The sequence below is a fragment of the Aegilops tauschii genome, chromosome 7, assembly GCF_002575655.3.
Source record: "Aegilops tauschii subsp. strangulata cultivar AL8/78 chromosome 7, Aet v6.0, whole genome shotgun sequence".
NCBI lineage: Eukaryota > Viridiplantae > Streptophyta > Magnoliopsida > Poales > Poaceae > Aegilops > Aegilops tauschii.
Genome location: NC_053041.3, coordinates 288,100,369 through 288,172,457, shown reverse-complemented (window position 1 = coordinate 288,172,457; position 72,089 = coordinate 288,100,369).

Below are 72,089 nucleotides of genomic sequence, written 5' to 3'. Positions count from 1 at the left end.
TGATGACACAATCAATTGACCAGTCAAACGTCCCACGTGGCGCAACTAGTGTTGGACCATTGGGGCGCGTAACCGTGGGGCCCACCTATCAGCGCGTATATGAAAGAAAGAAATGGTAAGTCTGTACTGTGTTAATAAAATACATTTATGGGTGATCATACGGTCACTGGCTCACCATACAACTCCGTAATTTGTTGATGACACAATCAATTGACCAGTCAAACGGTCCACATTCAGCAGCGCACATTACCATAGGGCCCACCCGTCAGCGCGTATATGAAGGATAGAAATGGTAAGAAATTAGTGGTCGGTGGGGATTCGAAGTCGTGAGACCTCTGGTTGGCAGTCACCGGCGGTGGGGGCGCGGTGATTGGGCGGTGGCGTGGGGATCGCCGGAGAAAAAGCTCGACGCGGAGGGGCCTAGAGGGATGGCCGGGGCGGCGGCGGACCGGCGGTGGGGAGTGGTTTCGGGGCGGGCGGGGCGGCATGGCCGCACGGGCCGGCCGCGAGCGGCGGCAGCCGGCGGTTCGGCCGGCGGTGGCTGGCGGCTCAGGGGGTGGAGGTTGAAGATAAACTGCAGGCCCTTGATTTCGTATCCAATGGCTGGAAAATCTACTGACCAGAGATGAAAAAGTCAGTCGACTGATGTGTAGCCTCACCCCGCACGTACACATGCATGCACGCAACACTCGCACGAACACACGCACGCATGCAGGCGTGCAACACTGACACGTACACATGCACTCACGAACACACGCACGTACGCACACATGCATGCAACACTGAAATGTACACATGCACGCACGCAACACTCGCACGCCTGCATGCACACTGCACACGACGCAAGACACAAGCTCATCCTATACGTGCATGCACCCTTTGTTAAGGACATGGATTGTTACGCGTATTAATCAATCTTATCTGTTTTTTGCAAGGTTTAATCAATCTTATCTGTGATAAGCAGAACATTGATGTTTGCAGTGGTTTTATGAATCACAACGTATCGAACGGGCTATCAACGTATATATGAAAATTGTAAAATTCTCTTACATTATATGTAGGCTTATCTAGATGAAATAGATGACGTCACACTCAATGAACAATCATCGATTTATGAAATGCCCGCTTCTGACCGCCCTGGCCCACCAAAAGTTCCTCTGCCGTGCGCTGCCTGCGTTGGGTCACTAACATGCAGGCCATGTACCCAAAGAGCCCACACGTCAGTGGAAGAACGGCGCGGTGTCGTACGTCAGAGTCGAGGGTGCCACTTGATGCACGCCCGGCTGAACACGCCTCCTTGCCAAATTCAAATGCCTCCATGAAACCCGTGTGGAAGCCGAGAAACCCACTCTGGACACACGTCCGTTCATGACCGGGCCGGCATTAAACACAACGCCGGCCGAGCTCCTCCCGTCCACTGTCTATTTAATCTCCTATTTAAACGAGGCAAAACGCCGGCCAAGAATCGCACCCCTCCCCAGCTCCCCTATCTCCTCCTTCACCATTTTGTCCACTCTTACAATGGCTTACGAAGAGTAGTTATCCCCCATCCAAGCCGGCTGGGTGGCCAGCCGAGCCCGCCGGATACGAGCTATGCAGCTCACAGATCCACCTCCCTTAACTCGCCTGATGGAGCCAGTTGCCGCCCCAAGCCAGCACGCGGTTCAGCAACTCGCCGCTCCAGGCCAGCTCGACGAGGAGAGGTGCACGGGCGTCGTCGTTGCCGTCCATGCCGCCACCTCATACCGCGCCTCCCATGTCTGTGACCGCGTCTCCCGTTTCTGTGGCCGAGACTCGCATGCTTCGGCCGCGCCATGCAAGCAGAGACAAAAGCCGGGTGCACGGAGAGCGACGAGTTGGTGGCCAGCGCCTGCGCGTCCGCCGCCATCATCGAGGAGAAGTAGAACATGGGAGGCCACTGCCGCTTGGGTCCCATGAAGGCCACCGCGAAGGCCACGCCGGCGTACACAGCAGGTGTCTTGCCAGTTCCTTTTGTTGCGAGGACCTTCGTCGACCCCGCATGGGCTCCACGGAAGCGGAGAAGCCCCCTTCCACCATCATCTTGGGCATCAGCCAACCATATCAGTTGGGCAGCGGGAAGTGAGTCGTCCTTTGCGCTGAAGGATATACCTCCAGGGCTCCTGGCAGTCCGGTTATCGTGCTGCCGGACATGAGGAACACAAATGGATCGGCGGGTGACCATTTAGGCCAGGTATTATATACCTGTGCTGTCCAGAACTAGCACCGCTTAGTTGATTTGAATGTAATGAAATCCGTTATGCTTGTATGAAAATCTGGTATTTTATATGAATTCCGTCATTGTTTATGAGAAATATCGCCGTGTTTGCCTGAATTCCCTCCGGTTGGTTGAGTTGCTCTCAGAATGTGTGCAGCTACGGTTGGATGGCGTAATATGCGGGTCGTCGGTCGGTCTTCGGCCGGCTCGGGCGATGTGGTGGGACAAAAAAACACAGCTCGTGCGAGCTCGTCTCCAACGTGCGCGCTGGAGGATGCATGAGCACCCGAGCCATTCCTCGTTCATCGGTGGCAAAGGCAACGGTGGACAAAAGGGTCACCAATATTTTGGCTACCCCGGGCAAAATCCAAACAGCCCCTCCCAGCAGATTCAAATCCCTCATTCGCCGTGAAATTTTTCCATGTGTTGTTTTCATGGACTAGCAAGATGCCCGTGCATTGCACGGAACATCAAGATGCATTTTTTTACAAAACACCTGTTGTGATTGACCCATGCAGGAGTAATCCCATGTGTAAAAACTAATTATATCTCGAGAATTTTATCGAAAAAATGGTATCTCGAGAATTTCATCACAAAAATGATATCTCGAGAAAGATGAGAGATAAGGTGAGGAGGAGTGGGGCGTGGTGGTGACTGGTGGTCGGACTGGGCGGAGGCATGGGGATGGACGGCGCATTATGTCTAGGTTTGTATCACACACACACACACACACGTAGGTGGGGGACGTGCACGAAGAGAAGAGGTGCACGCACGGCGCACGTACTCCCGTCTCTTTCCCAACCACACCCACGCGGGTACACGGTGGAGCTCATTTCTGTACGAAAAGGCATCCCACGTGGTAATTTGACATGTGTACTGGTTGTCCACTTGATGGAGGATCGTCTACCACGGGTGAACAAACAAATTGCGACTTGACGCGTCATGTGGGGCCTACCTTAGAGGCAAGGTTCTATACACTCGAGACGCTCTGTACGTATTACTTTTGATGTGTCCCGTCAACTCACAGAACGAGGAGAAGCTTGCTTACTACGCCGTCTCCCCCGCCCACGGGCGCAGTGGCTCGCGGGACGAGGTGAAGCTTGCTTACTACTAGAAACTACCTCCGTCCTGGTTTATTGGTCCCCATTGTATATTGTGTCAAATTTTGACTATAGATTGAACTAACAAAACATTCGTGCATGTTACCAGAAATTATATCATTAAAAACTATGTTGAAATACGAATCCAACGATATAATTTTTGTTGACATGCATTAACATTTTGTTAGCTAAATATTTGGTCAAAATTTGGCACGAACTACAAAGGTGACCTATAAACCTGGACGGAGGTAGTAGTACTACACCTTACGCCCGCTCCCTCGCCCAAGCGCGCGGTGGCTCGCATGGCGAGGAGAAATTTTTTTACTACTCCCTCCGTTTACTCCTCGTCCCTACCTTGGTTAGAGCATGGTTAATAGTATAGCCAGCTGCTGGCTATAAGCCAGTGCCATGTCATCTACAGCCTATCTTATAGCCAACATGTATAATAGTATATCAAAAGAGTGTACTACTTTTTTATTATGTGGCCCATCTTTCATTCTCACAAAGTGCCTAGGAGCTCGTGCTAGAGCTGGCTCTTCACCAAGAGCCCGCTTACCTTCTCTCTCCTCTTCTCTTTCCTCCAACTAAGAAGAAATATACTAGTTTATTTCTTATAGCCCACTGACTCAGCTCTATTGCACTCGCTCTTAGAGAGATTATCATATTGTTTGGAATATATGTCTTTTAGTAGTACTCCCTCCTTTCCAGTTTATGGCTCAATTTCCTTGGAGTAGTATATAGGAGTAGTACTACTACAGGAATTTCCTTGGAGTTCGTGGTGCATCAAGCTACCCTATGCTATGTTACTACTCCCTCCTTTCCAGTTTATGGCTCAATTTCAAAATCTCTCCAACCAAAGGTAGACGGTGAGTGGTGGAATTAATTTTGTAGTTTTCACAAGTAATGTACGCTCGTTTTTCTCAAGAAGTTATTTTTACCGAGGCATTAATTAGAACGAATGCATGCATGACCACTAAATTTCCATGAACTTCTACATGCATTGGTGAGTTTTTGCTTAACAATGCTTGCATCGGGTGATTTAACGCACCTCGAAATCCAACATGTGATGGTACTACTAGTACTAGAATTGAGACTTATAAAAAGGAAAAACGAATTTTTTTAGATGAGCCCTATAAAGTGGAAAGGAAGGAGTAGTAAGTAGTATACTACCTCCATAGTGGGTACGTACTCCGTAAAATCAGATTTTCCCAAAACTAAGTCGCTCAACCATTATTTGCTTGTTTCCCTTCCTGCCTCGTTGCCTGGAACAGACTATGCCAAACTCCCCGGCCAGCCGCACGGGAAAAGACCCGCCCTCGCCTTTTTTTAGTCTGGGTTTGTATCGATGGATCGCACGAAGCAGCAAAAACCAAGCCGTGTCTTGTACTCCTCCGTTGACGCTCGCTTTCATGAATTATGTACTTCCTGTCGCCGACATGTGGGACATATGCAACCAGGTCGACGTGTCCTGCACCAAATAACAGTGCAGAACAGCAGGGGGGATGCACCCCAGTCGTACCGCCCCAGTAGTAGTAATGAGCAATGAGACGTCAACTCACAATGTCGCACCTTCCCAGACGGACGAAGCAACCATTATTTCACACTTCGCTTCGCCATCATCTCCTTCAAGAAAACCACGTAGTATTGCTTCTGCCATTGTTCTGCCTCAAGAGGGACACGCGCATCGCCTTGGTACATCATGACACGTGGGACCGCATGACAAGCCATGCTCCCCCGCCCATCGCTCGATAAAATCACCTCATTTTTACTACTTCCTCCGTATTGGTTTACAGGGCATGCACGTCATTCTAGGTTGAGAATTTAACTGGCTATATATGTGATGAACAGTATATGCTTAGAAACTACATCCGCTTAAGAATCGAATGATATAGTTTTTGTGACATAGTAACTCATATTTAGTTAGTCAAATGGATGACCGAGAACTAAATGCGCCCTAGAAACCGAGACGGACAGGGTAGTACAGGACGTATCTTTTTAGATCAATATAGTCGGGATTCACCAAGGAGTAAAACCAAGTGGTAGGCTGCTCATGTCGTGTTGGCGTAGCAACTCAAGCAGGGTCAGTCCGCACACGAAATGGTGACTGATACGCCCATTTTGCATCATGCTTTTATATCAATATTTATTGCACTATGGGCTGTTATTACACATTATGTCACAATACTTATGCCTATTCTCTCTTATTTTACAAGGTTTACAAAAGGAGGGAGAATGCCGGCAGCTGGAATTCTGGGCTGGAAAAGGAGCAAATATTAGAGACCTATTCTGCACAACTCCAAAAGTCCTGAAACTCCACGAAAGTTATTTTTGGAAATAATAAAAAATACTGGAAGAAGAATCCACGTCAGGGGGGCCTCCACCTGTCCACGATGGTGGGGGCGCGCCCCCTGCCTCGTGGGCCCCATGTTGGCCCTCCGGTGCCCATCTTCTGCTATATAAAGTCTTTCGTCCGAAGGAAAATCATAAGCAAGCTTTCGGGACAAGACTCCGCCGCCACGAGGCGGAACCTTGGCGGAACCAATCTAGGGCTCTGGCAGAGCTGTTCTGCCGGGGACACTTCCCTCCGAGAGGGGGGAATCATCGCCATCGTCATCACCAACGCTCCTCTCATCAGGAGAGGGCAATCTCAATCAACATCTTCACCAGCACCATCTCCTCTCAAACCCTAGTTCATCTCTTGTATCCAATTCTTGTCTCTAAGTCTGGGATTGGTACCTGTAGGTTGCTAGTAGTGTTGATTAGTCCTTGTAGTTGATGCTAGTTGGTTTATTTGGTGGAAGATCATATGTTCAAATCCTATATGCATATTAATACTTCTCTGATTATGAACATGAATATGCTTTGTGAGTAGTTGCGTTTGTTCCTGAGGACATGGGAGAAGTCTTGCTATTAGTAGTCATGTGAATTTGGTATTCGTTTGATATTTTGATGAGATGTATGTTGTCTTTCCTCTAGTGGTGTTATGTGAACGTTGACTACATGACACTTCACCATTATTTGGGCCTATAGGAAGGCATTGGGAAGTAATAAGTAGATGATGGGTTGCTAGAGTAACAGAAGCTTAAACCCTAGTTTATGCGTTGCTTCGTAAGGGGCTGATTTGGATCCACTTGTTTCATGCTATGGTTAGGTTTACCTTAATACTTCTTTTGTAGTTGCGGATGCTTGCAATAGGGGTTAATCATAAGTGGGATGCTTGTCCAAGTAAGGACAGCACCCAAGCACCGGTCCACCCACATATCAAATTATCAAAGTACCGAGCGCGAATCATATGAACGTGATGAAAACTAGCTTGACGATAATTCCCATGTGTCCTCGGGAGCGCTTTTCTCTATATAAGAGTTTGTCCAGGCTTGTCCTTTGCTACAAAAAGGATTGGGCCACCTTGCTGCACTTTATTTACTTTTGTTACTTGTTGCTCGTTACAAATTATCTTATCACCAAACTATCTGTTACCTATAATTTCAGTGCTTGCAGAGAATACCTTGCTGAAAACCGCTTATCATTTCCTTCTTCTCCTCGTTGGGTTCGACACTCTTACTTATCAAAAGGACTACGATAGATCCCCTATACTCGTGGGTCATCAAGACTCTTTTCTGGCGTCGTTGCCGGGGAGTGAAGCGCCTTTGGTAGGTGGAATTTGGTAAGGAAAAATTTATGTAGTGTGCTGAAATTTACTGTCACTTGTTACTATGGAAAGTAATCCTCTGAGGGGCTTGTTCGGGGTATCTTCACCCCGACCAGTAGAGCAAAGAGTTGCTCCTCAACCTACTGAACCTACTGAAAATGAAAATGTCTACTTTGAGATTCCTTCGGGTATGTTAGAAAAACTGCTAGCTAATCCTTTTGCAGGAGATGGAACAACGCATCCTGATGAGCACCTAATATATGTGGATGAAGTTTGTGGATTATTTAAGCTTGCAGGTGTGCTCGATGATGTTATTAAAAAGAAGGTCTTCCCTTTATCTTTGAAGGGAGATGCATTGACATGGTATAGGCTATGTGATGATACGGGGTCATGGAACTACAAACGATAGAAATTGGAATTTCATCAGAAGTTTTATCCTATGCATCTTGTTCATCGTGATCGCAGTTATATATATAATTTTTGGCCTCGCGAAGGAGAAAGCATCGCTCAAGCTTGGGGGAGGCTTAAATCAATGTTATATTCATGCCCCAATCATGAGCTCCCAAGAGAAATAATTATTCAAAACTTTTATGCTCGACTTTCTGATAAAATCGCACCATGCTCGATACTTCTTGTGCTGGCTCTTTTATGATGAAGACTATTGAATTCAAATGGGATTTATTGGAAAGAATTAAACACAACTCTGAAGATAGGGATCTCGACGAAGGTAAGGAGTCAGGTATGACACCTAAGTTTGATTGTGTTAAATCTTTTATGGATACCAATGTTTTCCGTAAATTTAGCACTAAATATGGACTTGGCTTTGAGATAGTAGCTTCTTTCTGTGAATCTTTTGCTGCTCATGTTGATCTCCCTAAGGAAAAGTGGTTTAAATATCATCCTCCAATAGAAGTAGAAGTAGCTGCACCTATTAAAATTGAAGAAAATACTATCACTTATAATGATCCTATTGTTCCTACTTCTTATGTTGAGAAACCACCTTTCCCTGTTAGGATAAAGGATCACGCTAAAGCTTCAACTGTGGTTCGTAAAAGCAATATTAGAACTTATACACCTTCTGAGCAAGTTAAAGTTGAACCTAATATTGCTATTGTTAAAGATCTCTTGTCTGATAATATTGATGGGCATGTTATTCATTTCTGTGATGAAACTGCTAGAATTGCTAAACCTTGTGCTAAAGATAAACATAGACCTGTGGTAGGCATGCCTGTTATTTCTGTTAAAATAGGAGATCATTGTTATCATGGCTTATGTGATATGGGCGCTAGTGCTAGTGCAATACCCATTGACTTATACAAAGAAATTATGCATGATATTGCACCTACTGAGTTAGAAGATATTGATATCACAATTAAACTTGCCAATAGAGATACCATTTCACCAATGGGAATTGTTAGAGATGTTGAAGTCTTGTGTGGGAAAACTAAATATCCTGCTGATTTTCTTGTTCTTGGTTCCCCACAAGATAGCTTTTGTCCCATTATATTTGGTCGACCCTTCTTGAACACAGTTAATGCTAAGATAGACTCCAAAAAGGATGTTGTTACTATTGGCTTGGGTGATATGTCTCATGAGTTTAATTTCTCTAAATTTCGTAGACAACATCGTGAAGAGGAATTGCCTAGTAAAGATGAAATTATTGGTCTCGCTTCTATTGCCGTACCTCCTAGTGATCCTTTAGAACAATATTTGCTAGACCATGAAAATGATATGTTTATGAATGAAAGAAGGGAAATAGATGAAGTATTCTTTAAACAGGAACCCATCCAGAAACACAATTTTCCTGTCGAAATCCTAGGGGATCCTCCTCCACCCAAGGGTGATCCCGTGTTTGAGCTCAAACCGTTAACTGATACTCTTAAATATGCTTATCTTGATGAGAAAAAGATACATCCTGTTATTATTAGTGCTAACCTTTCAGAGCATGAAGAAGAGAGATTATTGAAAACTCTGAAGAAGCACCGCGCTGCTATTGGATATACTCTTGATGATCTTAAGGGCATTAGCCCCACTCTATGCCAACACAAAATAAATTTGGAGAAAGATGCCAAACCAGTTCATGATCACCAACGACAGCTGAATCCTAAGATGAAAGAAGTGGTAAGAAAGGAAATAGTAAAGCTTCTTGAGGCGGGTATCATTTATCCCGTTGCTGATAGTCTAATGGGTAAGTCCTGTCCATTGTGTCCCTAAAAAGGGAGGTATTGCCGTTGTTCCTAATGATAAAGATGAATTGATTCCGCAAAGAACTATTACAGGTTATAGGATGGTAATTGATTTCCGCAAATTAAATAAAGCTACTAAAAAGGATCATTACCCCTTACATTTTATTGATCAAATGCTAGAAAGATTATCCAAACATACACATTTTTGCTTTCTAGATGGTTACTCTGGTTTCTCTCAAATACCTGTGTCAGCTGATGATCAATCAAAGACCACTTTTACTTGCCCTTTTGGTACTTTTGCTTATAGACGCATGCCTTTTGGTTTATGTAATGCACCTGCTACCTTTCAAAGATGCATGATGGCTATATTCTCTGACTTTTGTGAAAAGATGTGTGAGGTTTTCATGGACGATTTCTCTGTTTATGGATCCTCTTTTGATGATTGCTTGAGCAACCTTGATCGAGTTTTGCAGAGATGTGAAGACACTAATCTTGTCTTGAATTGGGAAAAGTGCCACTTTATGGTTAATGAAGGTATTGTCTTGGGGCACAAAGTTTCTGAAAGAGGTATTGAGGTTGATAAAGCCAAGGTTGATGCTATTGAAAAGATGCCATGTCCCAAGGACATCAAAGGTATAAGAAGTTTCCTTGGTCACGCCGATTTTTATAGGAGGTTCATTAAGGACTTCTCAAAAATTTCTCGGCCTCTGACAAATTTATTACAAAAAGATATACCATTTGTTTCTGATGATGATTGTGTAGAAGCATTTGAAATACTTAAGAAAGCATTGATCTCTGCACCTATTGTCCAGCCACCTGATTGGAATTTACCTTTTGAAATTATGTGTGATGCCAGTGATTATGCTGTAGGTGCTGTTCTAGGGCAAAGAGTCGATAAGAAATTAAATGTTATTCAATATGCTAGTAAAACTCTAGACAATGCTCAGAGAAATTATGCTACTACTGAAAAAGAATTCTTAGCAGTTGTATTTGCTTGTGATAAGTTCAGACCTTATACTGTTGATTCTGAAGTAACTATTCACATGGATCATGCTGCTATTAAATATCTTATGGAAAAGAAAGATGCTAAACCTAGACTTATTAGATGGGTTCTCTTGCTACAAGAATTTGATTTGCATATTGTTGATAGAAAGGGAGCTGAGAACCCCGTTGCAGAAAACTTGTCTAGGCTAGAGAATGTTCTTGATGACCCGCTACCTATTGATGATAGCTTTCCTGATGAACAATTAAATGTCATAAATACTTCTCGTACTGCTCCATGCTATGCTAATTATATTGTTGCTAAATTTATACCACCTAGTTTCACATACCAGCAAAAGAAAAAGTTTCTCTATGATTTGAGACATTACTTTTGGGATGACCCACATCTTTATAATTAAAGAAGGAGTAGGTGGTGTTATTAGACGTTGTGTACCTGAGCATGAACAGGAACAGATCCTACGCAAGTGTCACTCCGAAGCTTATGGAGGACACCACACTGGAGACAGAACTGCGCATAAGGTATTGCAATCCGGTTTTTATTGGCCTACTCTCTTCAAGGATGCCCGTAAGTTTGTCCTATCTTGTGATGAATGTCAAAGAATTGGTAATATTAGTAGATGTCAAGAAATGCCTATGAATTATTCACTTGTTATTGAACCATTTGATGTTTGGGGCTTTGATTATATGGGACCTTTTCCTGCCTCTAATGGATACACACATATTTTAGTTGTTGTTGATTACGTTACTAAGTGGGTAGAAGCTATTCCAACTAGTAGTGCTGATCATAACACCTCTATTAAGATGCTTAAGGAAGTTATTTTCCGAGGTTGGAGTCCCTAGATATTTAATGACTGATGGTGGTTCACATTTTATTCATGGTTCTTTTCGTAAAATGCTTGCTAAGTATGATGTTAATCATAGAATTGCATCTCCTTATCACCCGCAGTCTAGTGGTCAAGTAGAATTGAGCAACAGAGAGCTCAAATTAATTTTGCAAAAGACTGTTAATAGATCTAGAAAGAATTGGTCCAAGAAACTGAACAATGCATTATGGGCGTATAGAACTGCATATAAAAATCCTATGGGTATGTCTCCGTATAAAATGGTTTATGGAAAAGCATGTCACTTACCTCTCGAATTAGAACATAAGGCATATTGGGACATTAAAGAGCTTAACTATGATTTCAAACTTGCCGGTGAGAAGAGGTTATTTGACATTAGCTCACTTGATGAGTGGAGAACCCAAGCCTATGAGAATGCCAAATTGTTTAAAGAAAAAGTTAAAAGATGGCATGACAAAAGGATACAAAAGCGTGAGTTTAATGTAGGTGATTATGTCTTGCTATACAACTCTCGTTTAAGATTTTTTGCAGGAAAACTTCTCTCTAAATGGGAAGGCCCTTACGTTATCGAGGAGGTCTATCGTTCCAGTGCCATAAAAATCAACAACTTCGAAGGCACAAATCAGAAGGTGGTGAACGGTCAAAGAATTAAACATTATATCTCAGGTAATCCTATTAATGTTGAAACTAATGTTATTGAAACCGTAACTGTCGTGGAATCGTCACGGCAGATGTCCTTAGTGTGAGGACTTAGTCGCGAGGCCAACCCATCTATGTGGTAGCTTGAGAGGGGTTGAGCAGAATCGAGAGGCGCAATACAAGACAAGGATTTAGACAGCTTCGGGCCCCGGGAAACATCATCCGGTAACAACCCTACATGCTGTTTGAGGCTAGATCTCATTATGATCACGGGAGAGTCGCCGGGAACCGGCTCTCGGTGTCTAGCCCTAGAGATTGTTTCTTGTTACTTGTCCCTCTTTGGGGTGCCCTGCCCCTCCTTATATAAGTTGGAGGGGCGGGTTACATATGGAGTCCTAGTAGGACTAGGGCTAGTCTATCTTTTCTTACAAGTTGAATACAAGTCCGGGTCTTGCTTCCGCGTAATGGAAATATTCGTCATCCCTTTCCTTTTAAGCCGGCCCACCATCACATGAGCCGGCCTTCTGGGCCTTGGGCCTAGTCTTCTATCTGACCCGCCGTCGGGGTCATCCGTGAGTTGTCAGGCTCGTGAGTCGTCTGACAGTGAGCCGCCAGACCCGTGAGTCGCCAGTCCTCTGGCGGGTCACGGTGAAGCGCCAAGTCCGCCCGGATCATACTTCCGGCCGGGTCATACCGCGGGGTATATCCCCGACATTAGCCCCCAGTTTAATTTGGATTTATCCATGTTAAACTAATCTGCAATATAAACACAAAAACAAATTTGACAGGTTGTGTTCCGGGTTAAATATTCTTTGTAAGCCGGCACTTGATCATCCTTAAGTCCTTGTCATCTTCCTTCTTGATATGTATCCATAATCTCATAGCAAATCTCTTTAGCAGATATGTTCAAATTTTGCCAATGCAAAAAATCCAGATACTTCCTTTGAAAAATCCGGGTCAACAGGCCAGCTTCAGAGTCAATTTGCTGACATTGGTCTCTTGTTGAGAAATATTGTAAGGGATAATCCACTTGAGTCGGCTTTCAATGCTCTGACTTGACAAAAATATTGGTCTTCAAATATTCAACTTATATTCAGCCGGCTTAAAGATATAAAACTTGCCGGTTTATGAGTACCAAAATTGCCGGGTTATAAATAGATGATGCCAAGTCATAATTGTTGCCGACGCCGGTTTATGATTTTTGCAGACACCAGGTCAATCTGATTTACTCAAAACTGAGAATTTGAAGATATTTCTCCCTTATATCCATATTACCTGTAGCCCCGAAGGGCCTTGGGCCTAGTCTTCTATCTGACCCGCCGTCGGGGTCATCCGTGAGTTGTCAGGCTCGTGAGTCGTCTGACAGTGAGCCGCCAGACCCGTGAGTCGCCAGTCCTCTGGCGGGTCACGGTGAAGCGCCAAGTCCGCCCGGATCATACTTCCGGCCGGGTCATACCGCGGGGTATATCCCCGACATTAGCCCCCAGTTTAATTTGGATTTATCCATGTTAAACTAATCTGCAATATAAACACAAAAACAAATTTGACAGGTTGTGTTCCGGGTTAAATATTCTTTGTAAGCCGGCACTTGATCATCCTTAAGTCCTTGTCATCTTCCTTCTTGATATGTATCCATAATCTCATAGCAAATCTCTTTAGCAGATATGTTCAAATTTTGCCAATGCAAAAAATCCAGATACTTCCTTTGAAAAATCCGGGTCAACAGGCCAGCTTCAGAGTCAATTTGCTGACATTGGTCTCTTGTTGAGAAATATTGTAAGGGATAATCCACTTGAGTCGGCTTTCAATGCTCTGACTTGACAAAAATATTGGTCTTCAAATATTCAACTTATATTCAGCCGGCTTAAAGATATAAAACTTGCCGGTTTATGAGTACCAAAATTGCCGGGTTATAAATAGATGATGCCAAGTCATAATTGTTGCCGACGCCGGTTTATGATTTTTGCAGACACCAGGTCAATCTGATTTACTCAAAACTGAGAATTTGAAGATATTTCTCCCTTATATCCATATTACCTGTAGCCCCCAAGGGCCGGTTTAATCAGCATGAATAAGCCGGGACTTATCACCATGGCTTTAAATAAAATCCAGTTGTGTATCCCCCATGAGTCGGCTATAGTCATAGTAGTGTAGCCGGGTCATCCTAGAATTGTCTTCAGCAGAGAGCAATATACATTAGCCCCCAAGTGTCGGGTCATTATGTAATAATGAGCAGGGACTTTGTAAATATGATGATGTAAATTTGAGCAGTAACGTGTAGCCCCCAAGGGCCGGCTTAGTAAGATAATACTGAGCTGGGACTTTTCATTGGAAATAATATCATATGATGTAACCCCCATCCTGGGGCTTGAACCCACGTCCACAAGGTTAATAGCTTTATGCTTTACCAACTGAGTAGTGGATCCTTCAATATAATGGAATAAGGCTTGTGTATCTTGAATTTTAACAGGAGCAATTGGTAGCCCCCAAGGGCCGGCTCATTACGATGTGATGAGTCTGGTCTTCAATGAGGTGAGCAAAAAATGACTTTGCATTAGCCCCCAAGTGCCATGGTGCATGCTGGCAGTGACATGGGACTTGCATATTTGATGTAATCTCAACTTCAATAATGTAGCCCCCAAGTGCCGGGTTGTAAGCCTGCAGCGACTCGGGACTATTCCTATCATTGTAGAATAAATCATATCCATTGATAAAATAATAGCCATTGCGCTGAAGCGACTTTGAAAACCTCAATCATAATATTAGTTTCTGATAACCATAATAAAAATCCAGCCATGTTGGCTATTAAAGATTTGACTAACCCGGTTTGAAAACCTCAATCATTCAGATCATAATTAAAATCCAGCCAAGTTTGGCTCTTTAAAGATTTCAAGTACCTTATCTGTTGACAAGTAAATCCAGAGTTTAAATACCCGGCGGCTCTTGGCCGATGGCGATTTATTACGCCTCCATTGTAAGCCGGAATTTTTATAACCCTGCTATTTATAGCCTTTGAGAAAATCAAGAATTGGTAACCCTTTTGAGACACCAATGTCAATCTTTCGATGATGGGCTTGAACTGAATCATTTATGTAAGTCATAGCTCTGTAAATCCTGCACAGAGTTTAAACAAAATATGCCCCGGCGACTTAACGTCAAAAGCCAGGGCGGGTAACCACCCAAATGTAGTCTTACCCTGCACACAAGTAGATCACAAGATCCCTATAATCCCTTGAATGATACCGCCGGTTTATGTGACCCGGACAGTGAGGGTGAGAACCCAATTCTGTAAAAGCCGGCACACATGATATTTGTGACAACTCAAATATTTGTGATTACAAAAGCTGTATGAGAAACAGATAAAAAATTTGAGGCTTCTGATTCAAATACGATCAGTAAACCGTTCCAATGGGGTTAAGCTAAGATTCGAATACGATCATATAGCCCACAGTGGCGTTGGCGTTGCTGATCAAAGTGGGTATCGACAGCTATGTTCTCTTTGGTTCGAATACGACCTATGTTTGAACAGGAAGCCCCCAAATGACCATATAAGTTTAAGCATTGCACCGATCAAGAGGGTACTCATAGCTATGCCCGATGAGCAGGAAGCCCCCAAGTGACCATAATAAGATAAGCCGTAAGGCAGGATACCTATGTTTGAACCGCGCATCATGGCAGCATGTTCTTTTTGGCAACCTTTAATTTTTTCTGAGAACTCGAATCTTGCGAGAGATTAATTCTTTTTGAACCGGAACTTTGAACCGGATTTGAGAGCTTAAAAGCTTTGTAAGAGACAAATTTACCTTGAGCCGGATGTTTGAACCGGATTTGAGAGCTTCAAAGCTTTGCGGGAGAGAGATGTCTCTTGAACCGGATTTTAAACCGGAATCTTTATTTTAAGATGGATATTTTTCTGACGGCCTTTAAATTTGCATCGATAGAGCAGTAATCTCCAAGGCCGGGTTATTTTTTCCTCCAATGACCCGGAGTTCTTGAGCCTGCTGAAACTGGCACGATTTGTTGAGTCATGTCATTGTAGCCCCCGAGTCTCAAGACGACTCGAGGAGTTGGCTTTGAGATTCTCCATATTGACCATAGCATAAGGTGTATATCATTGGTGTTGATAGCGCGATGTGAATCCACAGAAGGTTGAAGTGACTGCGGCGGGTTATAAATGATCCCGTATGAGCCATGTCAGCAACTCGGCCAATGGTTCCTTCCAACTGGATGTTTTGAAGTTAACCAAACTGTAGTGGCGGCGATTTGTGCGCCTGCCCATTGAACCATCCAGTGCAGACGGCGGCTGATAACATATGATAATTTGCCTCCATGTTGTTGGAAGAAAACCGGGCTTCCCAAGTAGTGACCTGCTCATACTCAACACACAGCTCATGCAGACAGGTGCGGCTCGATGTGTTGATGTAGACCAGGCCGCGAGAGGCGGACGGAAAAGACGACCGCAACATCTGAGGCGGCACAGACAGACGAACCGGCCGTGGCGTTGTAAGTCGGTGCGGACGGGCAAGTTGTCCTCCTTGTTGTAAGCCGGCGTGGTCGCGAGAGACGGCCATGGTGTAGTAAGCCGGTGCGGGAGTCCGTTGAGTAACGACGATCACCTATGCCCAAGGATGTTGGCATGCCTCCATCTCCGCGGTATAATATGTCATAAATAATTGCCCTGCATAAACAATAGTGTAGACCAAGGCAAAGACAAACTTGTTCTTTGACAAAAACGACACGTGCTATAAAACAAACTCGGATGGATATCACCTGATTTGTTTGGACGACGGATGACCCGTTTATTATGACAGAGGTAGCTCAGACAGACCAGCGACTTAATATAGTTCCGGCGGCTCAGGCAGACCGGTGACTTAATATACCCCGGCGGCTCAAAGCGGCAAGGGCGGCTCAATGCGGCTCCGGCGGGTTGATGTAAATTAAGCTGCACGGGTGGCGACTTACGCACACCTGTTCCATCAGTAAGCGGGCGCAGACGCCGGTGCGTGATGGTGCTGACGTACACTTCAGATGCACAACACGACACCACCTTTGCTGCACATAAAAATATACAGACCAAAGTAATTGTTCTTTGGCAAAAATAAATATATGCCAAAAAATATACTTAGAGGGATGTCACCGGATTCGCTCGGACAACAGATGATTCGGTCGCGGTATTGTAAGCCAGTGCGGATGAGAGAGTCGGCCGCGGTATTGTAAGTCGACGCGGTCGAGAGAGTCGGGTGCGGCCGCAACATTTGTGAGCCGGTGCAGACGGTAGAGCCGGTAGCGGCGTTCGTAAGCCGGTGCGGACGAGAGAGTCAGCAGCGGCGTTGTAATCGACTCGGCTGCGGGCGCGGACGATGAGTCAGTCACGTGTGTTGATGTAGCGGGGGCGGCGACTTGCGCATGTATCCGTCCAGCAGCACAGCACGGACGAGCTACTGCAAAAATTATATTGGCGCATGCCCCTTTGCGACACTGTTGTAATGAATAATGGTCCTGCAAAAATTTACCACATAGCAGAGTAGTTTGTTTGTCGAAGGAAAAAATGTGTTTTTAATTAAATAAACGTGAAGATAGCACCTGATATTTTTGTCAGATGGCTGCAAAAACAAGCAAACCAAGCTTCGACATGCAGATCAAACCATTCTCGTTTTTTACTCAATCAAAACCCCTTGGTCCTTGGTTCTTCGCTGGTGTCCATACCCATAGAATACCTTGGGTGAATGTAATAATTGTGCTGACGCTGGATCAGCACCAAATCAATCTGACTGAATGACGCCCTGTGAGTAGCATCAATATTCCACCTTAGAACTAGACGAACCAGCGGGCTACAACAACTGCCCGCCTGGCACTGCTTATCTTCTCGCAAACAGTACAACACCCTGCAGGAATCCGCCAGAGACCAGCCAGCAATGGTTCTTCAGGCGGAGCGCCGGCGGCAGGGCGGCGCATGCCAGGCAAGGCGGGGCGGCTCAGGGATTGGGCAGTGGCTCAGGGCCGAGGCAGCCTGCAATAGTGAAACCGGGCGGAGGCAGAGAGGGCTTTACAGCACTGGTGAACTCAGGTGCCGAGAGCAGCGGTTCGCAGACGAGGCCACGGCGGTTCGGGCAACTTGAGGCAGACAACAGTTGGGCGCTGCTATGTTTGAGACGGCGGCGGTTTACAGTGCCGGCCGAAGCAAACCCGCGGCAGCTCGGACAGGCGCGAAGCGGCGATTCAACATGCCGGCGACTTAAAGCAAGGGCGCAGCTCATTGTGGCGGCTCGGAGGCAACACCAATGAAGGAGACGATAGGCCGACGGCTTAAAGCGGGTCGCACGCAGCAGGCGTAGACGACTCAGCAGAGGAAGGGACACTCAGGGGAGTCCCAACATGGAGGACTCCTGGTCGGATATGGCTCGCAAGCAGAGGTAGGACTGGCTTCGAGACGAGCAGCGGCCACGGGCGGCGGTGCAGTGGCGAGGCGCAAGGGCGGTTCGGTCAAGTGGAGGTGAGGCTGAGGCGGTGGCTTGGCGGCGAAACCGCTCCGGCGAGGGCGGCTCCTGGAGGCGAGGCGGCTCTAGCAAGGACGGAGTGACGAGGCTGGGCGACTTGATCTCGTGGGTGGTTGACTAGTCCACGATCACATCCTCAGGACGTAGCCACCACTTTTTTAAACAACGCCAGCGGCTGCTTTGAATATCTCTAGTGGTTACTCTTCATTGTGGTAGCCGTGCCGTGTTTGGCGCGTGCTGGATAATGATTGTTACCACACGGTGTATATCGGCTGCAGTAAAACTTTTGTCTGTTTTGGTCGACGCTTGGCAGTATTAGCAACAACAGATCTGAACATAACTTTGTTTCGCCGCATAATTTTTCCATCTCGAGCGACGAACTTCGAAAGGCAACTTTTTTCTTCTTCTTCAATCTTGTCTGATGAACCTGTAGTCGATGTAGATCCTTCCAAACCGGCTCATCCTGAAAATTGCAAACTTCTCGATCCCTGGAGAGATCCCTCCAAGAACTCAACACCACCGTGCGCAGGCCCCATGGTGGGCGCCAACTGTCGTGGAATTTTCACGGCAGATGTCCTTAGTGTGAGGACTTAGTCACGAGGCCAACGCATCTATGTGGTAGCTTGAGAGGGGTTGAGCGGAATCAAGAGACGCAATACAAGACAAGGATTTAGACAGCTTCGGGCCCCGGGAAACATCATCCGGTAACAACCCTACATGTTGTTTGAGGCTAGATCTCATTATGATCACGGGAGAGTCGCCGGGAACCGGCTCTCGGTGTCTAGCCCTAGAGATTGTTTCTTGTTACTTGTCCCTCTTTGGGGTGCCCTGCCCCTCCTTATATAAGTTGGAGGGGCGGGTTACATATGGAGTCCTAGTAGGACTAGGGCTAGTCTATCTTTTCTTACAAGTTGAATACAAGTCCAAGTCTTGCTTCTGCGTAAAGGAAATATTCGTCATCCCTTCCCTTTTAAGCCGGCCCACCATCACATGAGCCGGCCTTCTGGGCCTTGGGCCTAGTCTTCTATCTGACCCGCTGTCGGGGTCATCCGTGAGTCGTCAGGCTCGTGAGTCGTCTGACAGTGAGCCGCCAGACCCGTGAGTCACCAGTCCTCCAGCGGGTCACGGTGAAGCGCCAAGTCTGGCCGGGTCATACCGCGGGGTATATCCCCGACAGTAACCACGGAGGAATACATAAGGGACACTTTCCGGAATGTTTCAGACTCCCAAAACGAATAGGTATGTGGTACGGTAAGTAAACCGCCTCCAAAACAGTTCTAATGGCAATTTTTCCCCGTTTTGGAATATTTAGAAAAATATAAAAATAAGAAGCAGTCCGGGAAGGACACGAGGCCTCCACGAGGGTGGAGGGCGCGCCCTACCCCCCTGGGCGCGCCCCCTGCCTCGTGGGCACCTCGTGTGCTCTCCGGACTCCGTTTTCTTGCACGATACGTATTTTGGTCGGTAAAAATTCATTATATAATCTCCCGAAGGTTTTGACTCCTGTATCACGCAAATATCCTCTGTTCTTGTTTCGAGCTGTTTTTCTGATAGATCTAGATCATCATGACGTCTCCAAGTGCCCCGAAGGAAAAGTTCTTCGAGAAGGTCATCAACCCCTACCTCGCGGAGGTGCTGTAACACCCTCAAACCATTGAGATGCGTGAGGGGGTGCTGCACATCCACGATGTTGAGGGACCACGGAGGACCGGAAGCGTGGAGGCGAGGCTCGAGGCAATGGAGCAACAAGTTTTCAAGTGCCAGGAGATGGTGGAGCGTGGACTTGACTCCAATCACATAATGATCATGGAGTTCACCAACAACCACAAGCTGGATGCCAAGGACATTGGCGAGGCCATCTTCAAGCTCCACGAGAAAATCGAGCACCTCCAAGCCCAAATCTATAACCTGCAAAACCAAAACTGTGAGTATGAATATAGATTCAAGAGGATGAGTTTGGCTGCAGATTTAAGGATCCCGGAGACTCAATCATCCTTCTATGATGGTGAGCCTATGCCTTGGAAGACGGGCGGCAAGCCTACATCATCAACAACCCCATCACCACCACTTCTGAGGAAGGATACATAATCACATGGGTATGGGCACTCCCCTTGGCAACTGCCAAGCTTGGGGGAGATGCCCCGGTATCGTATCACCACCATATCTCTATCTTTACCGTTTTTCTTAGTTCGATCCTATTAGTAGTATCTTGATCTAGTAGAATAAAGTTTTGATATGATCTAGTTTTGAGTTTTGCTTTATGATCCCTCTATGTAATCGAGTCCGTGAGCTATATAATAAAGATTAGTGTTGAGTCAAGGGCTTGATTATTTTGCCATGATCTTGAGGGAATAAAAGAAAGGGAAAAGAATAAAAAGAAACAAAGAGATCATATTGATCTTGCAGATAGTAAGGACTTCACATAGAAAGAGTATGATGATTAAAAGATGTTGAGAGTTGGCAAACATAGCTTTGGTCATCGTTGCAATTAATAGGAAGTAATAAAGAAAGAGAGGTTTCACATATAAATATACTATCTTGGACATCTTTTATGATTGGGAGCACTCCTTAAAATATGACATGCTAAAGAGTTGATGTTGGGCAAGGAAGACAACGTAATGGGTTATGTTTTCTTATATCTGAGATAAAGTATATTGTCATGGATCATCCAACATGTTGAGTTTACCTTTCCCCCTCATGCTAGCCAAATTCTTTGCACCAAGTAGAGATACTACTTGTGCTTCCAAAAACCCTTAAACCAGTTTTGCCATGAGAGTCCACCATACCTACCTATGGATTGAGTAAGATCCTTCAAGTAAGTTGTCATCGATGCAAGCAATAAAAATTGCTCTCTAAAAACGTATGATTGATTGGTGTGGAGGAAATAAGCTTTATACGATCTTGTGATGTGGAAGAAATAAAAGCGACGGACTGCATAATAAAGGTTCATATCACAAGTGGCAATATAAAGTGACGTTCTTTCGCATTAAGATTTTGTGCATCCAACCCTGAAAGCGCATGGCAACCTCTGCTTCCCTCTGCGAAGGGCCTATCTTTTATTATTATCTTCTACCTTATGCAAGAGTCATGGTGATCTTCACCTTTCCTTTTTACATTTTATCCTTTGGCAAGCACAGGATGTTGGAAAGATCCTGATATATATATATCTAATTGGATGTAAGTTAGCATGAATTATTATTGTTGACGTTACCCTTGAGGTAAAAGGTTGGGAGGCGAAACTATAAGCCCCTATCTTTCTCTGTGTCCGATTAAAACTCCGTAACCACAAGTATTGCGTGAGTGTTAGCAATTATGAAAGACTAAATGATAGTTGAGTATGTGGACTTGCTAGAAAGCTCTGACATAGACTCTTTCTGATGTTATGATAAATTGCAATTGCCTCAATGACTGAGATTATAGTTTGTTAGTTCTCAATAAAGTTTCTGATTCATACTTTGCATTGTGAATAGATTATTACTTGATCATAAGAAATCATATGACAATATCCATATATGTTGCTGTTATGAGAACAATCATGATGCCCTCATGTACGTATTTTATTTTATCGACACCTCTACCTCTAAACATGTGGACATATTTATCGTTATCGGCTTCCGCTTGAGGACAAGCGAGGTCTAAGCTTGGGGGAGTTGATACGTCCATTTTGCATCATGATTTTATATCAATATTTATTGCATTATGGGTTGTTATTACACATTATGTCACAATACTTATGCCTATTCTCTCTTATTTTACAAGGTTCACATAAGGAGGGAGAATGCCGGCAGCTGGAATTCTGGGCTGGAAAAGGAGAAAATATTAGAGACCTATTCTGCACAACTCCAAAAGTCCTGAAACTCCACGAAAGTTATTTTTGGAAATAATAAAAATACTAGAAGAAGAATCCACGTCAGGGGGGCCTCCACCTGTCCACGACGGTGGGGGCGCGCCCTACCCCCCTGGGCGCGCCCTCCTGCCTCGTGGGCCCCCTGTTGGCCCTCCGGTGCCCATCATCTGCTATATGAAGTCTTTCGTCCGAAGAAAAATCATAAGCAAGCTTTCGGGACGAGACTCCGCCGCCACGAGGCGGAACCTTGGCGAAACCAATCTAGGGCTCCGGCAGAGCTGTTCTGCCGGGGAAACTTCCCTCCGGGAGGGGGAAATCATCGCCATCGTAATCACCAACGCTCCTCTCATCGGTAGAGGGAAATCTCCATCAACATCTTCACCAGCACCATCTCCTCTCAAACCCTAGTTCATCTCTTGTATCCAAGTCTTGTCTCTAAGTCTGGGATTGGTACCTGTAGGTTGCTAGTAGTGTTGATTAGTCCTTGTAGTTGATGCTAGTTGGTTTATTTGGTGGAAGATCATATGTTCAGATCCTATATGCATATTAATACTCCTGTGATTATGAACATGAATATGCTTTGTGAGTAGTTACGTTTGTTCCTGAGGACAAGGGAGAAGTCTTGCTATTAGTAGTCATGTGAATTTGGTATTCGTTCGATATTTTGATGAGATGTATGTTGTCTTTCCTCTAGTGGTGTTATGTGAACGTCGACTACATGACACTTCACCATTATTTGGGCCTAGAGGAAGGCATTGGGAAGTAATAAGTAGATGATGGGTTGCTAGAGTGACAGAAGCTTAAACCCTAGTTTATGCGTTGCTTCGTAAGGGGCTGATTTGGATCCACTTGTTTCATGCTATGGTTAGGTTTACCTTAATACTTCTTTTGTAATTGCGGATGCTTGCAATAGGGGTTAATCATAAGTGGGATGCTTGTCCAAGTAAGGACAGCACCCAAGCACCGGTCCACCCACATATCAAATTATCAAAGTACCGAACGCGAATCATATGAACGTGATGAAAACTAGCTTGACGTTAATTCCCATGTGTCCTCGGGAGCGCTTTTCTCTATATAAGAGTTTGTCCAGGCTTGTCCTTTGCTACAAAAAGGATTGGACCACCTTGCTGCACTTTATTTACTTTTGTTACTTGTTGCTCGTTACAAATTATCTTATCACCAAACTATCTGTTACCTATAATTTCAGTGCTTGCAGAGAATACCTTGCTGAAAACCGCTTATCATTTCCTTCTGCTCCTCGTTGGGTTCGACACTCTTACTTATCGAAAGGACTACGATAGATACCCTATACTTGTGGGTCATCAGTGACACACTTAACAGGACCCTTTTGGCCGACATGTAGCTCATCCACCGTCCTGTTCCACGTGCGATGCACCAAATTACAGTTCGGAGTAGCGGTTGGACTTGGAGGCACCCCAGTCATAGCACCGTAGTAGTAGTAAACGAGCGATGAGGGGTCAAATCACAAAGCCCCACCTTTCTTGCATTAAGCTGGACGGACGAAGCAACCATCATTTCACTCTAGGGCGCAAGAGCATAAAGAAAAGAGAAAACCAATGATGTGTGCGGCAGCTACCTAGGGCACCCTAGGGTAGGGGCCTCCACCACAAATCCATTTTTTTAAAGCGCCTCCACTACAAATCCGCTCCTCCCTCGTCCTCTTGAAGAAAACCGTTGATGCGTGCGGCGATAGGGTTTGTAGGAGTACTACGGCGTGTGGGGCCACGTCGTAGTAAACGGGAGAGGGATTGAGTTCGAGGCGACGCCTTAATATGTGTGGGCCGCTTGGTTTTACGGGAACGAGGCAACATTTTGGGTTCGGGGACCAGTGGAGATATACGTACAAAAAATTGTGGACGTAGGTTCGACCGAAAGGCAATGATGCATGGGCCCTGCATTTTGATATACCCGCGGCTGCATGAAATTTGCTACTCTACTCAAAACTAGTAAGGTACACATGCATTGAACGCATGAGATTTGGAAACCAAATTATGAATAAATACACACTATAGCATGTAAAGCTTTGAGTCATATATGCATGATGTAGATGTTCATTTAGTTCTTATAGTTAATCTCATTCAAAATCAATTAGTTTTATAAAAAGGGTTAAGATTCATGGGATTGTGCATTGTAAAGCATAAAGTAAAAAACAAATAATGGCAATTCATTTAGAAAAAAAGTTTTGGCAATTATGATACGAAAGATTCTAGAACAAAGGAGAAGTGCTTGTGTTTTGGGAAAGCATGCACGACCCACATCTCTTATTGGTTGATATGTCACGAAACAAGAAACGAGGAGGGATTTAATGTACCGTGCCAAAGTGTTTTGGGATTATTTGGTTTTCGGAAGATGACTTACACACCTAGACGGAGGGAGTACAAAGAGAAATGAATTGCAGTTAAAAGAATGGCATTTCTAACAAAAATGTGAATGTGAACTACATATGTGTCCTAGTGACCAGCACATACATTGTCAATGCAAAATTTAATGCAAGAAATAACTTATGAGTAACATGCATGAATTGATGATGTGGTGCTTGCATGCATAGAGTAGAAAAAACAATGTGATTTATGACTTGCATGGATGACGTGTTCTTGTGCCATGGTTGCATGTCTAGGAAAAAAGCTACTAGTGGGTTGTACTAGCTATTTAGGAATAGAAGATGTATACATGGAAGTTGTAGGGACAGAGATGACATGTATCTCAATTCCCATGAGTAGGGATTGGAAAAGAGATATCATTTGGTTCACATCATATGAACTTTTCTATTGTATCTAGAGATGACATGTATCTCAATTCCTATGAGGAGGGATTAGAAAAGAGATGTCATTTGGTTCAGATCATAGGAACTTTTCTATTGAATATACGCTAATGTTTATTTTCCTTTGAAATTATAGGAGTATAGAAATCCATTCATATGAACCAAGTGGCTCTAAAGCTATAAAAATGATATCATGTTTATTTCCTTTGAAATGTTGAGTATATGAATCTATTCCTATGAACCAATTGGCTCTAAACGAAAAAATCATATCATATAGAGTTTCTATGATATTCCTCCACACCAAAGGATGGTTGAAATTGCTGCAGGTGATACGACGGTCTTTATTTGTAGACTCCTCCCCCATCTTTATAGTTACCTCTCGAAGATGAATGAAATGATATATACTGGGTATTCTATATGTGCATTTTGGTACACGAAAACTCGGTAAAAGTTTGCGAGGTTCGAATTTTCAATAAAGCTATATGCATTGCATTTTGGAACGGAGGGAGGAGCATACGGCAGTTGCTAACACTCACGTGGAAGATTTGTGTGTAGGAGGAGTGGCTACTCTGTAAAATGACATGGCAAAACTGATACTGTTGGATGCCGATCTAACGGTTCTTACGGCGTTCGTCAGGAAACGGCTTGTGGTGAACGTTTGTCGGATAATGATTTACGGACACATGCATTGCATTGATACGTGCCCCCTCTCTCTCATGCACACACGCACCCTCACGAGTCACGACTCTCCCGAGTCCTCTCGCACCCACCGTCTATCTGTAGGTAGATGTCACACACATATGTGCTCTTCACACCCTACCCTCGGAACTTCTAAAAAACAAAAGACGTCGCGCACCTTTAATTTTAGCTCACACGTCACACACTTATACTATTACTCTTGGGGCGAACGTTCTTTGGGCATAGTATATTGTACTCTCATGAAAAGAAGCGGTGCACGCACGCACTAGTTCTCTCACACCCACTCACAGGTACATGTAGGAGCGCATTTTTTTGAAGCTGGTACAACAAAATCACTCCACTATATATATAAGAAGAAACCTTAGCGCTTGCTTTACTAGGGTTCCTCTCTTTCACTCTCTCATGCTCTCCAGATCTAAGCAAGACATAGGTGGCCACACTCTCTCTCTCTGCTCACGGCAGGTCACAAATCCGGATGGACCACCTCGACCGGGGCAAGGGTGTAGGTGCATCGTTCATGCTGTCGTCGGCGGCGAGGGAGGAGACCAATGGCTGCCCGCGCGTCCCGATCAGCGGCCATGCCGTTCTCTCCGAGAGAGTGCCGGCTCGGGAGGGCCTCTGACCCCTTCTTCCTCCCTGCGGTATTGTGGCCAAGATGCGGCCTCTCGACGCCATCTTTGCCACATGCCGACGACCCTCGGGTATATATTCCTTTGAAACCTGCCTTGCTCTACTGCCCCAGCTCCCCACGTGGCTGCCTGTGGATCTTTTTCTACTTCCATTGGTTGTTCCAAAGCCACCTAGACTTTTACTATTATTAGAGGTAAAGGTAGTTCATACAATCGAATCTAAGAGTTGGTTCAAACAGGGAAGAAAGTGGGAAAGCTGTAGCATGAATCTAGGACTTGGTTCTAAGAGGAAACTGGGGAAAGTAGTAGATACTGGCTACCCAACTGGTCTATTGGTTGAAAAGGCGAAGAAAACATGGTGGATGGCGAAGGGTGGGGGAAGTGGACCTGTCTCTTGGTGATGAAAAAGGAAAGAAAGTGAGGGGAGTTGGGGGACAACGCAAATGAGAATGAGCAGGTCTAGATTTCCTATGCTCACATAGGAAAATGTCGCCGAGGAGATAAAAAATGGGACAAATGCAAACATGTTGCCTAAGTGTTTGCCGCTCTCGGCAACCACATCTACCTCACCACTTTATGCCCATGTTGTCCCTACGCCCATATCGATATCATTAATGTAAAATCACATGAAGCATTAAGCAATGCCACCTAATGTCACTATAAGTAATGGTCTAGTGCCGTCGATAAACTAAAGCAATGCCACCACCATTTTATGAAGTGCTTCCATCTTGCTTTATTTCCCATGAATTGTGTTGTTGCAATTACACTTAAATATCACACCGCTAACATTGCTTCATCCCAGTGGAACTGCACAAATTTGATTGCACATTTACTAACCATGTGCTACTCTCATGACAGTAATACTAATGCTATTGTTCTGCATGTTAAGTTAGTGGCAGTGTTGATGTTATGTGATGCTACTTAATTAAGGGCACTTTCATACTGTCAGTCTAGTGCCAATTATAACTCAATAGATGCTGCTGTTAATCATACACCACTGCAAATATCTGTCACTGTTTAAATAACCGTATTTCATATTTGCACCAACAGGGATGTCTATCTCCATATTGTTTCTATCTGCGCAATCAAAAGTACACACCTCAGTTTTAGTACAACTGCACAAAATGAGATGGCTATTCCTAGCTGCCGTCCTCTAACCACCAGTGTTCCAGGTATTCCTACATTGGTTCTAACTAGGGAGAATGACCAACGCAATCTAAAAGAAGTTGATTTGTACGTTTTACTTCCTGATTGCAGTGCAGGGACGAGCAAAAATAACTGCATCCTAGTCCGGAATGCACTTTCTTCTAGTTCATCCATGGACCGAGGACTAGCTGGCACGGCTGCACGGAGGTTTTTGGGACAGGTGCGCGGACAAGAGGCATTGTGGTCTGCTTATTTCTGCAAATAGCGGTGCTTAAATTTAGTGGAATGCACAAGACTTTTAGCTGGTTAGTACACTACATGGTTCAGTTCAGCATTCCAGCTGAGAACACAATTATAATTGGTTATTCTGGAATAAGAGAACCTAACCCTGGATGGTGTCAACAAGAAAAAACCAGAGTGAACTCCAGGAAATTTAAGCCTGCCGGGAGGCCCTTTGCTCAGAGAAGCCTTGCTTGTTTTTTCTTGATTTGTAAACCTTCTCACAACTTTGTCTTTTCCTGTGAACTAGTATATGTTTGTTATGTTCTATGAATCATTGAGATGTATAAAATTGCTTAACTTATGCTTTTCAAGTTTTTTATGAAGCCGATTTTAATGTGAGTGTTCCACATGAACACTGGACTAGCGTGTGAACGTTTGGAATTTACATTGTGGCCTCAGTTAACTGCATGAACCACTATAACAAGATACGTAGTTGGTTATATGTTAGACAACAGATTATTGATCGTTAGCTGGTCGATAGCCTAGTGTTGAAGTGAGCTGAGCCAATGTGTCGTGTTTTGCACAACTGCTTACAAGTGGGGTAGCACCAACAGTGTTTACACGCACTTATGTATACATCGGCGCACATTTCTCGAATGAGTACTCTATTTCATCAAACACACACTGCTCGTATGATAAACCGTGAAAACTTATGTGCCATATTCATGAAAAAACTAGTGAGGACGCATCTGTTTCGGCAACAATTACGATGGTTCTCACATGATTCACGGGCACACAAAAGTAGCAGCAGTTCCCATAGACAGATTCATACAGAGTACTAGCCCCATAGGCCTCGATAATAGGCAAGGTTCAGATAAGTAGACACAATCCAAACTAGTATTAAACACTAGCTGGGGCAACTATTTCATGTCGCGATCTAATTTGGGCTGGACACAAGACGGACCTTGCCATGAACATCATCGAGGACGTCCGGCAGCAGCTCAATCCTGTGAACCTTCATGAAGATAACCTTGTGGCCTTGGCACTCATAAACTTGTTTGTGGAGGCATGCCACGTCATCTTCCTGCGTAAGCTTGACAAGAACAGTATGCCTCACAAACGAAGGAGTAGCTTTGAACTTCTTGTGCTTCAGTACACCCTAGACAACACGCCTGACAACAGTGAGGCTGGAATACAACTCGACATCGGTATAAGCGCAAATGGCTTCCAGGATCCAACAGCCTAAGAACTCTGTTTTCCCAGTGCGTATATTCAGGTCATCCGCCTCATAGCGAGTGACATGTACAACCACACAATCATTGTCTGCATCAGGGCTCTAATTGAAACAGAAACAAATTCTGAATTACTTTCCAGTATAAGAAACACAAGTTATTTAAATCACTATGTATAGCATGGCGTTGAAGCTAATAAAATTTTGCATTATTCATCACCACATACTTAGATGAAAAACCACAATCGAGATCGGCAAAGAAGAAAATCAGCTTGGGCAGCTCAGCGGGGGGGGGGGGGGGGGGGACACATCCTCGAAGGGGGAAAACTGCTCCTGCAGTGCCACGGGGGCTGTAACCTCAAACGGGGCGTTGACCATCTCAGTAGTGGTCGTGAGCGTATCCGGGGTCGGCTGGGTGGCTGCCTCCATCTTCTTGGAGCTCTTTGTCTCGTGGGGATCAGCCTCCCGCGTCTGCTCCAATATCGGCAGATCTTTGCCTGGTTCTCCTTGGTCCATCATGAAACTGACGAATACTAGGAGACCACTGAAATGAAAACACAATCGCAATGACAATGAAACAAAAAAGAGAGTGAGGATCGGTTACTGCTTTGCAAAAGTTGTTTTTTTTCTCTGAACAAAAATATACCAATATCACGGATCCGCTTACCTTCCCTTCATTGGGAGAGAAGAACAATGGCATATGCGAGTGTTGGCTTTCTTGAAGACGGTGAGGGAGAAGGGGATTCAGCGAAGAGTGAAATGATGGTTGCTTCGTCCGTCAAACTTAGACTGCGGGGAGGTGGGGTTTTGTGATACGACGGCTCGTTACTGCCGCGCTACGACTGGGGTGACTCTCCGCCTGCATACTGCCTTCTAATTTGGAGAATGGCATTTGGGCCCGCGCGCGGCATGGCCCGATGTCGGTGAACAAAAGTAAAACGGCATTCAGTAGAGGGAGACGTTTCGATGACCTAGGAGGAGCCAGAAGCGGTAGTTTATCCACTGTACTAGTAGTAATTGTTTTTCTAGTAGCTGTAGAGTGTCTCCACTGTACTAGTAGTAATTGTTTCTCTGGGCCCAAGACAAAACAGCCCATCCACCCTAGTAAATAATAAAATCAATTCAAAAGCCCATATATTTACTTAATGAGAGGCGCTACCCACACCCAGCACACCGCCCCCCAAAAAACCTGGGTGCTCTTCTTCCTCCTCACTCCCACCCACCTCACGTCAGCTCGCTCCACTCGTACCCCCAAATTCCTCACCTCACTCCTACAGAAAACCCCAGCTCCCCTTCTTCCTCACTACTATAGAAAAACCCCAGCACCCCTTCTCCTTCACTCGCACTACAACTAGGCTCGTCATTCGTTACTCTGCTCAAATCCGTGAACGCGACGTGACGCCCTCGAGGAAAATGGAGTCGGCTGACCCCAACGCCAAGAAGATGAGGCTCCCACCAGCGGCGACGCCTGTTGTAGATCTCGCACCCGGCAGCGCGAGGAGAAGCAGCGACCCCGCCCCACCCGGATCCCAGGAACCCGTAGAATCTCGGGTGGACCACATCAGCGATCTCCCGGACGCCGTCCTTGGGGAGATCATCTCGCTTCTCCCCACCAAGGATTACTGCCGCACCCAAGTCCTCTCAATCCGGTGGCGCTCTCTATGGCACGTCGTGCCCCTTAATCTCGACTGTCGTCAGCTATCTCTCTTCAATGATTTTGAAATCCCCAGAGCCATCATCTCCTCCCACCAGGGCTCCGTTCAAAGCCTCTGCATCCCATCATGCTACCTGTGCAAGCATACCATGCCCTGCACGATGGACGCTTGGCTGAAATCCCCTGAATTCACAGGACTATAGCTGCTTGAGTTCTACTATTCCCCTGGAAATCACCTACCAGATACCGAACGCCATCTACCTGTGCCCTCAGCATCGATGTCCATCTCACGGTTTTCCTCCTCTCTCCACACCGCCACCTTTGCGCTGTGCTACCTACCAGACAATCTGGTACTAAACCTTTAACTCCCATTTCTCAAGAAACTTTCACTTGTGCGGGTTCGTATATCGGAGGCCTCATTCCACAGCATCATCCACTCTAGTTGCCCTGCCCTGGAGTGCTTGGTGCTTGTTTTCACAGTTAGAATCAGTTGTCTCCAAATAAAGTCGCCTAACCTTGTAAGAATTGGAATTTCTTTTGACGGAAGGCAGCTCATCATCCAAGATGCCCCTTCACTTCAAAAGTTGATCCTTGATTCTAGTTATTCACCGTCGCAAAATAACCGTCCTCTCTGTGCCTAAACTGGAGACCTTGGGTGTAATACATGATCTCTGTGCTCATTTCAAGATGGTGTTTGGCTCCATAGTTCTTCAGGTACTTTATATTATCATCTACACTTGTAACCATAAGCTGCATATTAAATTTCTGCGCATAAGTTATATATCATCTCGGAGTACACATTTTGTACTAATATTATGTTCTATGCTCAATGAAGAGTTTCTCCATGGATAGCCTATCAATGGTGCTGGATTCTGTCAAGATCTTATATATCCAAATGAATAGTTTTGATCCGAACAAGATTATTGGCTTGCTGCAATGCTTTCCATGTCTGGAGAAGTTGTATATAAAGGTGATAATTTCACGCACATTGGAAGCCCGCATATAGTGTACTAGAATTAACCGTTCAGCTGTTGCTCTTTCCACACTCTTTTTTTAGACCTTAACTGTTTTCAATCTTCATGTCTATTTAGGCAACAGGACGGGGTAAGAAAGTTATAACCAATCGGTGGATTCGTAAGCACCGGAATTTTCTCACTTCTCATGACATTCGATTGAAGACAATAACGCTAGAACGATATGTAGCCAACCATGCAAACACTAGATTTGTCACATTCTTCCTGCTGAATGCGAGGTTACTATTGTCCATCAGGCTTAAGTTTATTAGCAGCATGGTTTTGACGGATTGGTATGTCGAAGAGCAAAAAAAAGGAGTTTCAGGTGGGCAAAAGAGCTTCTGAACATGCCGGGCTTCTATTTACAACATATTGTGGTCATAATCCAGTAAATTTTACGACCCAGGATGTTCATTCTATGGACCTGACCAATCCATTTGACTGTGACTACCGAAAACAGTGCTGGAGTTAGATGTTGTTGCCCTTTTCAACCTGGGTTTTGTCTAAACCTGATGAACAATTAACCCTCATGCTTTTGTACAGTTTGTAAGCTGGAGTTAGATGTTCTTGCCCTTTTCAACTCGGCTGTGACTGTCATATTTTCTTTGAAACAAGGCAAATGGCTTGCCATTCATTTAATTTAGAGTGAAATATTGTAACAAATCCCAACCAAGGGAAATAACAACACTCTCGCCGGCTGCTTGAGCTCATATTACAGAAGCCAAGTGATTAGCCCCCACCAGCACCCATAAACTTATTTCGAACTAGCACACCAAATGGGCTATAAATTTTCATAGGAAAGGTTGCATGACCATGACAGATCTGGATTCTGACATTTGGGACCCACGAGGAAATAGCCTATCCAAGGTGGTGTCGACTTACTAGCTAGCCAAGAAATGATTCTGCCTACCAACCGTTGGATTGACATCCAACATCTGTCGTGTATCTTCCTCCGCCTGCTCCCGCCTCCCATGGCTGGTTGCGCCTCCACTGCCCTACCGTACCCTCCAACGTTGGCCAGTCCCTCCCTCTATTCCCCCACACGTCCTGTTATTCTCCGGCAACGTCAGGCCCAACACGCACCGGCACCCGAACCAGTCAACCCACGTACTCCTCTCCGCATGCGACTGGACCAGCGCATCTTCCACGGCTCCCGTTCGTTTCGTCCGAGGCCTCGTCGTTGTCCTCGGCCTTGGTTCGCTCGCCGTGCGCGGTGCCCACCCTCTTGCGTTGTCAACGACGTCAACAACCGAGAGGAACAAGGATATGACTGTCCGTGGAGAGGATGATAGTAGGGACTCACCAGCGTCATGCCAGTACGGAAGCAAGAGTCTCGTTATTATAAGCCCCAAAAAATGGTTCCTCCTAATGGTTGGACATCTGGGGCTCACGCCATTGTCAACGTAGTCAATATTACACAACGAGCGGCTGACACCAGGGACCCAGCAGGTCGCGCAGTTGTTATTCACTTCTTTTTTAGGAACAAGCAGTTGATATTTATACTAGTTTTAGTGACGGATCAGGGTAACAATAGGGCTGTGCGGGGCCTGTGGCCCGTCTAGCCATGGTTTTATTTATGTTTACCACATCATGAGCCAGTTGTGTTTTTTTCTTGCTGAGAATGGCTAGACTAGTTCTATTTTTTTAAGAAATACCCAAACAAGGCCTACTTGCTTTATCAGCCCTACTGCGCTGCAAATGTTTCAAGACGAGGAGAGTTTCATTCGGGTTGCCCAGAAATGGGTTGTACATTTTTAAAACACATCAAACCAGGAATTAGTTTCAATTTTTTTTAATTACAAGATTTTAAATTCCATTGATTTTTATGCGTGGACAATTATTTGGATTTTATATTTATATAAATTATTTTTCAAAATAGTTTGAATGTGACTCGATATTTCAGGATTAAAAACAGTTGACCGCACCGAAATATGCAAATTTCGTATAATTTTTAACTGTGGCCACAATATGGGGTGTAATGCTAACAAAAAGAAGATGGGCTCCAAAAAAATTCTTAAGAATTGGCAAATGGGCTGTAAATTATTAGAAATAATGGCAGATGGGTTGTATGCTGTTTTCCACATATTTGAGGCTGACTTATGTGCCTACTACAGGTTGACGCGTATGCTTTCCTAAAAAATAAGGTTGACGCACACGCAACGCCGTGTCAACTTAGTCAACACATGAGAGCAGTGACTGTTGGATGTCCATCCAACGGCCGTCGTGCTTCTTCAATCTCCTGCTCTTCCTGCTCCAGCCGCTCAAACAAGCGCCGGCGGGACTGCCTGCTCCATCCTCTTGCAGCCAGCTATGCCGCCGCGCAGGCCTCACCGCCCCATCGTTCTCCCATCGCTGGCCTAGCCATCCCTCTACTCACCCACACTTGCTGTTATTCTCCGGCGACGGTAGACGAACCAGTAAACCCTCGCACTCCCTTCCGCATGGGAAACAATTGCCGAGTTTTCCCTGGCTCCGTGTCGTTCCCTTCCTAGGCCTCGCCGTCGTCCACCGCCCTGGTGCTCTCGGCGCGGCGTGGTCAACGAACGACATGCATCGGAAGTGGACTGTACGTGGAGAGGCTGACAACTGGGTCCACGGCCACACACAAGGAAATGCCTCCTTATTACGCGCAAAATAATGATTCCTCCACATGACAGCTGGGACCCACCGGAAGGGCCTCTGTATTTCATGAAAGAAACATTTCCCGCTGACAGGTCGGACCCACCAGCTATATCTTCGCACGCAAGGAAGTGCCTCATTATTACGCACACAAAAAAGAATACTCCCCCTGCTAGCTGGGACCCACCAGAGTGGGAGGCTGACTTGTGGGCCTACTAAGATGACGGGGACGGAGGGCTTTGTCAACTTAGTCAATATGAACGATTCTAGCTGTAGTGATCGTACGATGTCCATCCAACGACCGTAGTGCTTCTTTGTGACGCCCCCGATTCAATCGTACACTAATCATGCACGCAACGTGTACGATCAAGATCAGGGACTCACAGCAAGATATCACAACACAACTCTAAAAACATAAATAAGTCTTACAAGCATCATAATACAAGCCAGGGTCCTCGAGGGCTCGAATACAAATGCTCGATCATAGACGAGTCAGCGGAAGCAACAATATCTGAGTACAGACATAAGTTAAACAAGTTGCCATAAGATGGCTAGCACAAACTGGGATACAGATCGAAAGAGGCGCAGGCCTCCTGCCTGGGATCCTCCTAAACTACTCCTGGTCGTCGTCAGCGGCCTGCGCGTAGTAGTAGGCACCTCCGGTGTAGTAGGAGTCATCGTCGACGGTGGCGTCAAGCTCCTGGGCTCCAGCATCTAGTTGCGACAACCGAGAGGAATGGAAAGGGGGGAAAGAGGAGGGAAAGCAACCATGAGTACTCATCCAAGTACTCGCAAGCAAGGATCTACACTACATATGCATGTGTATCTGTGTAAAGGGGCAATATCGATGGACTGAACTGCAGAATGCCAAAATAAGAGGGGGATAGCTAGTCCTGTCGAAGACTACGCTTCTGGCAGCCTCCATCTTGCAGCATGTAGGAGAGATTAGATGGTAAGTTCACCAAGTATCATCGCATAGCATAATCCTACCTGGCAATCCCCTCCTCGTCGCCCTGTTAGAGAGCGATCACTGGGTTATATCTGGCACTTGGAAGGGTGTGTTTTATTAAGTATCCAGTTCTAGTTGTCATAAGGTCAAGATACAACTCCGGGTCGTCCTTTTACCGAGGGACACGGCTATTCGAATAGATCAACTTCCCTGCAGGGGTGCACCACATAACCCAATACGCTCGATCCCATTTGGCCGGACACACTTTCCTGGGTCATGCCCGGCCTCGGAAGATCAACACGTCGGAGCCCTACCTAGGCACAACAGAGAGGCCAGCATGCCGGTCTAAATCCTATGGTGCAGGGGTCTGGGCCCATCGCCGGAAGCAGAACTAACCCCCTTAATACAAGAGCAGGCTTACGTTCCAATCCGGCGCGCGCCGCTCAGTCACTGACGTCACCAAGGCTTCAGCTGATACCACGACGTCGAGTGCCCATAACTGTTCCCGCGTAGTTGGTTAGTGTGTATAGGCCAGTGGCCAGACTTAGATCAAATACCAAGAACTCGTTAAGCGTGTTATTTTAAAGTAACCGTGAACGCCGACGAGGGCCAGGCACACCTCTCTCCTAGGTGGTCTCAACCTGCCCTGTCGCTCTGCCACAAAGTAACAGTCGGGGCCCGTCGGGAACCCAGGCCCACCTCTACCAGGTGGAGCCACCTGCCCCTTCAGCCCCCATCTCCGAACAGTATCATATGTAATGTAATAGTATAAAGTATATAGCATATGCCCGTGATCACCTCCCGAAGTGATCACGGCCCAGTAATATAGCATGGCAGACGGACAAGAGTGTAGGGCCACTGATGGAACACTAGCATCCTATACTAAGCATTAGGATAGCAGGTAAAGGTAACAACAGTAGTAGCAAGGACAGGCTATGCATCAGGATAGGATAAACGGTAAGCAGTAATAGGCTATACTACTCTAATGCAAGCAGTAGAGAGAAGAATAGGCGATATATGGTGATCAAGGGGGGGCTTGCCTGGTTGCTCTGGCAAGTAGAGGTCGTCAACAACGTAGTCGATCGGGGCACCAGCAGTGGCGTGAGTCTCGTAGTCTACCGGAGAGAAGAGGGGGGAAGAAATAGTAAATACAGAGCAAACAAAGCATCACAAAACATAACGAGGCAATACGTGGTGCTAGGTATGCCCTAACGCGGTAGTAGGTGATACCGGCGAAGGGGGAAACATCCGGGAAAGTATTCCTGGTGTTTCGCGTTTTCGGACAGATGAACCGGAGGGGGAAAGTTGCGTGTTTGCTATGCTAGGGGTGTGTGGCGGATGAACGGACTGCGTATTCGAATTCGTCTCGTCGTTCTGAGCAACTTTCATGTACAAAGTATTTTCATTTGAGCTACGGTTTATTTTATATGAATTTTCAAAGTTTTAATGATATTCTGAAATTATTATTAATTCGAAAAATGCTATGCGCACCCAGCATAGGGTACACACAAGTGTACCCAGGGGATGACAAGTGGGCCAAGGGGGACCCTGTTGACCAGTCAAGGTTTGACTAGTCAATAGGGGGTGGGCCCTCCTGCCATTGGGACATCTAACTAATTACAGATTAGTTAGGCTTACTAAATAATTAGTTTATTTAAACCATTTTAATGAAGTTAATTAATTATTTATTTTTATATTTTTTTACACATTTGTTCTATAGGAAAAGGGGCCGGTGGGACCCCTTTGGCATTGGCCCAGCCATCCTTAGCGGGCGCTGGGCGAAGCGGGGTGCAGACTCGCCCGAACGGGCACAAGGCGACGGCGAGGGTGCGGCCGGCAGCGGCAACAAGCACCGCGGCACGGCGGCCGAAGGCGAGCGCCAGAAGGGGGAAGAGGCATCGCGGGGAGAGGTACGGGGGGCCGAGGCGAGCGCGGAGTGGCCCGGGGCGCAGGCGCGCGCACCGGGTGGCGGGCGCGTATGTGAGGCCGCGCGGCGGGGCGTGTAGCGGCGATGCGGAGCGGGGCAGTGAGCGGCTACGGGGCGGGACGAACGGCGGTAGCAGCAGTAGATGCAGGGAAGGCGCGGCCTGGTGCGTGGGGCGCACGGCCAAGGCAGGCCGAGGCGCGCGCGGCAGAACGAGCAGGCGCGGGGCGGGGCCGGCGGTGCGTGACGCGGACAGAGGAAACAGGGGGAGATGGGGTTCCATACCCCCGATGCAGGGGTTCGCCGACGAGGCGCGGCGAAATCCGTCGAGGGGGAGGACGTGGACGACGTGCAGCGACGGAGTCGAGGCAGCGCGGGGCTCCGGCGAGGTGTTCCTCTAGGTGACGGTGATGGCGACGCGACGTCGAGTTTGGGGTCCGGAGCGGCTTCGGGCTCGGGGCGGTCCGGCGGGGAGGAGGGTTGAGGAGGCGGGCGCCGACGACGGCGGAGCAGAACTGGGCGGCGTCGGGGTTCGGCGATGGAGGTCGGCGGTAGGCGGCGGGGCTGTGCCCGATCTGGATCGGGGGCGCCAAGGGAGGAGACGAGGGGAAAGGGGAATCGTGGGGGGGAGTGGGGGTTACGGGTTAGGGTTCGGTGGGAGTAGGGGGTTAAGGGGAGGAGTGGGGATGGCCGGCCTGGTTGGGTCTTGTGTTGGCCCAGTTGGGCCAGAATGACCCAACGAGAGGGGGGTTGCCCCCCTGTTTTACCTTTTCTCTTTATTGATTTTCCTCTTTTCTTTTCTGTTTTATTTTTGTTTCCTACTATTTTAGTTTCCGTAAAATATATACTTTGCATCTAATTTTAGCATTTCAATTTAGTCCACCGCCTCAAAAAGTCTAGACCCCAAATAATTTGGTTTGATATTTTATCAATTTGTAAAGGCATTTAAATAATCAGGTTTGCTAATATTTAAATCATTTTAGTGCACTCAAACACATAATAAAAGTGTGGTTCCTTCACAAATATTTAGTATGGATTATTTGCCACAAACCGAACAGTTTGGTTTTAATGTTTCAAAACTTTTGTTGTTTGCCTTTGTTTCAAATTTGAATTTGGATCGGTTCTGATCTAACGCGAGATTAGCAACAGTGATCATGGTGACGTGGCATGATTAGCAGGGTATTACTGTAGCTTAAATATCCGGGTGTCACAATTCTCCTCCACTACAAGAAATCCCATCCCGAGATTTAAGAGGGGAAGGGATTTGGTTACGAAATTCTAACGAGCGTTCTCGATCCTCGTTGCTCTTTTCGAAGCGGTCGATACATTAAGTTGATGTCTTCATTTCTATGCTTCAGGTCATCATGATGAAGTCGGCATCCTTTCTTCGAGAACTCCATCGTACTTATGAGAGAAAAAGGGTGTGTATCCCGAGAGAACGGACCTATGCAAGGTTGACTATCTGGTCGACAACATCGAGGAAGGTGGCGGAAAGTAACTCTCGAATTGAAACTTAAGGAAATATCGAGAGCAAAGTAAGGAGGTATCCTGGGAAGTTTCGAGCGGGCAGGCAATCATTCGATGCCTGTTACAGGGCGTGAAAGGGGTTCAAAGCAACTGGAATAAGTATTGTGTCTGATATCAGACTTGAAGGTGGCTCGTGAATTACATACGAGGCCACGCACGAGGAATAACTTTGACAATAGGGTGTACAAGAGAGTCAGGTTTTGATCCTGTGGAACTGTGGGTTATGGGCCCACCATGTGGGTTAAAAGTAGGAAGGGCGACGATGTCTTGCATGATAATGTAAGCAAGGCATGTCAGAGGATAGCCTGTCAGTTATGTCGGCAACAACATCAGTACCAAGGGCGAGGGATGAAGAGAACCATTTTCCTGCTCGTTGAACGAGGCGGACCAATAGGCAAGGTTCTCGTCCATCGGTGGTTACCAAAATGCCATCAACAAAAGCAACACGGTCTTACTGATAGAGTTGTACATCGAGGTGTTTACATAAGCAGGAGAATATTACTGCTTAGATCATATATACCTCAAGAAAGGTCAAACCAAACAATGGAAAGGATAATATGATTATGAAATTAAACAGAACAATGGAAAGGAACATGTGTTTAAACACATATTTCAGGGGTATATCCTTTCCAAGGACAAACAAAGCATGACATCCATGACAGGATAGAAGTAGAAAACCATTTGAGTAAAGAGAGAGGAATTTCATGACATTACCCAAACAATCGTGTTTGAATAATTGATAAAGAAATTTTAGCATTATGCTTCAAATGTTCTTATTGACGATAGGAGTACCACATACATGCTTCGAGATAGCATTGACATGGTCATCATGTAAGGGTCAGATTTTGGATACACAAAGGATCCATCAGGAAAACTCATAGAATAAGTCTTACAATTTCCTCATGGAAGCATGGATAACCTTGCAAAAAAGGAAACTATAACAATAGGGCCTCCGGCCAGGTGTGCTAGGCATGACACCACCTTACCGGGTCGTATAAAGACCAATGTTATAACTCTTGGAAAGATGTTCCAACCATCATATCTGACCAAGATTCAGTTCTGGTTGGTGCCAGGGTATCTCAGACTCAGGATGCCTGAGAAGAAAAGGCGTGACACAATTTGATGAGATGACATTGTAAGATTCTTGGGAAATGAACTATGAGAGCGAGTTCCGAACAAGGGTTCATCATTAAGCCAAGGAGAGGATGAGGAGGTGGCTGATGGACTCAGCGATAATTCAACGAGGTATCCAAAAAATGGATCTCCACAATTATGTGGATAAGGAGATAACATTTTTTAGATCAAATGATATAATAAAATATGCTCGAGGAAAACATACACAATTAAACATTGGTTGAAAGGTGCGCCTGAAATATGGGTTGGGTTGCACGACCAATGTCAGAATGGTGATTCAATAATCAATAGTCCAAGAATGAACGGTCAACCATTAACTTCAAAGCAATAGAGTTGCTAGAAGGGCAGAATCCAAACAACACCGTTCACTTGTTGGTACCCCGGTTGGAATCAACACGAGGACCAAGGAATGAACAGAGATGGCAGGAAGTATCACTTGTACCAGGAATTCATAAGAGGTGGTGAAATTCTCACAACATTCTTGACATAAAAGATGGTAATACTCCAAGGTAAAGAAGAACAATTGCTGGATAGCAAGGATCTCAAGGTATAGCACAAAGCACGAACAAGTTTGTGTTGAACGAAAGGCAATAAAGTGGTCGATGATAACACAAATCATCAAGAGCAAAGGGTGGTATTTCTCATCAAGAATTCGATAGATATCTTGGAAGAGCTCAGAATGTTGATGATGTTCACGACACATTTGTCGCGAGGTTTCATGAAGATATAAACGATCGGCGATGACATCAAGTTAAAGGAATGACGGAGCGAAGTATATTGGAACCATGGGTACGACTCAAACTCAAAATCAAGCTTGCGGCTCAAGGCAAAATGATATGATGAGGAAGATCGACGTAAGCTTAGCTCATCATCGAAAATTGTGCTCTGGGAAGAAGGACCAGGTAGCACAGTTAAAATTTAGCACGATAAGGATATAGCCAATCAAGCTAGGAATGACTTGATGGAGTATTAAACTCCTCAACAACAAAGTACTAGAATGTACTTAATTGTAGTGCAGATTCGATTCACTAATCGGCGTTCTCGATTGACGACAACCCAAAACCCGTGGAGTGATTATGACGGGGAAAGGTACTACTTCATCAGAAATTCATAAGATGAAGTGCAATGGGTTGATATCCTCGAGATACCAGGGGGTAGTACTCAAAGGTAGAACAAAATAGAGGTTGGGCAGGCGTACTGATCTACAGAAGACAAGTACTTTAACTTGTCCGAGAAATAGAATCAAAGGAGAACAATCATGGTCAGATCCACGGTTCCAAAGGATCAATTCACAGATACCAGATGAAACTTATTAAGGAAATAGTTATTATTACAAGAAGCTTCCATGATAGGATCTATATCATGTCCATGGGCATGAACACAAAGTTCAAGGTCGACTCCCACTTCTCTAATGCATAACCTTTCATTCACTTCTCGCCTTCAACGAAGTTGTGTTGAAATTTTATCTGACATAACAACAGTAGAGTATGACCCGTGGTAGTTTTCGGGTTTATACAGATTAGAAAAGGCATAGGTTCAACCCATCAGGGTCTCTTAGGAACATATACCACAAACTTCAGGAGTAAATAACACAAGCTCGAAAGTAGAGCATGGTTGGTCAATCAGAGGATAGGATTTACCAATGGAGAAAGAACTTCCAAAGTGATTGAATATGAAGGACGCTATCGGATAAAATCCAACAAAGGATCCAGTGGTCCTCAAGGGATCTGATGTGAGCATCGGTACTCAACCAGAGGAAGATACAATGCAAGGAGATCGGACTATAGAAACAACTGACTAATTAAAAGCTCAAATGCAAAAGAATTATGATTTCCGATCAAAGGATCAGAAGCAAACGCTCTGATTAAGGATGGATAAGTTGTGTAGGCTTAGGGGTACAATCGATGGCAATCCGATTGGTCAAGAACCAGTTCATGTTTAAAATGATGTCTGAGCCGGAAGGATGAATTCTAGGACCTGATTGAGGATTGCGAGCATTCGCAACATATCGAATCAATGGACTCAAAATGATAGTGACAAAGGCTGCCAATAAGATTAGTATACTTATGGGATTAACCATAATGCAAGCAAGCAAGAATTTCAAGAGCAATAAGCTGCTAAGGATTTTCGGAAGATCGAACATTATTTCAAAGACCTTAGTGAAACACATAAACAACTGGGGATGGGCGGATATTTGATAAGTGCGAGGAATTATCCGTAGGGGTATTCGGGTGGCTTAGAACTGCAAGGCAGTAGGCACAAAGTATTCTCGGAACAACAGAGAATTTTCGGCGTATCTTGTAATAACAAGATCAATGGGATTGAAAGGGCAAGTGTATGTAGTTATCCATAATGATATACACGGGCAGGGAATTTGCAAAGGCAGTGGGCACAAGTGTCTCGAGAGAACATCGGAGATTATCTTCGGAATCTTCTGGTGAAGTAGGCAATCATCTGTAATAAGGGGAACTCCAGGTGGATGTGATCACGAGATCCTAATGTTAGAGTTAATAAAAACTATTTTAACCCGAATAGAAGAGAGATCAGAGTCCCAGAGTATAGACGAGGAATAAAAGATCCTACTACCACCCAATGGCGACGTGGGCCCGTAAGCCACACAGCCATGTTAGTAAAAGTTTTTTCAAGGACTAGACTCAACTTCGGCCAAGGAGTTGGAAAGGGGGGTTCCTACAGGCAGTCGGCTCTGATACCAACTTGTGACGCCCCCGATTCAATCGTACACTAATCATGCACGCAACGTGTACGATCAAGATGAGGGACTCACGGGAAGATATCACAACACAACTCTAAAAACATAAATAAGTCTTCCAAGCATCATAATACAAGCCAGGGGCCTCGAGGGCTCGAATACAAATGCTCGGTCATAGACGAGTCAGCGCAAGCAACAATATCTGAGTACAGACATAAGTTAAACAAGTTGCCATAAGATGGCTAGCACAAACTGGGATACAGATCGAAATAGGCGCGGGCCTCCCGCCTGGTATCCTCCTAAACTACTCCTGGTCGTCGTCAGAGGCCTGCACGTAGTAGTAGGCACCTCCGGTGTAGTAGGAGTCGTCGTCGACGGTGGCGTCAAGCTCCTGGGCTCCAGCATCTGGTTGCGACAACCAAGAGGAAAGGAAAGGGGGGAAAAGGGGGGGAAGCAACCATGAGTACTCATCCAAAGTACTCGCAAGCAAGGATCTACACTACATATGCATGTGTATCTGTGTAAAGGGGCAATATCGATGGACTGAACTGCAGAATGCCAGAATAAGAGGGGGATAGCTAGTCCTGTCGAAGACTACGCTTCTGGCAGCCTCCATCTTGCAGCATGTAGGAGAGAGTAGATGGTAAGGTCACCAAGTATCATCGCATAGCATAATCCTACCCGGCGATCCCCTCCTCGTCGCCCTGTTAGAAAGCGATCACCGGGTTATATCTGGCACTTGGAACGGTGTGTTTTATTAAGTATCCAGTTCTAGTTGTCATAAGGTCAAGGTACAACTCCGGGTCGTCCTTTTACCGAGGGACATGGCTATTCGAATAGATCAACTTCCCTGCAGGGGTGCACCACATAACCCAACACACTCGATCCTATTTGGCCGGACACACTTTCCTGGGTCGTGCCCGGCCTCGGAAGATCAACACGTCGCAGCCCTACCTAGGCACAACAGAGAGGTCAGCACGTCGGTCTAAATCCTATGGCGCAGGGGTCTGGGCCCATCGCCCATTGCACACCTGCACGTTGCGTGGGTGGCCAGATGCAGAACTAGCCCCCTTAATACAAGAGCAGGCTTACGTTCCAATCCGGCGCGCGCCGCTCAGTCACTGACGTCACGAAGACTTCGGCTGATACCACGACATCGAGTGCCCATAAGTGTTCCCGCGTAGTTGGTTAGTGCGTATAGGCCAGTGGCCAGACTTAGATCAAATACCAAGAACTCGTTAAGCGTGTTATTTTAAAGTAACCGCGAATGCCAGAGCCAGGCCCACCTCTCTCCTAGGTGGTCTCAACCTGCCCTGTCGCTCCGCCACAAAGTAACACTCGGGGGCCATCCGGAACCCAGACCCACCTCTACCGGGATGGAGCCACCTGCCCCGTGAGCCCCCATCTCCGAACAGTATCATATGTAATGTAACAGTATAAAGTATATAGCATATGCCCGTGATCACCTCCCGAAGTGATCACGGCCCAGTAATATAGCATGGCAGACGGACAAGAGTGTAGGGCCACTGATGGAACACTAGCATCCTATACTAAGCATTAGGATAGCAGGTAAAGGTAACAACAGTAGTAGAAAGGACAGGCTATGCATCAGGATAGGATAAACGGTAAGCAGTAACAGGCTATACTACTCTAATGCAAGCAGTAGAGAGAAGAATAGGCGATATCTGGTGATCAAGGGGGGGGCTTGCCTGGTTGCTCTGGCAAGTAGGGGTCGTCAACAACGTAGTCGATCGGGGCAGCAGCAGTGGTGTCAGTCTCGTAGTCTACCGGAGAGAAGAGGGGGGAAGAAACAGTAAATATGGAGCAAACAAAGCATCACAAAACATAACGAGGCAATACGCGGTGCTAGGTATGCCCTAACGCGGTAGTAGGTGATACCGGCGAAGGGGGGAAACATCCGGGAAAGTATTCCTGGTGTTTCACGTTTTCGAACAGATGAACCGGAGGGGGAAAGTTGCGTGTGTGCTATGCTAGGGGTGTGTGGCGGATGAATGGACTGCGTATTCGAATTCGTCTCATCGTTCTGAGCAACTTTCATGTACAAAGTATTTTCATTTGAGCTACGGTTTATTTTATATGAATTTTCAAAGTTTTAATGATATTCTGAAATTATTATTAATTCGAAATTTATTGGAAAAATGCTATGCGCACCCAGCACAGGGTACACAGAAGTGTACCCAGGGGATGACAAGTGGGCCAAGGCGGACCCAGTTGACGAGTCAAGGTTTGACTGGTCAATAGGGGGTGGGGCCCTCCTGCAATTGGGACATCTAACTAATTACAGATTAGTTAGGCTTACTAAATAATTAGTTTATTTAAACCATTTTAATTAAGTTAATTAATTAAGTTAATTAATTAATTATTTTTATATATATTTTTACACATTTGTTCTATAGGAAAGGGGCCGGTGGGGCCCGTTTGGCATTGGCCCAGCCATCCTTAGCAGGCCCTGGGCGAAGCGGGGGGGCGGACTCGCCCGAACGGGCACAAGGCGACGGCGACGGTGCGGCCGGCAGCGGCGACCAGCACCGCGGCACAGCGGCCAGAGGCGAGCGCCAGAAGGGGGGAAGAGGCATCGCGGGGAGAGGGACGAGGGGCCGAGGCGAGCGCGGAGTGGCCCGGGGCGCAGGCGCGCGCAGCGGGTGGCGGGCGCGTGCGTGAAGCCGCGCGGCAGGGCGTGTAACGGCCATGAGGAGCGGGGCAGCGAGCAGCTACGGGGCGGGACAAACTGCGGTAGCAGCAGTAGATGCAGGGAAGGCGCAGCCTGGTGCATGGGGCGCGCGGCCAAGGCAGGCCGAGGCGCGCGCGGCAGAGCGAGCATGCGCGGGGCAGGGCCGGCGGTGCGCGACGCGGACAGAGGAAACAGGGGGAGATGGGGTTCCATACCCCCGATGCAGGGGTTCGCCAACGAGGCGCGGGGAAATCCGTCGAGGGGGAGGACGTGGATGACGTGCGGCGACGGATTCGAGGCAGCGCGGGGCTCCGGAGGTGTTCCTCCAGGCGACGGTGATGGCCACACGACGTCGAGTTTGGGGTCCGGAGCGGCTTCGGGCTCGGGGCGGTCCGGCGGGGAGGAGGGAGGAGGCGGGCGCCAACGACGGCGGAGCAGAACTGGGCGGCGTCGGGGTTCGGCGACGGAGATCGACGGTGGGCGGCGGGGCCGTGCCCGATCTAGATCGGGGCGCCAAGGGAGAAGACGAGGGGGAAAGGGGAATCGTGGGGGGGAGTGGGGGTTTCGGGTTAGGGTTCGGTGGGAGTGGGGGGTTAAGGGGAGGAGTGGGGATGGGCCGGCCTGGCTGGCTGGGTCTTGTGTTGGCCCAGTTGGGCCAGAATGGCCCAACGAGAGGGGGGGTTGCCCCCCTGTTTTACCTTTTCTCTTTATTTATTTTCCTCTTTTCTTTTCTGTTTTATTTTTGTTTCCTATTATTTTAGTTTCTGTAAAATATATACTTTGCATCTAATTTTAGCATTTCAATTTAGTCCACCGCCTCAAAAAGTCTAGACCCCAAATAATTTGGTTTGATATTTTATCAATTTGTAAAGGCATTTAAATAATCGGGTTTGCTAATATTTAAATCATTTTAGTGTATTCAAACACATAATAAAAGTGTGGTTGTCAGGACCCCGATTCTAAGTCACACCGATCTAGCCTGTAACACCTCATATCACTTTGCGGCCTCACGCACGGTACTCCCACGGGTGTCGCCTTCCCATGGCCCGGGACCGTTTGCGCCTTTTGGCTCACGTATATGACAATGTCGCTAGCATCCATATGACAGAGAACCCGGGCCGACATGGCTAGTCGTGAACCCAAAGTGGCACTAACGTATGGGGACATGCATACATGAATCAACATCGAACGTGTCGGTCAGCAGCGTGTGAATCCAGGCTGTAGCACAGGGCTAACAGGACTCCGGGAACCCGGGCTGTAGCAGGCTAGGCAGGACTCCGGATGTCACCGCGTGACATTTCCCCGAAGGGACAGACACAGGAACGATGTAAAACACATGCCGGCCAGTCAAGTGTCCAGAGCAGTAGTGCTGGGCTAGCAGGACTCCGGTGAACCGGGCTGTAGCAGACTACTATGGCTCATGGAGGCACTAGACTACATTTCCCCATAAGAGAGGCTGCCAAGGATAAACAACTAGATTGTCGGATCCCACACATACCAAGCATTTCAATCATACACACAATATGCTCGATATGTGTAAATACAACATGGCATCACAACAAAACTCTACAACTCAAGAACTTTATTTAAAAGGCTCCGGAGAGCCATACATAACATGTTCATACAGATAGGGGTCACATGACCCGACACTCAAGTCATACAAACATACAAGCGCGTGCGGAAGCAAACTTGTCTGGGTACAGACACTAGAAAGAAAGAAGGCTTAACGAAGCCTGTCTATCTACGCAGGCCCTTCACAAGCTCAGATCACCACCTGGGTGGCAAGTCACTCGTCAACGTCGAGTTCTACATAGAACCCATCGGAAGGGGCGGTGCTGTCGTCTGAAAACAGTAATTGAAGCAACATGAGTACAAAGGTACTCAGCAAGTCTTACAACAGATCCTACTATACATGCACATTCTCAAGAAGGTAGTGGAGTTGTTGCAGCAAGCCAGCTTTGACTCTTGGCTAAGCTATCCTATGAGACACCACTTGTGAAATAGTTTTCGCACACGAGTCCACTAGTCACCAACTCAATACTCCACCGTGGATCCTCCCTCGTCAACCTACGAGAGGGCCATCCGCGGTACTCACACTTATCTTGAGGCTTTTAGTAGTATCCATTTACTTGTCTATGAACTGCATAAGCGACCAAGTAGTCCTTTACCGCGGACGCGGCTATTCGAATAGTTTTATACCCTGCAGGGGTGTACTTCGTCACACACGCTCTCACCACTTACCGTCGATACACGACTTGTACTCGGCAACCTTCAAGCGGAAGCCCAACGTGGGTGTCGGCCACAGCCTACCTAAACACTCGAGTCTCTAGTCCAGGTTTATCGCCTATTCAGGTTCCATCCGTAGGGAGTCCGGCCGAGGTTTCCACATATGGCCCCGAACGATGTGTGCAGGGTTCCCGAGACACCAAACGGGCGACTCGGTACACCGGGCCACGAGCTTACCGCATCACAGCCCACCCCTCGGGTCAGCGCTGTCCACGGCCTCCAGCTTACTACAAACACCAGAAACTACGTGCAACTCCTGGACAGAGGACAAGGGTGATTAAGAAGCCGAGGGGGTCCATTGGTTTCGGGCCCAATGCATGGTAGTAGCTGAATATTAAATTACGCATACAGATCTCAGTTCTTAGGGACGGTCTCAATGAAACAACCCACCATGTACTCCTACATGGCCTCTCATCGATACCTTTACCAAAACGTATTCAACACCTCACTCTCATTACTAACACGTGCTTTCACTCTAGTTCATCACCCTGATGAGCCAGACCTGACACGACTCTAAGCGTAGCAAGCATAGCATTGTAGGAACACAACACGGCTCAATCAACTCCTACACATGCTAGTGGGTTTCATCTAGTTACTGTGGCAATGACAGGTCATGCAAAGGAAAGTGGGTTCAACTACCGCAACACACAGCAGTTTGAATCGCGTTGTCTTAATGCAGTAAATGAGAGCAGAAGCGAGAAGATGGGTTTGTATCGAAATGATCAATGGGTTGCTTGCCTGACGGAGTGGTGGGGGAATACTGCCCTTCAGTTGGATACTCGTGAATATCCTCGGAGGCAGAACCTACCACGAAGAACACATCGAAGCACAATCAACACCAAGCAAAGTGCAACAATATGATGCATGCATGAGACATGGCAAAATGAATGTATTGGGCTAATGCAACTAAGACCAGATGGGTTTGGACTCTTTTGAATCAAAGATTCAAATTCCAAGTTCATAAGTGGCCCTTATTAGTGCTTTATCTTGTTCTGCATTAAACTGCAGGTTAATTTGCTTAAACATGCATGAAACCAGTACAGATGGATAGATTGGATTCTTCCGATCATTTTTCATATATAAATATTTTCATTCTGAGCTATAGATTATTTTCTATGATTTTTTGAAGTTTGTGATATTTTCTGGAATTTCCTGTATAGAAATAATTCCAGTAATTAAATTGTTTATTACGTCAGCAGTGTGTCATGATGACGTCAGCGGTCAACGGGGCGGTCCAGGTCCAACCTGACGTGTGGGTCCCCTGTGTCAGTGTCACTCTTAGTTAGATAAACTAATTAGAATTAATTTAATTCTAACTCAGGTTAATTAGCAGGCGGGCCCCACTGTCAGTGACTCTGGGGAGTCAAACCCGTGGTCAAACCACGCTGACTCGCCGGCATTTAGCCGCCGGTGACGTCCAGACGCGGCGGAGGCGGCGGGATTCCTCCTCCGGCGACCAAAGGGGCGGAGGAGGGCACCTACGCGTAGCTGGGAGCAACCCGCGTCGATTGGTGGTGGAGGTGAAGCTCGGGGTCGCCGGAAATGACGCCGGCGACGAGCTGTGCGGCTGCGGGGGTACGGGTGAGGTCGGACCCATCGTTGTGGTGCTCTTGGAGGCTCAAGGCCAGGTCCTACGTGGCCTACGTGACGAGGTGAACTCGTTGGGCATGGTGGTGTGCCCGTTGGGTGGCCGGAGCATCGTCGGCGACGAGCTCGGCGGCGGCGAGTGCGGTGCTGCTTGTTGCGGTCAAGGCAGTTGGCAGCAGCAAGAAGAGAGGAAGGGGAAGGGGCAGAAGCTCACGGCAAAGACGATGAGCTAGGCGGCGCTGTCGGGGACGAACTGCTGCGGCGGTGACGGCGAAGGGGATCTCCGACGGTGGGCGGTGAAGACGAGGTCGGAGCAGTGGCTTCGGGGCAAGCGAGCGCTCGAGGCCTGGCCTGCTCGAAGGAGAAGACGACGGCGGAGCTGCTGGACATGGTCAGGTGACGCGGAGACGGCGGTGGCTACGGCTACGTCGGCGAGGTGGCAGCGGCTGCGTCGGCCATGGTGGAGGGAGGCGAGAGAGAGGCGATGTGGGAGAAAGGAAGTGTCTAGGGGCTCGGGGGCGCGACGTGGAGGTCGTCCAGCTCGTCCATGGGCGAAGCGGCAAGCAGGTGGCGCCGTGGCAAGCTCGCGCACGCCGGCGTCACCTCTCTGCCTGCTCTGGCGGGAGGAAGCAGCTGACTGGCACGGGCCAGCACAGTGCTGGGCCGGCCAGTGGGCTGCCAGGTAAGATTCTCTCCCTCTCTTTATTCTGTTTTGTTTTTCCTATTTTTCTGTAAGTGTAGGGCCTTATTAAAAATACTAAAACGTTTCCAAAAATCCTGCAAATAATTGTGGGCTCTGTTGGGATTATTCCTAACAGCCCTCACTTAAATCCATAATTATTTGGGCATTTGAATTATTCTATAGCATTTAAATGCCCAAATGCAAATAGATAAATAATTAATCCAGTGACCTTATGTGTCCTAGAAAATTGTGAACCCATTTTGTCAGAGGTCCTAACCCAAGACAAAAAGGGAGGACTTTTTAGAAGGGCATTTCAGGTTCATTGAAAATAATTTTACTAAACCCTAGTTATTTTTAGAGGGGGTACTGGGGTTTCTGTCATCCCCATTTCAAGTTTCTGGAAAAAGTAACCATGATGCAACACTCTAATGCATGAACTAGCTAGGATGTGACAACTCACGCCCACTCAAAAGAATCTCGTCCCGAGATTTAGGATCCGTTGGGAAGAAGGTGGGGTACTCAAGTCGAAGACGATCCTCCCTTTCCCACGTAGCTTCTTTCTCAGAATGGTGTGACCATTGAACCTTGAGAAACTTGATGTTTTGGCGTCGAGTGGTACGCTCGGCTTGATCAAGGATTTGAACGGGATATTCCCGATATGTGAGATTATCTTGAAGATCAAGCGTTTCGTGGTCCACTCCACGGATAGGATCCGAGAAGCAACGCCTGAGTTGAGATACGTGGAAGACATCATGAACTCTGGAAAGATGCGGAGCTAGTTCCAATTGGTAGGCAACTTCTCCTCGCTTGGCAAGAATGCGAAAGGGTCTAATGTAACGAGGAGCCAATTTGCCTTTGATACCGAATCGATGGGTTCCCTTTAAAGGAGTAACCCGAAGGTAAGCCTTCTCGTCAACCTCAAAAGTCATAGCCTTATGTTTGCGGTCATAATGGCTCTTTTGACGAGATTGGGCTGATTTCAATTTCTCACGAATAATGCGAACCTGCTCTTCTGCTTCCTGAATCATATCCGGGCCAAAGAGTTGTCTTTCCCCGGTTTCTGACCAGTTAAGAGGCGTTCGACATTTTCGTCCATAGAGAACCTCGAAAGGAGCTTTGCCCAAGCTAGCTTGATAACTATTGTTATAAGCGAACTCAGCGAATGGAAGGCATTTCTCCCAATCCATGCCGAAAGAGATGACAGAAGCTCGGAGCATATCCTCCAGAATTTGATTAACTCGTTCTACCTGACCACTTGATTGAGGGTGGAAGGCGGTGCTAAAGGAGAGACGAGTTCCCATAGCATTTTGGAAACTTTTCCAAAATCGAGAGGTGAAGAGACTTCCACGGTCTGAGTTAATTTCCAATGGAACACCATGAAGAGACACTATTCGGGAGATGTACAAGTCAGCTAGCTAGCTAGCGGTTATACTCTCACGAACAGGTAGGAAGTGGGCTACTTTGGAAAGACGATCGACAACAACGAAGATAGCATTATTCCCTCTCTTGGTCCTGGGAAACCCGGTAATGAAATCCATACCGACTTTATCCCATTTCCATTCAGGAATAGCCAAAGGTTGAAGGGTGCCAGCAGGCCGTTGATGCTCTGCTTTAACACGACAGACGTCACAATTAGCAATGTATTGAGCAATTTCTCTCTTCATCCTAGTCCACCAAAACCTCTGGCGTAGGTCTTGATACATTTTAGTACTACCGGGATGAATGGTGAGAGGAGATTCATGAGCTTCCTTAAGGATCAAACGCCTCAGGTTGCGTACCTTGGGAATTACTAGACGGTCTCCAAAGAACACAACACCTTGGTCATCAACGGAGAAACAATCCGCGACTCCTTTCTTGATGTTTCTCTTAATACGGGAGATTCCCGGATCTACCTTCTGAGCTTTGATGATCTGATCCGTAAGGGTAGGTTTCGCCACCAGGGTGGATAGGAACCCTCGAGGAATAATGTGAAGGTTAAGGTTACGAAATTCCTCGTGGAGAAGTGGTTGACTTTGTTGTAACATCAAGTTGTTACAATAAGATTTACGACTTAGCGCATCAGCCATGACGTTGGCTTTGCCCGGGGTGTAAGTTGTTCCTAAGTCGTAATCTGTGATCAACTCGACCCAACGTCTTTGCCTGAGATTCAAATTTGGTTGGGTGAAAATGTATTCCAGACTTTGGTGATCGGTGAAAATCTCGCAACGATTACCGAGAAGGTAATGTCGCCATGTTTTGAGTGCATGGACTACGGCTGCAAGCTCTAGATCATGTGTGGGATAATTATCCTCATGTGGGCGCAACTGTCGAGAAGCGTAGGCAATCACATGACGATCTTGCATGAGTATGCAACCTAGTCCTTGTCGCGAGGCGTCGCAATAGATAACAAAGTCCTTAGAAAAATCTGGTGGTATGAGTACGGGAGCAGATGTCAGGCGTCTTTTCAGTTCCTGAAAGCTGAACTCGCACTGTGGTGTCCACTCGAACTTTTTATCTTTCTTGAGGAGTTCAGTTAGAGGTTTAGCAACCTTGGAGAAATTCTCGACGAAGCGGCGACAGTAGCTCGCTAAGCCAAGGAAACTCCGAACTTGCTTGACCGATTCAGGTGGAGTCCAGTCAAGGACGGCTTGAACTCGCTCGGGATTGACAGCAATACCCTTAACAGAGATTACATGGCCTAGGTAGGTCACTTCTGGCAACCAGAATTCACACTTGGAGAATTTAGCATAAAGGCGATGCTCTCGAAGTTTCATCAACACTAGCCTTAGATGCTCGGCATGTTCTTCCTCATTCTTGGAGTAGATGAGTATATCATCGAGGTATACTACGACGAACTTATCCAAATACTCCATGAAGATCGAGTTCATTAACCGAGAGAAGGTGGCTGGAGCATTGGTTAAACCGAAAGACATGATGGTGTACTCGTATTGGCCATAACGAGTGACAAAGGCCGTTTTAGGAATGTCCCCGTTCTTGATTTTGATTTGATGGTAGCCCAACCTCAAATCCATTTTAGAAAAGACTGAGGATCCAGCGAGCTGGTCATACAGATCGTTGATCCTGGGGAGCGGATACTTGTTCTTGATAGTGACCAAGTTGACAGGTCGGTAATCTACAACCATCCGATCCGTACCATCCTTCTTCTTGACGAAGAGGATGGGGCAAGCCCACGGAGAAGAACTAGGACGGATGAAACCCTTTTTCAAGGACTCATCGAGTTGTTTCTTAAGCTCGGCTAGCTCTAGGGGTGCCATCTTATAGGGTCTTCTAGAGATTGGGACGGTTCCTTGAACAAGGTCTATCACGAACTCGACATCCCTGTCAGGTGGAATACCTGGCAGTTCTTCTGGAAAGACATCCGGGAAGTCACGGAATACCGGAACATCTTCAAGGTCTGGAAGAGGGTTGGCATTTAATGAGTAAAGCTGACGCTTAGACACTCGGGTCAAAACATTGACTGTCTTGCCCGACGGATGGGTGAGTTGAACAGTTCTAGTAGAGCAATCAATCTTAGCATAATGGGCTGACATCCAGTCCATACCCAAGATGATATTTATGTCCGAGGACTTGAGAGCTATTAGTGATGCAAGGAAGACCAATCTGTCGACAAGAATTTCATTTCCATGGCTTATCCTAGAGGTTTTCCATCTAGAACCAGGAGTTTGAATTTCCATGGAGGTGGGCATGTCACTAAATGTGGTGTTGTGCAATCGAGCATAGATCTCAGAGATAAATGAATGAGATGCTCCAGTATCGAAAAGAACAGTTGCCAGATGGCAATTAACAAGGAGCGTACCAAGGACGACGTTGGGATCCTCATGAGTTTCTGCAGCTGAAACATAGTTGACATGGCCACGTGCAGTGGTGGCTGGCTTAGCGTAGTAAGTCTTTCCTGCTGGCTTACCACGGCCAACGGACTGTCCAGGTTGATTGGGGTTGTTCCGGGGGCACTCGCGCAAATAGTGACCCGTTCCTCCACACTTGAAGCATGTCACAACATTGGGGCGTGGAGCAGCATTAGCAGTGGGGCCACCATAGACCTTGGGCGGTGCATACTGCTGGTTGGGGCGAGGCGCCTCAAAGGATGGCCTCGGAGTGAACCTAGGTGGTAGAGCAGTGTTTGGAATCCAGACCCGGCGCTTCTGAGATCCAGAGCCGGATGAGGAACCAAAATCGCGAGAGTGCTTGCGTGAAGCGTCATAGTCAGTCTGACCTGTCTCAGCACTGATGGCCTTATTGACCAACTTCTGGAAGGAGGTGCACTCGTGCAGGAGAAGATCACGGCGAAGCTCGGGGCTAAGTCCCTTGCGGAACCTTGCCTGCTTCTTGGCGTCGGTGGATACCTCTTCAGGAGCATAGCGTGCTAAATTTCCAAACTCACGGCTGTATGCATCCACAGTCAGTCTGCCTTGGGTGAATTTGCAGAATTCTTCCCGCTTACGATCTATGAGACCCTCTGGAATGTGATGCTCACGGAAAGCCTCACTGAATTCAGCCCAAGTAGTGATTTGGCCGGCTGGGCGCATAGCCTCAAAGTTTTCCCACCAAAGGCTAGCAGGGCCTTCGAGGTGATAGGCAGTGTAGGTAACCTTATCAGCTTCGGCTACGTCGGCAGAACGTAGCTTATGGGTGATGCTGCGAAGCCAATCATCCGCATCGAGGGGCTCGACGGAATGGTTAAACTTCGGTGGGTACAACTTGATAAAGTCATTGATGGACACCAAGTCGTTCCTCTGATGGCGTGCAGTATTCTGCTCAATTCGCTCTAGCAAGCGGTTAGTCTCACGATTGTTTCTTTCCGCCTCCAGCATAACTTCGGCCAGAGAAGGCGGTTGAGGCAGATTCTCCCCCCTAACTGCATTGGCTTCACCCTGCACCTGGACAGCAGGGTTGTTGCAGGTGTTGACCATCCTAGGAGAAACAAGACAACGGTTTAGACAAGGATGGCTAAATCTTGGCAAGGAAATGCGGAATGTAATGGATAACACGGAATGCAGAGATGATCATCAGTATGACATGGTAATATAGAAACTGACATATATATACCAACGGTCACACACACCATACATAGTTTAGTACAGGCCCAGGCTAGAGTACAGCTACGATGAAAGACGATACATCTCATCAGAGGCATTCCAAGCTCCTATACATTATTTTTCTACACCTCCGGAACGTGATACACACCAAGTCGTATCCCACAAGACACACAGGACTGTGGAGAATACAACTGTTACAATACTAGTGGAACTACTACCAACTCAGACGTCTCCGTAGTAATCTTCATAGAAATCACCACCATGTCCTGGGAGCTGAACATGATCATCTGAAAACAGTCGGTCCTGTGGAGCTTGCGGTCCATAAGGACTCGGGTGTGGCCTTGGTCCAACAAATGGTGGCAGACGGGGTCCACGAGGAGGGGTGATGCCTCCTACATCACGCCATTCCATACAATCTGGCAGACCAGACCGCACGGGGTACAAGTCCCTCATGTCCATATACCCAGCCTGCACGGCAGGTGCAAACCGTGTCAGAGTGGCCCAGTGATCAGAACGAGCATTAAAGAGCTCCATTCGCAAGGCACGATCTCACGGTCCTTGTCCTCAAGCATCTGGGTGGTGGTGCGGAGTAGTGAATCCTCATGGGTAGGATCACAGTAAATAGCCTGAGTACCCTTGTGCCCCAGGGAGTGATGCTGGCATATAGCGGAAGTCAGTGTTCTCAAGCAAGGCAGTTCTGGCTCGTATGATAGTCATCATCGAGTAAGCTGCGTCCTGCACGGACATCTCGATGGTAACCCCAAGTCCATAAGAGCAATGGAGGGGTTCAGTGGCTCCAGGATAGGAAGGGTAAATCCTGACTGTGCAAAGATATTGACTTTGATTAAAGTCTCGGAACTGCTCCTCGACGGTATACTCGGGATACCATCGATAGCCTGTCTCAACCATCACTCGGACCAGCATGGCCGTGTGACAAGGTACATCGAGGCACCGGGTCAGACGAACCACTTGATTCTAGGAACGGGTGGCCATCTGAAAGCACGAAATAATGCAAAGGCATTAGAATTTCTAGGAGAATTCGGACAGCATAACGGCTGTAAATGCTTGGAAAAAGATTTGAGACATTCACAACAGTTTGCAAAACCACTCAACAACATCATATCAAGGTTCTGGTTCAACCGACAACATACTAAAGGTAGTAGAAACAGAACTGAAGCATGGAACCAACAATCCTATAAGCTACTACGGATTAGTAACACGTGAACCTGATAGAGAGAAGAGAGCCTAGTCCTTAACCCACGTAGAATGAGAAGAGAATGACTCAGATCAGAGGGCATAAGGTAAAGGAGTAAAAGCGCCTTACGTTCCCTCCCACAATCAATCCCCCTACATATAACTAAAGCATTTCTAGACTCGACATCGACCAGTTTGGCTTAACGCACCTACAGGCAGTCCGGCTCTGATGCCAACGCTGTCAAGACCCCGATTCTAAGTCACACCGATCTAGCCTGTAACACCTCATATCACTTTGCGGCCTCACGCACGGTACTCCCACGGGTGTCGCCTTACCATGGCCCGGTACCGTTTGCGCCTTTTGGCTCACGTATATGACAATGTCGCTAGCATCCATATGACAGAGAACCCGGGCCGACATGGCTAGTCGTGAACCCAAAGCGGCACTAACGTATGGGGACAGGCATACATGAATCAACATCGAACGTGTCGGTCAGCAGCGTGTGAATCCGGGCTGTAGCACTGGGCTAACAGGACTCCGGGAACCCGGGCTGTAGCAGGCTAGGCAGGACTCCGGATGTCACCGCGTGACATTTCCCCGAAGGGACAGACACAGGAACAATGTAAAACACATGCCGGCCAGTCAAGTGTCCAGAGCAGTAGTGCTGGGCTAGCAAGACTCCGGTGAACCGGGCTGTAGCGGACTACTATGGCTCATGGAGGCACTAGACTACATTTCCCCATAAGAGAGGCTGCCAAGGATAAACAACTAGATTTTCGGATCCCACACATACCAAGCATTTCAATCATACACACAATATGCTCGATATGTGTAAATACAACATGGCATCACAACAAAACTCTACAACTCAAGTACTTTATTTAAAAGGCTCCGGAGAGCCATACATAACATGTTCATACAGATAGGGGTCACATGACCCGACACTCAAGTCATACAAACATACAAGCACGTGCGGAAGCAAACTTTTCTGGGTACAGACACTAGAAAGAAAGAAGGCTTGACGAAGCCTGTCTATCTACGTAGGCCCTTCACAAGCTCAGATCACCACCTGGGTGGCAAGTCACTCGTCAACGTCGAGTTCTACATAGAACCCATCGGAAGGGGCGGTGTTGTCGTCTGAACACAGTAATTGAAGCAACATGAGTACAAAGGTACTCAGCAAGTCTTACAACAGATCCTACTATACATGCACATTCTCAAGAAGGTAGTGGAGTTGTTGCAGCAAGCCAGCTTTGACTCTTGGCTAAGCTATCCTACGAGACACCACTTGTGAAATAGTTTTCGCACACGAGTCCACTAGTCACCATCTCAATACTCCGCCGTGGATCCTCCCTCGTCAACGTACGAGAGGGCCATCCGCGGTACTCACACTTATCTCGAGGCTTTTAGTAGTATCCATTTACTTGTCTATGAACTGCATAAGCAACCAAGTAGTCCTTTACCGCGGACGCGGCTATTCGAATAGTTTTATATCCTGCAGGGGTGTACTTCGTCACACACGCTCTCACCACTTACCGTTGTTACACGACTTGTACTCGGCAACCTTCAAGCGGAAGCCCAACGTGGGTGTCGGCCACAGCCTACCTAAACACTCGAGTCTCTAGTCCAGGTTTATCGCCTATTCAGGTTCCATCCGCAGGGAGTCCGGCCGAGGTTTCCACATACGGCCCCGAACGATGTGTGCAGGGTTCCCGAGACACCAAACGGGCGACTCCGTACACCGGGCCACGATCCTACCGCATCACAGCCCACCCCTCGGGTCAGCGCTGTCCACGGCCTCCAGCTTACTACAAACACCAGAAACTACGTGCAACTCCTGGACAGAGGACAAGGGTGATTAAGAAGCCGAGGGGGTCCATTGGTTTCGGGCCCAATGCGTGGTAGTAGCTGAATCTTAAATCACGCATACAGATCTCAGTTCTTAGGGACGGTCTCAATGAAACAACCCACCATGTACTCCTACATGGCCTCTCATCGATACCTTTACCAAAACATATTCAACACCTCACTCTTATTACTGACACATGCTTTCACTCTAGTTCATCACCCTGATGAGCCAGACCTGACACGACTCTAAGCGTAGCAAGCATAGCATTGTAGGAACACAACATGGCTCAATCAACTCCTACACATGCTAGTGGGTTTCATCTAGTTACTGTGGCAATGACAGGTCATGCAAAGGAAAGTGGGTTCAACTACCGCAACACACTGTCACATCCCTAGCTTCTGACATTGCACTAGGCTAACTTCATGTGTGCATCATGTTTAAACTTTGAAAGAAACTTGAAATGGGGATTGCCTAAACCCTAGCATTAAAGGAATTCACTAGGTTCAACCAAAATATTTCCAGTAAATCCAAATGGCTTTCAAAAATGTTCATCATTCATGGAAAATGCTGGAAACAGTAACCAGAGGTGATGCACATTTTTCCATGACATATTTGGGCTCTGGATTAAATCATACTCTATTTGCATTTGGGCATTTAAATGCTATTAAATATTTTAAATGCTCAAATAATCATAAACTAAAATGTTTACTGTAGGATATATTCCCAACCGTGATCATGAGTAGTTTCATGATTTTTGGAAGTGTCTAAGTATTTTTAATAAAGCCCTAAAGACTACAGAATATTAGAAAACAGAAACAAATAAAAAAAAGAGAGAGAAAGGAAACCTACCTGGCCTCACCTGTCGCAGCCTAGCTGGCCAGCCCACCTGGCCGGCCCAGCCCAACGCCGCTGCCAGTCATCTCCCACCTCTCGCCAGTAGGACGAGAGGCGTGTGGCCGCCGTGCGCGCCCACGCGCGCCGTGCCACTTCCTGCTTCCGCCGCTTCTGGAGCCAGCCCCGAGTGCCATGCACTCCCCCTCGCCCCCTGCGCCTCTCCTCTCTCCCCCCTGGACCCCAACCCCTCCTCTGCTTCCCTCTCGCGTGCACCACCGAACGGAGCCGTCGCCACCGTCGCCGTTCGTCGTGGCCACCGAGCCCCCCTCGCCTAGCTAGGATGTCCAGCAGCACCGCCATCGTCTCCTACGTCTCCTCGACGAAGGAAGCAAGCCCCGACGCCCGGAAGCGTCGCCATCGAGCTCGTCCCCGCTGCCTCTGGCTGGAGATCGCCGGCGTCAATCCGCCTCGTCCAAAGCCGTCCCCGAGGCCACTGACCTACCCTACGGAATCACTGTGAGCCCCTGAACCGTTTCCCCTACTCCCATGCTCGATTTCGAGCTCTAGCTAGACTAGCCACCGTGCCCGAAGCTCGCCGCCACATGAGCTCATCGCCGCCGTGGCTCCGCCGACCAAATGGCCCCGCGCGTGCGTCCGTTGCACTCGTGATGTCCCATAGAGCAACGCTAGCGCGATAGCCAGTTTGTTTGCAAGCCGCAGCGCTAACCCCGCACCCACCCGAACTCCGGCGGCCGCAAAAGAGCTCGCCGCCGTCGACTCCGGTCACCACAGGCCCAGCCACCACCACCATTCGACGCGCACCGGCAAGGGCTCTCCAAAGCGCCCAGCCATGGCTCAAACCGTGCCTCGTAGCGCGATCCCGAGCACCAGCTTCTCCTCTGGCCTCGCCGGCGGTTAGCCGCCGGCCTAATCCCGGCGCTTAGCGCTAATGACACCTGGTTAACCCCCCTATCTCACTGACTGGGGCCCATGCCCTAATTAACCCGGGTTTACTTTTGTCTAGTTTAAACTAACCTCGCGGGTCCCACAAGTCATGTTCCACGTCAGCGTTGACCTGGACCCACCGGTCAGCCTCTGTTCCTGCCTTGTCACACTGACATACGGGACCCACGCGTCAGGTTTGACCTGGACCATGGCCCGTTGACCTGCTGACGTCAGCATGATGTCATGCTGGCGCAGTATTGGTTTTCTGGATTTAAAATAATTCAGAAAATTCCAGAAAATGTAGCAAACTTCTAAAAATCATAGAAAATAATCTATAACTCAGATTGAAAAGATTTATATATGAAAAATGATCAGAAAAATCCAATCTATCCATCTGTACTGGTTTCATGCATGTCTAAACAACTTAACCTTGCTGTTTAGTTCAAAACATGATAAGGCACTATTTAAATTCATAATTTGAGTTTGGGATTGAACCTTTGGTTCAAAATGACCCAAACCCATCTGTTTGTAGTTGCATTAGCCAAAACACATTCATATTGCCATGTCTTAGCATGCATCATAATTGTTGCATTGCATTGATTGTGTTCTTCCTTGTTTGCCGGTGGTTATCCCCTCTCGATAGACGTGGTTCCGACGATGAGTTCGATGACACTGATGAAGAGCTATATGATCTTCGGAAGTGCCAGGCAAGCAAACCCCCTTGTTCATTCTGATACAATCCCACTCTCTCGCTCCTGCTCTCTGTTACTGCATTAGGACAACAACGATTCATCTGTTACTTGCTGCAGTAGTTGAACCCCTTATCCTCTACATGACCTGTCATTGCCACAGTAAATAGATGAAACCCACTAGCATGAGTAGGAGTTGTTTGAGCCCTGATGTGCCTACTCATTCATGCTTGTTTGTCATGCCTGCTACTGCTTAGAGTTGAGTCGGGTCTGATTCATCGGGGATTAGTTGGAATGGTGTGTGAACATGTCCTATTGTGTGTGAGCTAAGTGTGTGAACACGATTTGGTAAAGGTAGCGGTGAGAGGCCATGTAGGAGTACATGGTAGGTTGTCTCATTGAAGCCGTCCTCAGGAACTGAGTTCTGTGTTTGTGATCCATGATACAGTTACTACCACGCATTGGGCCCGAAACCAATGGACCCTCTCGGCTTCTTAATCACCCTTGTCCTCTGTCCAGGAGTTGCAAGTAGTTTCTGGTGTTTGTAGTATGCTGGAGGCCGTGGGCAGCACTGACCCGAGGGGTGGGCTGTGATGCGGTAGGCACGTGGCCGGGCATGCCGGGCGCCCGTTTGGTGTCTCGGAACCCTGTACACATCGTTCGGGGCCGTATGTGGAAACCTCGGCCGGACTCCCTGCGGATGGAACCTGAATAGGCGATAAACCTGGACTAGAGACTTGAGTGTTTAGGTAGGCTGTGGCCGACACCCACGTTGGGCTTCCGCTTGAAGGTTGCCGAGTACATGCTGTGTAAACGGCGGTAAGTGGTGAGAGCATGTGTGACGAAGTACACCCCTGCAGGGTTAACATGATCTATTCGAATAGCCGTGTCCGCGGTAAAGGACTTCTGGGTTGTCTATAACAGTTCATAGACAAGTGAAAGTGGATACTCTAAAATGCGCAAGATAAGCGTGAGTGCTATGGATGGCGTTCTCGTAGGGAGACGGGAGCGGATCCATAGTGGAGTATTGATATGGTGAATATGTGGACTCGTGTGCGCCACCTCAAAAGAGTTACTTGCAGTCGTAGTTAGGATAGCCACCGAGTCAAAGCTGGCTTGCTGCAGTTAAACTCCACCACCCCCTTTGTTGATACCGATGCATATGTAGATAGTTCTGATGTAAGTCTTGCTGGGTACATTTGTACTCACGTTTGCTTATTTTATGTTTTGCAGAGAGACGTCAGTCTCGCTAGTAGTTCCGTGTGGACTTCGACGTTTCGCTTGATACCTCAGCTACGATCTTGTGCCCTCGGCAGGATCTGGTAGATAGTCAGGCTTCTCAGCCTTTTTCATTTATAGATGTCTGTACTCAGACATGTTAAGCTTCCGCATGTGCTTTGACTTGTATGCTCTGAATGTTGGGTCATGAGACCCCTGTTTGTAATATCTCGCTCTTCGGAGCCTAATGAATAAATACTCTGAGTCGTAGAGTCTTGTTGTGATGCCATGTTGTATTTGCACATATCGAGCATATTGTGTGTATGATTGAAATGCTTGGTATGTGCGGGATCCGACAACCTAGTTGTTTATCCTTGGTAGCCTCTCTTATGGGGAAATGTAGTCTTGTGCTTCCATGAGCCATAGTAGTCCGCTACAGCCCGGTTCACCGGAGTCCTGCTAGCCTAGCACTACTGCTCCGGAACATTTGACTGGCCGGCATGTGATTCACTTCGTTCCTGTGTCTGTCCCTTCGGGGAAATGTCACGCGGTGACATCCGGAGTCCTGCCTAGCCTGCTACAGCCCGGGTTCCCGGAGTCCTGTTAGCCCAGTGCTACAGCCCGGATTCACACGCTGCTGACCGACATGCTCTATGTTGATTCATGTATGCCTGTCCCCGTAAGTTAGTGCCACTTTGGGTACACGACTAGTCATGTCGGCCCGGGTTCTCTGTCATATGGATGCTAGCGACACTATCATATACGTGAGCCAAAAGGCGCAAACGGTCCCGGGCCATGGTAAGGCGACACGCGTGGGAATACCGTGCGTGAGGCCGCAAAGTGATATGAGGTGTTACCGGCTAGATCGATGTGACTTGGAATCGGGGTCTTGACAGCGTTGGTATCAGAGCCTGACTGCCTGTAGGTTTACGAAGCCAAACTGGTCGAAGTTGAGTCTAGAAATGCTTTAGTTATATAAGGGAATTGATTGTGGGAGGGAACGTAAGCCTCTTTTTACTCCTTTACCTTATGCCGTTCTGATCTGAGTCACCCTCTTCTCTTCTACGGGGATTAAGAACTAGGCTTCTCATCTTTCTATCAGGATCACGTGTTACTAATCCGTAGACTCATAGGACTGTTGGATTTAAGCTTCATTTCAGTTCCTACTACTTCCGTGTATCCATAGTTGGCCTCAAATTCTTGATATTGTGATGATCGAGTGGTTACGCCACCATTTTGCAGGATGTCTTAAATCTTTTTGAGCATTTACAGCCGTTATGCTGTCCGAGTCATCCCGGGTCTCTAAATAGTCCGATGCATTTGCAAATCCCTTCTTTCTGTTCCCGGTGATCCTTGGGCCAGATTAATCACACTAACCAGTGTGTTGAGGTACCCCGTTAGCTTGTCACATATGTTGGAGCTATTATTATGACCCCAGTCATTTTAGAGAACCACTCAGTAATCTAGCAATGCTTTGTATCCCCAGTGTGATGATTCTGGCCATTATTCTTGAAAGCATCCCGTGATGCCACATAGTTAGTAGGCATTCTATTTCTAGGTTCTTGAACCCAAGATTCACTCTACTTAACTCGTGTAGCTAGTGTTTGCTCGTTCCTTTAGGATATTAGTAACCCTTGTGATAGTCTTCGAGGTCCGTGGTATATCATTCTTCCTAATACCATGAACTGCTTATGGAAGAAGTTCCTCGCGGAACCGAAAGATCACAACTAGAGTGCTCTTGAGGAGTACTCCATTCATATTGTGACTCTGCCAGTCCTTCCTCCTCGGCATGGGTTATCCGAAAGAAATATGTTGAATTTGTTCGACATACTAATCCATGCATCCACAACTCAGAAAAACATATGTTCCTTTGGGTTGTCCCTCTTTAGTTATTTTCTGGCCCTCGTCTATCAATTGATAGTCAGGAGCAATTGTGCATTTGTGTTATTGATGCCTATTATTCTTGTGGTCTGTCAAGCCATTCTAATCCGGAATGACTAGGAGAAACAAACTCCAGTACCTCGTCCATCTCTGGGATTGGGTCAAAGTAGTTGTATTCCGCAGATCAAATGCCTAACCAGCTTTTGTTCTGTTCTACCTTCGAGTATTACCCCCTTTATGTCGAGAATATCGTAGGAATTGCACCACCTCTTATGAATTCTTGACGCAGTGATACTCCTCGCCATCATCACTCATTTCTTGGTCCCGTGTTATTGTAACCGGAACACCGACAAGTGAATCGTGATGCGTGAAATCAATACTCCTAGCAACTCCGTTGCTTGGTAGTTAAAGGACAATAATTTCATCCTTAGCGTGTTGGTTACTGAATCACATCCTAAGGTTGATCGTGCTACCCAGTCCTTATTCTCGGTGCACTTTTCGATCAATGAGTTAGGATAGTGTCAGTCCTTGCTTATTTGGTCATATCGTCTTGCTCTGAAAAGCAAGATCGTTCTCGAGCTTAGTAACATATCGGTGGTTCGTGATGTTCCGAATATCTTCTCGGATGTATTACCAGGTTGTCACCTGACCGCTATGTTGAGTTCGTGATCATGTTGGTTTTCCTCCAAACCACCCATTCTCCAAGAATCTGTGTTGGATACCCCTGAGCTAGTTGGTCAAGCTAAACAACAACTTGGAGAGTTGGAAGATAAAAACTTGTCTAACTTAGTTCATTTCCAAAGGGATATCTTGTGTTGTGTGTTGTAGAAAGGTGACTTCTTCATCGATTGGTCCTCGTGATCAATTAATGGACCTATCATCTTAACCAAACTTTGATTTGAGTATGGGCTATCATCAAATCAAATCAGAACCAACGATGTCCGTAATGTTGTCTTACTCATGGTTGATTCCTCGAGCATACACCATTACATCTTTTGGTCTGACCAATGCTATCACCGTGTTCACTTAATTGTGGAATTCCATCCATATGGAAGCCTAGATGGTTTGTTGTTCAGCCCATCGACAACATCCTTATCCCCTCCATGATTTGGTTGAACATCTAAGTTAGCGTTGGAAACTTTTGAAAGCATCTTCCTCGTGTTAGCTCATGAAGTTTATGTTTTGATGGAAGAAGTGACTTCCTCTAGTTCACGTGCATATGATGCAAGTTTCCGCCGTGAACTTGAGAAAGTTTGTTTCGATTCCTCTGGAATCATCCCAAGTCAGTCATGCACACGTGCGAAGTATTCTTTGGTCTGGAGACTTGCAACCTTAATTCTATATGAATCCCTAGCACACCAAGCCACTGATTGATTTGTTCAAGGAAAAGAAGTTCTTAAGTGCTATTCCTTAAGGACCCAAAGGTACATGCGCATGACTTCGCTCTCCGCAATGATGGTTCCTAATCAGAACTCGGTAGTGTTTTATTCTAAGACTACTATGTGGTCATGCTTGTCTGGTACAGCGTGTTCACATGTTGTAGCAGAACCAGCTCATGTTTTGGAGCTTGCTATCATAGTTCATCCCCTGAGAATCTCGCAACGTCATCTCGTCGATTTGTGTTGCAAACCTTCATTTTTCTTCCTAGACTCGATGAGTCTGGAATATCCTGCCACCAACCAGATCTGAATCTCGGGCAGATGTGATGGTTGGAACGTTTCCCAAGAGCTATAATATTGGTCTCTCGGTAACCGGTAGAGTGGATGTCGTGGCCAACACACCCAACTGGAAGACCTATTATTATAGTATCTTGATTGAGGAAGTTGGCCACCTCTCCATAAGGATTTCGTAAGATTCTACTTCCGTAGATATTCCTTATGGATTCTTGTGCTCCCGAAGTCCGACCTTTTACTTGATGTTCTACGTACCAAACCATTTTAATAAATGGGTTGCACTAGCACATCAAGGAGAACATTAGAAGCGGAGTGCTAAATGTCTCTCGGTCGATCGTTCGGATTTCGTCCCCTTGGCCTCGCTAAGGTGAAATCCTAGAAGGTATTATCTTCCTTTGCATCTATATCATCCATCACCGTTCATCATGGTAGTAGGTTGTGTTGCCAGGATCCTCGACACGGATATTGGTAAAACCTTGATGAATATGCAAATGCTCAAGTTCTTGAGAGCACGCGCAAGCAAATCATCCCTTGCGTTGTCTTCAACAAGGTAGTCCACATCATCCATTTTAATCCGGATATGCCATTCCTTTGGACTCCGCCAAACGATCGATTGTGATTGCCATAGGCTGGTACAAAGAGTTTCAATGATCTTCGTATCGAAAGAAATTCTTTTTGCCAATTAAGGGAATATTTCTACGAGCCACCTTCCCTAAGGTGCCCCGTTATGGAATCGTAGCAATTATTTCCTCGCTACTTTGAACTCTTGTCCCATCTTACCCAAGCGTGGAATTGTTGCCTACCAACTTGAACTTTCACCATCTGTCTCTTCCCATCACCCTGATGCATGTTTTGCCTCTCAGCTCCAGAGATGTTTCTATAACTCATTCCGTGAATTGATCTTGTGATCATTAAGATGATCCTAAGTTGCTCGAATCTCAGAAAGATCGATTCTTCTAAAATTCTATCTCTCTATTCGTTGTTATGTTGGATGTAGTTCTCAAAGCAAGACGTCGAGATCAAGGTGATGCAATGAATCAACATCTTCGAGATGAGCAATTGGATCATGAAGATTGTGTTAGTTTGTGTCCCCTCTGTCTTCTTACCTCACGTCTTGAATCTCGGGACGAGATTCTTGTTTAGTGGGGGTGAGTTGTCACATCCCTAGCTTCTGACATTGCACTAGGCTAACTTCATGTGTGCATCATGTTAAACTTTGAAAGAAACTTGAAATGGGGATTGCCTAAACCCTAGCATTAAAGGAATTCACTAGGTTCAACCAAAATATTTCCAGTAAATCCAAATGGCTTTCAAAAATGTTCATCATTCTTGGAAAATGCTGGAAACAGTAACCAGAGGTGATGCACATTTTTCCATGACATATTTGGGCTCTGGATTAAATCATAATCTATTTGCATTTGGGCATTTAAATGCTATTAAACATTTTAAATGCTCAAATAATCATAAACTAAAATGTTTACTGTAGGATATATTCCCAACAGTGATCATGAGTAGTTTCATGATTTTTGGAAGTGTCTAAGTATTTTTAATAAAGCCCTAAAGACTAAAGAATATTAGAAAACAGAAACAAATAAAAAAAGAGAGAGAAAGGAAACCTACCTGGCCTCACCTGTCACAGCCCAGCTGGCCAGCCCACCTGGCCGGCCCAGCCCAGCGCCGCTGCCAGTCATCTCCCACCTCTCGCCAGTAGGACGAGAGGTGTGTGGCCGTCGTGCGTGCCCATGCGCGCCGTGCCACCTCCTGCTTCCGCCGCTTCTGGAGCCAGCCCCGAGTGCCACGCACTCCCCCTCGCCCCCTGCGCCTCTCCTCTCTCCCCCCTGGACCCCAACCCCTCCTCTGCTTCCCTCTCGCGCGCACCACCGAACAGAGCCGTCGCCACCGTCGCCGTTCGTCGTGGCCACCGAGCCCCTCCTCGCCTAGCTAGGATGTCCAGCAGCACCGCCATCGTCTCCTACGTCCCCTCGACGAAGGAAGCAAGCCCCGACGCCCGGAAGCGTCGCCATTGAGCTCGTCCCCGCCGCCTCTGGCCGGAGATCGCCGGCGTCGATCCGCCTCGTCCAAAGCCGTCCCCGAGGCCACTGACCTACCCTACGGAATCACTGTGAGCCCCTGAACCGTTTCCCCCTACTCCCGTGCTCGATTCCGAGCTCTAGCTAGACTACCCACCATGCCCGAAGCTCGCCGCCGCATGAGCTCGTCGCCGCCGTGGCTCCGGCGACCAAATGGCCCCGCGCGTTTGTCCGTTGCACTCGTGATGTCCCGTAGAGCAACGCTAGCGCGATAGCCAGTTTGTTTGCAAGCCGCAGCGCTAACCCCGCACCCACCCGAACTCCCGCGGCCGCAAAAGAGCTCGCCGCCGTCGACTCCGGTCACCACAGGCCCAGCCACCACCACCATTCGACGCGCACCGGCAAGGGCTCTCCAAAGCGCCCAGCCATGGCTCGAACCGTGCCTCGTAGCGCGATCCCGAGCACCAGCTTCGCCTCTGGCCTCGCCGGCGATTAGCCGCCGGCCTTATCCCGGCGCTTAGCGCTAATGACACCTGGTTAACCCCCCCCCCCCTATCTCACTGACACCTGGGGCCCACGCCCTAATTAACCCGGGTTTACTTTTGTCTAGTTTAAACTAACCTCGCGGGTCCCACAGGTCAGGTTGACCTGGCCACGTCAGCGTTGACCTGGACCCACCGGTCAGCCTCTGTTCCTGCCTTGTCACACTGACATACGGGACCCACGCGTCAGGTTTGACCTGGACTGTGGCCCGTTGACCTGCTGACGTCAGCATGATGTCATGCTGATGCAGTATTGGTTTTCTGGATTTAAAATAATTCAGAAAATTCCAGAAAATGTAGCAAACTTCTAAAAATCATAGAAAATAATCTATAACTCAGATTGAAAAGATTTATATATGAAAAATGATCAGAAAAATCCAATCTATCCATCTGTACTGGTTTCATGCATGTCTAAACAACTTAACCTTGCTGTTTAGTTCAAAACATGATAAGGCACTATTTAAATTCATAATTTGAGTTTGGGATTGAACCTTTGGTTCAAAATGACCCAAACCCATCTGTTTGTAGTTGCATTAGCCAAAACACATTCATATCGCCATGTCTTAGCATGCATCATAATTGTTGCATTGCATTGATTGTGTTCTTCCTTGTTTGCCGGTGGTTGTCCCCTCTCGATAGACGTGGTTCCGACGATGAGTTCGATGACACTGATGAAGCGCTATATGATCTTCGGAAGTGCCAGGCAAGCAAACCCCCTTGTTCATTCTGATACAATCCCACTCTCTCGCTCCTGCTCTCTGTTACTGCATTAGGACAACAACGATTCATCTGTTACTTGCTGCGGTAGTTGAACCCCTTATCCTCTGCATGACCTGTCATTGCCACAGTAAATAGATGAAACCCACTAGCATGAGTAGGAGTTGTTTGAGCCCTGATGTGCCTACTCATTCATGCTTGTTTGTCATGCCTGCCACTGCTTAGAGTTGAGTCGTGTCTGATTCATCGGGGATGAGTTGGAATGGTGTTTGAACATGTCCTACTGTGTGTGAGCTAAGTGTGTGAACACGATTTGGTAAAGGTAGCGGTGAGAGGCCATGTAGGAGTACATGGTGGGTTGTCTCATTGAAGCCGTCCTCAGGAACTGAGTTCTGTGTTTGTGATCCATGATACAGTTACTACCACGCATTGGGCCCGAAACCAATGGACCCTCTCGGCTTCTTAATCACCCTTGTCCTTTGTCCAGGAGTTGCAAGTAGTTTCTGGTGTTTGTAGTATGCTGGAGGCCGTGGACAGCGCTGACCCGAGGGGTGGGCTGTGATGCGGTAGGCACGTGGCCGGGCATGCCGGGCACCCGTTTGGTGTCTCGGAACCCCGTACACATCGTTCGGGGCCGTATGTGGAAACCTCGGCCGGACTCCCTGCGGATGGAACCTGAATAGGCGATAAACCTGTACTAGAGACTTGAGTGTTTAGGTAGGTTGTGGCCGACACCCACGTTGGGCTTCCGCTTGAAGGTTGCCGAGTACATGCTGTGTAAACGGCGGTAAGTGGTGAGAGCATGTGTGACGAAGTACACCCGTGCAGGGTTAATATGATCTATTCGAATAGCCGTGTCCGCGGTAAAGGACTTCTGGGTTGCCTATAACAGTTCATAGACAAGTGAAAGTGGATACTCTAAAATGCGCAAGATAAGCGTGAGTGCTATGGATGGCGTTCTCGTAGGGAGACGGGAGCGGATCCATAGTGGAGTATTGATATGGTGAATATGTGGACTCGTGTGCGCCACCTCAAAATAGTTACTTGCAGTCGTAGTTAGGATAGCCACCGAGTCAAAGCTGGCTTGCTGCAGTTAAACTCCACCACCCCCTTTGTTGATACCGATGCATATGTAGATAGTTCTGATGTAAGTCTTGCTGGGTACATTTGTACTCACGTTTGCTTATTTTATGTTTTGCAGAGAGACGTCAGTCTCGCTAGTAGTTCCGTGTGGACTTCAACATTTAGCTTGATACCTCAGCTACGATCTTGTGCCCTCGGCAGGATCTGGTAGATAGTCAGGCTTCTCAGCCTTTTTCATTTATAGATGTCTGTACTCAGACATGTTAAGCTTCCGCATGTGCTTTGACTTGTATGCTTTGAATGTTGGGTCATGAGACCCATGTTTGTAATATCTCGCTCTTCGGAGCCTAATGAATAAATACTCTGAGTCGTAGAGTCTTGTTGTGATGCCATGTTGTATTTGCACATATCGAGCATATTGTGTGTATGATTGAAATGCTTGGTATGTGTGGGATCCGACAACCTAGTTGTTTATCCTTGGTAGCCTCTCTTATGGGGAAATGTAGTCTTGTGCTTCCATGAGCCATAGTAGTCCGCTACAGCCCGGTTCACCGGAGTCCTGCTAGCCCAGCACTACTGCTCCGGAACATTTGACTGGTCGGCATGTGATTCACTTCGTTCCTGTGTCTGTCCCTTCGGGGAAATGTCACGCGGTGACATCCGGAGTCCTGCCTAGCCTGCTACAGCCCGGGTTCCCGGAGTCCTGTTAGCCCAGTGCTACAGCCCGGATTCACACGCTGCTGACCGACATGCTCGATGTTGATTCATGTATGCCTGTCCCCGTAAGTTACTGCCACTTTGGGTACACGACTAGTCATGTCGGCCCGGGTTCTCTGTCATATGGATGCTAGCGACACTATCATATACGTGAGCCAAAAGGCGCAAACGGTCCCGGGCCATGGTAAGGCGACACCCGTGGGAATACCGTGCGTGAGGCCGCAAAGTGATATGAGGTGTTACCGGCTAGATCGATGTGACTTGGAATCGGGGTCCTGACACACACAGCAGTTTGAATCGCGTTGTCTTAATGCAGTAAATGAGAGCAGAAGCGAGAAGATGGGTTTGTATCGAAATGATCAATGGGTTGCTTGCCTGACGGAGTGGTGGGGGAATACTGCCCTTCAGTTGGATACTCGTGAATATCCTCGGAGGCAGAACCTACCACGAAGAACACATCGAAGCACAATCAACACCAAGCAAAGTGCAACAATATGATGCATGCATGAGACATGGCAAAATGAATGTATTGGGCTAATGCAACTAAGACCAGATGGGTTTGGACTATTTTGAATCAAAGATTCAAATTCCAAGTTCATAAGTGGCCCTTATTAGTGCTTTATCTTGTTCTGCATTAAACAGCAGGTTGATTTGCTTAAACATGCATGAAACCAGTACAGATGGATAGATTGGATTTTTCTGATCATTTTTCATATATAAATCTTTTCATTCTGAGCTATAGATTATTTTCTACGATTTTTTGAAGTTTGTGATATTTTCTGGAATTTCCTGTATAGAAATAATTCCAGTAATTAAATTGTTTATTACGTCAGCAGTGTGTCATGATGACGTCAGCGGTCAACGGGGCGGTCCAGGTCAAACCTGACGTGTGGGTCCCCTGTGTCAGTGTCACTCTTAGTTAGATAAACTAATTAGAATTAATTTAATTCTAACTCAGGTTAATTAGCAGGCGGGCCCCACTGTCAGTGACTCTGGGGAGTCAACCCTGTGGTCAAACCATGCTGACTCGCCGGCGACGTCCAGACGCGGTGGAGGCTGCGGGATTCCTCTTCCGGCGACCAAAGGGGCGGCGGAGGGCACCTACGCGTAGCTGGGAGCAACCCGCGTCGATTGGTGGTGGAGGTGAAGCTCGGGGTCGCCGGAAATGACGCCGGCGACGAGCTGTGTGGCTGCCGGGGTACGGGTGAGGTCGGACCCGTCGTTGTGGTGCTCTTGGAGGCTCAAGGCCAGGTCCTACGTGGCCTACGTGACGAGGTGAACTCGTTGGGCATGGTGGCGTGCCCGTTGGGTGGCCGGAGCATCGTCGGCGACGAGCTCGGCGGCGGCGCGTGCGGTGCTGCTTGTTGCGGTCGAGGCAGAGGGCGGCAGCAAGAACGAGAGGAAGGGGAAGGGGCAGAAGCTCACGGCAAAGACGATGAGCTAGGCGGCGCTGTCGGGGACGAACTGCTGCGGCGGTGACGGCGAAGGGGATCTCCGGCGGTGGGCGGTGAAGGCGAGGTCGGAGCAGTGGCTTCGGGGCAAGCGAGCGCTCGGGGCCCGGCCTGCTCGAAGGAGAAGACGATGGCGGAGCTGCTGGACACGGTCGGGTGACGTGGAGACGGCGGTGTCTACGGCTACGTCGGCGAGTTGGCAGCGGCTGCGTCGGCCATGGTGGAGGGAGGCGAGGGAGAGGCGATGGGGGAGAAAGGAAGTGTCCAGGGGCTCGGGGGCGCGACGTGGACGTCGTCCAGCTCGTCCATGGGCGAAGCGGCAAGCAGGTGGCGCCGTGGCGAGCTCGCGCACGCCGGCGTCACCTCTCTGCCTGCTCTGGCGGGAGGAAGCAGCTGACTGGCGCGGGCCAGCACAGTGCTGGGCCGGCCAGTGGGCTGCTAGGTAAGATTCTCTCCCTCTCTTTATTCTGTTTTGTTTTTCCTATTTTTCTGTAAGTGTAGGGCCTTATTAAAAATACTAAAACGTTTCCAAAAATCCTGCAAAATAATTGTGGGCTCTGTTGGGATAATTCCTAACAGCCCTCACTTAAATCCAGAATTATTTGGGCATTTGAATTATTCTATAGCATTTAAATGCCCAAATGCAAATAGATAAAGAATTAATCCAGTGACCTTAGGTGTCCTAGAAAATTGTGAACCCATTTTGTCAGAGGTCCTAACCCAAGACAAAAAGGGAGGACTTTTT